Source organism: Helianthus annuus, chromosome 8 (assembly GCF_002127325.2).
Source record: "Helianthus annuus cultivar XRQ/B chromosome 8, HanXRQr2.0-SUNRISE, whole genome shotgun sequence".
In the NCBI taxonomy this organism is placed as follows: domain Eukaryota; kingdom Viridiplantae; phylum Streptophyta; class Magnoliopsida; order Asterales; family Asteraceae; genus Helianthus; species Helianthus annuus.
In genome coordinates, this window is record NC_035440.2 from 65,179,170 (window position 1) to 65,230,205 (window position 51,036).

The following is a 51,036-nucleotide window of genomic DNA, read 5'->3' on the forward strand; positions in this document are numbered from 1 at the left end:
ATTCGGCAAGAAAGGGAAACTAGCGCCTCGATATGTTGGACCTTTTAAGATTCTGGAAAGGATCGGCAAAGTCACCTACAGACTCGAACTACCGGAGGAACTTAGTAACGTCCACCAGACTTTCCATGTGTCAAACCTCCGAAAATGCCTAGCTGATCATGATCTGATTGTACCTCTCGACGACCTTCAAGTCAATGAAACGCTGCATTTCGTAGAAAAGCCCGTCGAAATCATGGATCGCCAAACCAAGCAAGTCAAACGCTCGCGCATCCCTATCGTGAAAGTCCGATGGGAAGGCAAACGAGGCGCGGAGTTTACTTGGGAACTCGAAAGTGACATGAAGGCTAAGTACCCGCAGTTGTTTAAATGAAGATCTGAAGCGAGAAATTGGTAAGATCATTCACGGTGCTGTGCAGCTTTCAGCCTAATTTCGGGACGAAATTCCCTAAACAAGGGGAGGCTGTAACACCCCGTGTTTTCAAAAGTCAAAGTCAAAGTCCAAGTCAAGTTTGACTTCCTTGACTGTAATTAGTCTATTTTATGTTTTATTATTTGTTTTATGTGGAGTAAGTGTTGTAAATCAAAGGAATCGAAGTAATCGAATGTTTAATCGACGCGAAACGCTTTACGACTGTGAATAGTAGGAAGTAACAATGCGATAAAGTCAATCAATCAATAATCAAGCTAATCGAATCATCACTCCAACTCGAAACTCAATTATACGACTTTGGCGTTATTATAAGTGTGTGTACCTTACGTGTTACCTGTGCATGTTTACTTTATGTTATGCGTGGTGATCAATCGAATCGAAACTCGAAACTCTATCGAACTCAATCGAAATCAAATTATGATGAATGGTAGCGAAAAGATAGTGTGAAATATAGATGCTTGTATGTAGATATAGTGGTTGGGATTAAAAGTAATTTGAATAGGAAACTCTATCGTATTCATATCGTCTTTAATCGAAATCGAAATATCAGAAATCGTCGCACTGAACACTTAACGCAGGCTGTTGATCGATCAGGCTCCTAGCCGATCGAACAGCCCAGCCGATCGGACGGACTGTCCGATCGAGCAGGCTGTCCGATCTGGATGCATGGCCGATCGGCCAGCTCTTTCCCCTTTTGGAAGCCTATAAATAGGCCTGTCATTGTCATTCTTTCCACTTTTGGAAACCCTCTGACCGACCAGATCGTGTTCTTCACTATTTCTCAGATTTCTCTCAATCCCGGTAAGATTTCATCCTAAATCTTGTACGTTTTTGATCTATGCTCACTCCTACACCTTTCTATCTTTCAAATCTTGGTTTCTAACCGTGAAATCATCAAGATCTAAGTATTCTAGGATGATGTCATTATGGTGTTCTTCAAGAACATCATGTTTTGGCCTCAATCCACCAAGAATCACTTGGATCTAGCCGATTTTCACATAAACAAACTAAGATCTATCACAGTTCTGAACATTTACATGGTGTGAAGGATTAAAAGAAGGATTTCCAACTTTCTTTCAACTCTTTTACACTCAATGCCTTCAAACCGGTAGAAACGGAGCTTGAGCCAACTCACTAATTATTCTGATGGTTGTGTGGTTCAAGATTCAGATTCTATCTACGAGGTTCACCGATTTCGGGTTAAACATTAAACTACCGTTCCGAAACGTTCACCGGCCGGACTTGGGTGATTCCTGTCCGAGCAGGGGAAACAAGTAAGAACGAAGGTTCCATGGTTCAGCTTGTTGTCAAAATACCTCGATATAACGTCAAACAATCAGAACAGCCAAGTGTTAGACGAACAGGCCGACCAGGTCAGAATGCTGACAGATCGAACAGGCCAGCCGATCGGCTAGCACATGGCCCCACTCTTTAACAATTTCATGAAGTATAGTATTGAACGAAGTGATGTTCGATCGAACGACTGTTTGGTAACATTACTCTTCGAATCATGAGATACTATGCTTCAACCCTTAATCGATTTTCAACTCGTTCGACGTATTGGAGTGCCACCCGATCGAACATGTCATCCGATCAGGTGACATCCCACCGAGGACCCATTCTGAAGTATCTAACCGATCGGTTAAGCCGGCCGATCGAACAGGCCGTTCGATCGAACGACCTGAAAGGTAAGGACACTTCAGTGTTCTCAAATACTACAACGAAAACTTCAAAAGGACAAGCCATCATACACAAACACATCCTACTCAAAGGAAGAAACAATCCACTCGAACAGTCCAACCGATCGAGCCTACCGGCCGATCGAACAGGCTGTCCGAACGGACTGTCTAACCGAACGAACAACCCGTTCGATCGAACCTACAGTTCGATCGACCAGGCTGTTCGACCCATCATCACTTGTTTCCATTTAACGCGTTACTCATCGTTATCCTATCGAACTATTCAGGCTAACCTTACTCTCAAGCGCTCCCTTCAATCCATCAATCAATCGCTGTGAGTATGCTCGAACCCTTTTTGCTTTAGCACTTTTGGGTGTTACATACGTTACTTATCTAAATCACAATCGAACACACTACTCAACTATTTAAACGCTAACCGTTCTGCATGTATTACGTGACTAAATGAATGCTTGTTGTTATGTTTACACGTGGAATGCTGTCTACCTGCCTTAACAACGATAGTACTATAGTTTGGACTCAGCACCCGTTCACACGGGGGTTGTTAAGGACAATTACTTGCATGGATTACGGTGGTAATCATGTATTGCAAACTGCCTCGGGCAGTCAACCCGTAGTCATTGGTATCGATAGATCCATGTTGATAATTAACATGCTTCGTTTTCCTCTGTGTACGTGCTGGTTATGCGTAAACTATTTCGAACTCTATATGCTATTATCAAACTTGCATGCTCACCTTTACATTTTATGTATTGACTTTATTTTAACGTATGTGACAGACAATTAGGATGCTTATCTGCGAGGAAGGCGAGCTTAGAATAAGCGTCTAGAGCATAGTTGTCTGTAGATCTTGCAGATTGAGTCTCTAGAAGCATTTGATCAATATTTATGTTTGAATCTGAGTTATCAGAACAGAACATTTGAGTAGTTGTTATCTGTAATAATTTGTTTTACTATTTGGGATACGGTATGGGACGTATTAATTAAACTAAATAGTAATGATAATTGTTGTGGAAACTTCTGGACAATCTGTTTCGCTTAGTGCCATGCCCCGATGATTCCGCCATCGGTTGGGGTGTGACAGATATATTGTACAAGTTATTTTCCATTTATCCTTTTATTGGTTTTCTTGGGTGGTGGTTAGGGGTGTGCGCGGTTCGGTTTGGTTTTTCGGTAAAATCAAAACCGTAACCGAAATTCGGTTTTTGAAAACCGTTCGGGTTCGGTGTTTTTGGTTTCGGTTATTACGGTTTTAACAACTGTTCAGTTCGGTTTTTCGGTTTATTAAACAAATTAAGTTAGATTCAAAAATTAAAAGTATAATTCAAAGTTTAAAATGTTTCTTAAATGTTTACGTTTAAGTTAATATATTTAGTCTTTTTTATTAATAGTGTTCATATAAACATAACCTTCTTATCAATTTTAATGTTTTTATTAAGACATTTTCTTTTATAATACTTTGAAAATCATTTAATTTTTATGTTAAATTTAGTTATTTCTTATAAACAATGGATAAATCATTTTAATGATACATAAACATGTTATGTTCTTATTATAAATATTTGACAATCAAGAATAAAATTAATAATAATTCTTAGTATCATGGATTAAACATTTAAACATAAAATATATGGATTTGACATACTATTATAACATATCGGTTTGGTTCGATTATTTTCGGTTATTGAAAATGGTTATCCGAAAACCGAACCAAAATTTTCGGTTATTAAAAATCTAAAAACCGAACCGTCGAATCAGAAATAAGGAGATGTTGAGTGCATAATGAGAGAGGGGGTGATCCTAGGAGGCAACAACAACCGTCAACCAGTTTTCTGGTGAGGCGGTGCCGGTGCTTAAGTGCTCTGATGATGAGGTTTTGAGATGGTGAGGGTTAGAAATAACTTTCAAGAGTTTGGATACAGTTGAGGGGGTTACATATACAGATACATGTTATATATGTATGTAGGTATAACCTCATAAAAAGAGATTTATGTAAAGATTCTTGGAAGACTGAGGATATGTTATACAACATTTATGAAATCAAATATTGAAGGAAAAGTTGAGTTTAAGAGAGTGAGAAATAGAGGAAGGTTTTGAGGATATGTTTATACATATAGGTAAGCAACAACTCTTTTATCGAATAAAAAATTAACTTTGGTAAAACCTTTTGTTTATTACCATCACAGTCACCGTCAAAAACAACACCAACCACTATAAAGTAAATTATAATCTTATTTCAGTTTTTACTCGATGTATAATAAATAGTAATTTAAAACATTTAAATCTATACTTAAAAGAAGATAGATTAATCCCAAACTTTTTTTATTATTATATATGCTTTGAGTTACTTTTTAAGAAAAAAAGAAATACGTAGACATGAAAGGAACACATATCACAACAAAGGCGAAGTTGGTATTCCTGGTATACGTTACACCTGAATTTGTAAGCCCTAGCCGCAACGCGGCGGGGCTTACATCTAGTTATTTTAAATTTGCAACGTCTAATTTTATAAACCTTTGGTATAAGAGAGGGAGTCTCAGATTCAAACATTTGCAAAAGAAGTATTTTAGCATTGGTACTGTAAGTATAAGTGATTATCGTAAAAAAAAAAAAAAAAGAAGAAGAAGCGATTATCATTGGATTTATTTCTAGGGGGAGTCACGAGGCTTAACCGAACTTTTAAAGATATGATCGGAATTTCACTTAAAAACTACACTTAATTTTTTAGCACTCCCGTTGTATGTTCGCCACTGATTATCACCGGATATGGTGGCCTTTGTGGGTTAAGAATATACAAATAAATATATTAACTTGTAATTATATTGGTGTGATTAAAATAAAGTGGACGTAGGAAATCTAAAAACAGAAATAAACGTAAAATACTTTACATTCATGTTAACTTTTAGGGAGGTATACATCATTGTTTGTAATGTATACATCATTTTTTTACTTTTAATTATGTTGTTCAATCTCACGCCTTCTTTTGACCATATTGTTAATGTTTTTTTTGACAGAAAATAGTTATACCCCCTTTGAGGTGACTTAATCATATAACTTTTTCGTTGGTGAGCCACTTGATTCGACATTCAAGGTTATTTAAATCATACATTGGTTATAGTTTCTATAAGGTTGGTGTTTATTTAGATACTACTATAAAAATGACTACTAGTTATAATGGATTAGTTAAAAATAAATAAAAGAACACTATTTTTTTTCTACCAACACTTCTTAAGATTGCTTTAAAATCAAACCGTAAAAATAAGATGTCGTTTAGATTGCCCAAACAATACGTTAGCTTTAACAGGATTTTGCTGCTCTACACAGGGACGAACCCACATTGAGTGGGTCGGGGTCCACGGACCCCAATTTTTTTAAAAAAAATTAGTAGATTCGGTATATTAATTTTGTAAGGACCCCATAAAAATATTTAGTTGGGCCCCATAGTATCAAAAGCAAAGTTGTTGTGGTGGTTAATCTCTTGTTTGCTAACAAAGAGGTTATGGGTTCAAGTCTAATACCAGCCGATTTTTTGTTAAAATGAATGAAAATTTACTCAATTTATGCCTTTGTGCTTAGACATGTGTTGTTTTGATATGTATTTATCTTTTTTTAAAGGTTCCAAGCTCAATAAATCACCCCGACCCGACCCAAACGACGACCGACCCGAAAATTCTATCGTTTGGGTGTAAAAAAATCCAAGTATCGAAAAAATTGGACCCCATTAGAAAAAAATCTTGGGTACGCCACTGGCTCTACATGATTTTTTATATTTGTTAATCAATAATGAAATTCATACCATGGGCACTGGAAGCACATATTTATTTTAAGAATCCGAAGGTTCTTTTTTCAATTATAATTTTTTACACTTATTATTTAGCCTTTATAATAAGAATTGAACTTTTACCATTTAAAAGGAACATCATCACTTAAACATCTAGATATCATTATTAGACTACAAATCATTTGATTCACCATTATTTTTTAAGGTGTGAATTATTCGCGAATGTTGGGAGGTCTAGCATACGTTGTCTTAATCGGGTCCGTGCTAGAGAGCCCCCTCGCAAAATAGATCCCCAATTTAAACCTCTCAATGAGAAACCCCTATCACCCAGACTCGAACTTGAGACATGGAGAGGAAAACTCACCTGAGCCCACCATAAATGGAACTTAAATACCCGTGACGGCCCACCACTAGAGCACCAGTGATGATTCACCATTATTTCTTAGTCACCCTATTAAAGCTACTAGACTTGTTGACCCGGAATATGTCAACAAGTTGTGCGTAATGTGCTTGAATTTTGAAAGAAACCTATTAATATACGACTAGGAATATGTCAACAAGCTATTAATTAAATTTGTGGTGGATCAATATGTTCATATATAAATTCGTTGGAAGAAGCTTCATGCATCCTTGCTTGTAGCATCCTCCAATACCATATTCTAACAACCATTTGACATAAGTAATCAAGTTGATTTAGTTTTCGGTGGCAAATACCAAATCTTTTTATTAAACAAAATATATTTTATTAATATTGGCCTCTTGTAGAAAAGTTTAAAAAATCTGAATATGCCTCTCAACATATAATTATGGTTAGTTTCATCTAACAAACGGATAGAACTATTTTATAAAAAAAACGATTTCTATTACAATAAACACATGTTTTTATAAGTATAATAGAAGCCAAATTTTTAAGCAATCGTGTTTAATTACATTTTTTAAACAAAAACCTGCATTTTCTAAATAACCAGGTTTTTGGGCAAGCCCTTATTCATTTAATAACCGGGTTCTAACTAGGTTCCATTAGAGTTGCAAAAAAAGTCAAAACCAGTTTTTGGCGAGCCCTTATTCATTTAATAACCGGTTCGGATCAAGTCATAGAGACTCAAAATTGGTTTCGCCCAAAGCTGTTCGAATAAGAAATTGATATACAAGAGGAAAATGTTCGGATCGGTTTGAAAGTAGTTTTTATACGGTTTGATTTTAACATGTTTTAACGGAGTTCCCAAACCTATTTCAAAGTGACGGACCAGGTCAGATTGGGACCTATTTCACCCAAATCAGTTTAAATGTGCAATCTTGCAATCTATTCAGTGGTGGACCCTAAAATTATTTAATGGGGGTGCGAACATGGGTCTTAACCAACATTTCAAGGGGTGCGGTTAGAATTTTTGCCTATGAAATACACTAATTTTTCTTTTTCCAAAGGGTGCGCCCATCCACCCAACCTATAACCTAGATCCGCCCCTGATTCTGTTATGTTAAAATAAAGTCAAATAAAAGTTTAATAACTTTATGCTTAGAAACAAGGTTCTGTTACTTTAAAATGATTGCGAATCAAACTTTAAATCTCATATAACATTACTTCTTGATTATTTTTTATACAACTTGAAGTCATATTGCTTTTGTTAATGTTTACTTATTCTTTTTAATAAATATTGTTCTTTCTATTAATTTTTATTTAGATTGATACTCATAGGATGTTTCTTGTTCATCATATTCAACTGCTCTAAAAATGTTTTTTTTAATTATTGAGTCATGCTCTAAGTGGCGGACCCAAGTGGTAGCTTTGGTGGGCGGGCGTCCTCGTCTCTTTCAAGGGGCGCTATCCTTAGCCTACGCCAAAACCATGGCGGGCGTAAGAGGAAGAAGGTAATGAGCCCCACTTATATCATCCAATCAGATTTGTTCTTTTATCTGTATTTGTTTTAGTTAAAATGGGCTTAAAAAGGGTGTTATCCCATACCGTACAAGTTAACGATAAAATCCCTTAATTATGTGACGTATACGTGATGCTGATGTGACGTGATAAAATCCCTTAGGGCTTTGTCCCTCACCATACAATCAACGAATAATGGTTATACCACACCACCTCCCACACCATATGGCCAATGAATAATGGTTGAATATACTAATCATAAGTCAATTAGCTTAGCTGTGGTCAATCATGGACATATATGGCCCGTTATGATTGGCTCTTTATGAGTCATTACGGCTTATTTTCATTTAGAACACAAGAAATGGGCGTGGTTTGGAGTGTGGAAGCCTCTCCATATTGGGCACACAAGCCCGTCGATGGCGTGGAGGGAGGCATGGACGTCTAGGCACTGGATTCTTCACCGGTGTGGTGAAGAAGATGGTGATGTATAGGGCTGGTTTGATTGGGTGGTGGGTTTTTAATTAATTTTCCTTTTTTAAATATAAAATAAATATAAAAAGTGTATTCCTCGTGTCACGCAACGCCACCCTTTCACCCCCGTCCCACACCGCCCCTTTTTGCACAAAGCCACTTTTCTGACAGGCGTTGATCGACGTTGCTGCCACATGGCACTTCACCCCCCTTTTCAAGACCTCCCACTCCGTATAGTGTTATCATTTATAGGTCTGAAGGGTGCTTGATGTAACTAGAGACCTAGATAGCAGAATCATAAGTGTAAAGTTGTTGTTTTCAACTACCTTACCGTAATATCCACCACTTGTGGCTTAGTGGTAGGAAAATTTGGGTTCTCCAATGGAGACCCAAATTCAATCCCCACTTGTGTCACTTTGGTGGATAAGACAATGATAGATAGAGCCTAGCCTCCTTGCAGAGGTGTCAAGCTCTATCCTGAGCCCCACCCGGGTTTTCGTCCCACCGTGTGTTACGCCATAGAGTTCTGTTCTTGTGGTGGCATAACGACTATCAAGTGGCAGCTGACGGTATGGTTTTCCGGAGGAACGCCAAAGCCAAACTCTGAAGCCAACGTTGGCCCGGTTAAGACAATATAGTCTGGCCAAATGAGGCAACGAGACTCTCCAACTTAAAAAGTGTGATAGCCTAATACAAGAAAGTCATCATTAAAAAAAGACACTACATTACTGTAATAAATATGTTTTTGCAAACCATCAGAAATAACCAGAAAACTAGATAGCAGAATCATAAGGGTAAAATTATTGTTTTCAACTACCTTACTATAATAAATATGTTTTTGCAAACCATCAGAAATGATAATTCCCATCCAAATGTCACGAGATTAAAAATGGTTGAATCAATTAGCCAAACAGTATTATATGATTCTACCTATTTTCATATTGATTTTGATCTGTTTTTCAAGCATCAACTCATAACCTTTGCAGGATTCTTCTCATTTTTCACAAGTGATTTGGGTAGATTCAAGCTCCTTTTTGCAACTCTGGTATTTTTCTATCATTGTTTGGAGTTGATCCTTGGTTATGCTTAATTCATGTTTGAGACTGCTGATTTGACTTTCTTTTTCAAACAATTTTGATTTTAATTCTTTAAAAAGTTTTTCAAATTGTACTTCATCATTTAAGATCTTCTTTCTAAGGTTTTCATTCACTTCTTTGTCCAAACACATGTCTTTAAGGACTTGAGGTGATACCTTAGGAGTAGCCATTGTGGCACAATCACATTCTCCTTCACATACACCGGAATCCCATGGGTCTGACAGAGGTTTCATTAGTTCTTCACCAACCTTTTCTTCTGAAACAGATGTTTCAGCATCATCACATATGACGTGCGTGCGAATGTGGATATATTTTAGATATATTTTAAGCACTTTTTACTCGTGGATCAAGCTTTAAATTTATAAAACACGATACAATACTAAAACTCTATATACGTTAGGGCAAGTGCACCCATCGTAGATGTAGTATAGTGATGGTAAGATACCGAGATCGTCCAAGGACACAAAAGCTTTTAATAGTGGCTTATCGTCAAAGTCTAATCTTACCAAATTTTGATTAACGTTTTGAAACTTTTAAAAGATAAACTAGAAAATAAAAATGTAAATGAAAGGAAAAACAGAAAGACAAGAATGAATCACTCGGTTCTAACTCCTCTTTTATGTATCCTTTGATGATTTCCGCACTTTGGACTTTTTAAGAGATTATCTTAGTTATAGTGGTAGGACCCTCTTGTGAAGGCGAAGTTACCCTCAACCTATTGGTCTGAGTCAGCAGGGATGCAGTCCCGCAAGGTCGGATTATTGAAAGATAATTAAATAAGTTATTAATGCGAAAAGTGGTAGGCCCCTCTTGTGAAGGCGATGTTACCCTCGACCATATTGGTCTGAGTCAGCAGGGATACAGTCCCGCAAGGCCGGATAAAGTTTTAATAGTAATTTATTTATATGGGATTACAAGTCGTTACTTCCCCCAATTTGATGTTATCTGCCTCAAGGGAAGTCCTAATAAGCTTGAATCAGGTCCCCGCGGGATCTATACACTGAACGAGTCAAGAACTTTACCCAACCACCCTTTTAACCCCCTTCTGAAGATAACCGCTTTCCAACACCCGATTTTTTGCTGAGCAGGTACATGACCCATCCGACGTTGCCAGATATTATACTCCGATCTTACAAGCATCGGTGGTTTGTACAGAGCACCAGTGTTGTGTGGATCTTATGTGTTTTGAGACATTTTGATTGTTTACAACAGTGTGTTTGTTTAAACTACTTTGACCGTAAATTAAACTTTTACTCTATTTTCAATCAAACGAACAAACGATATTCGTAGAAGGAGCTCATCTTTTATATCAAATTAATTGTTTAGATCAAATTTGATTGACCAAACTCTGATACCAATTGTTAGGATATGAGTTTGAATTGTTGTGAATGTTTAAGATGAAACAATGAAAGAAGATAAACAATTATGGAAATATGCAGTGGAAGGTAAACTTTTAAATCACAACAATGGAAGATTTGTTTTCATCATCATACTTTTCATTGAAAGATTGTAATTATAATGATTCATGTATGCATGAGAATTACAAACTCCCCCTCAGCTTGATCACTCCTATTTGTTCGTACAAAATGTCAAGAAGGAAAGTGATGATAGAACAGTACATGCACTGTTCTATTTATAGTACAAATCAAACATCTGAAGCATCTTGGCTGACGTCACCTAGACAGTGACATCTAACAACCTCTAACATATGCTAATAGCCTAAGCACTGTTACATTCAAAACTATGTGGAGCAATATTTGTTGAATAATCATCTGTTCGAGCTTTAACCTCTATTGAGTCATAGCAGACCTTTAGCTTCATCGGACTTTGTCTTCTTCAGCAGAGGGTGATCAGACCTTTGCTTCAACAGACTTTGTCTTCAAGCAGAGGTTCACTCTGGCAGACTTTTGTATCAGCATACTTTGTCTTTATCAGATGTTTCTCTTTGGTAGACTTTGGCTTTCGCAGACTTTAGGAGTAGCAGATGTTGATGTCTTTGTCATGGGGAGCAAATCTTCTAAGCACTGTTATTGGTGATCAAATGTTGTAGATTATTTTGGCTTTCCAAACATTTGTTCTTTTGGCGGGGTCCACATGATCCAACATACAACAATACATATAAAATGTTTTGACAAGGAAATTGGTTGGGGCCTGGAATTTTTAGGCAAGATAATTGGTAGGAACCGATCTCTATAATTAAAAAAAATTCGGACAAAAAACCGAAAATTTAACACTACTAACCGAAACATCGATGCTCCAAACCCCTTGTAAGATGCGCCCCTGGGTCCGTCACTGCGTAGAGGATATATATTTGCATCATTGAGATGGTCACTACCATTAATTAATATTTACAAACCCACACTGTATTTCATCATCATCATCATACTCTGTAAATCCCACCAATAGCAAAGCTAAGGTAGGGTATGAGGAGGGTAAGATATAAACAACTGTACCACTACCCCGTAGGAATAGAGAGACTGCTTTCAGTGAGACCCCCGACTCGATAGTAGTTTTGCATCAAGTCTTGGACATAAGACACATAACACTCCGTAATTAAGACAAAGGCCGATTAGTGTATGTACTCCCTTGTCTTTCGGCTATCAACGCCACCACATGATGCATGATTAATCATTCCCCTCTTTTAACGTTGTTTTCACGAAATTAGTAAAATAACGTTAAAATTAATGCACTTTCACTTTTACCCTTGAACACTCACATATACACATTATGCGCATACCGCAAACGAGATCATGTAACAAACCCGTATTGTATTTGATACCTCTAAATCTCTGATATTGCTTCTCTCTCATAACTTGTCTAATAAAGTCAATTATTATAGTTGATTAAATAAAAAATAAAAAAAGGAGCTAACTTGGAAGAAACTAGAAGTTAACCCTTGTTTGGATTTCAATTTTCAACCTCTCATTTTTCTTATAAATATATAGCAGCCTAGCCTCTTTGTTAACATTTTCTTTCACATGATTCCTTCCAGATCTTCCCTCCTTGAAGGCTGAAGTACTTTGTCGGTTATTGATTCATCATCTTCTTCCTCTGACAGGTATGTATCGATCCGATTACTATCACAAGCTTTGCTTTTGTTCATAAATGCTTAAGTTTGAGTTGCAGATATTGATTACTATCTATACTACTTTAATAAACATATGTGAAGGACAAAATGGTAATTGAACAAGGTGTTGAAAAAACACTTAATGCACAATGTACAACTGTTAAGGCACAAGAAAACACAAACCCTTTTACCCTTTACAAGGGTATACATCTGCCGTCCAATTGTTAAACTTTCTCACACGGATCAAGATCGGGACCGTCCATTTGACTTCACACGGATCACCATATGCTTTCTCTCTCAATGCTCACACATCTCACAAAACAACATCAGATCTTCTCTCTCTCTTCTCTCTCTCTTCTCTCTCTTCTCGGCGATCTAGGGTTTCATGAGATCTATCACCAGATCCGTTTGAATCTATCACCAGATCCGTTTGATGAGCAGATCAAGGGTTTTATGAGATGTTCTGGCAAGGGATCCACAGATTTGAACAAGGGATCCGTTTTATCTGGCAAGGGATCCACAGATTTGAACAAGGGATCCGTTTGATGTTCTGATAAGTTGCTTTATCTTTAATCTTGATGTAGATTTGTTAGTAGATATCTTACCATGTTCTTTTGTGATTCTTACTTTTCAGGTGAAGCGGTTGACGGATGTTCGAAGGACGAAATCTGAGGTTTACGAAGGATTTTCTCATGTGTTTTGTGATGAATCGACTCAGGTTAGGTTCTAAATGTTGATTTATCTTTAATCTTGATGTAGATTTGTTAGTAGATGCGGTTATTTCAAATTAGGTTGAAAGTTTTGTGATATTTGAATTTGTATTTTTGGTGATGATAGTTAGCTTAATTTCAGATATGACATAGTGAAAGGATAAATTGTTTTTGTAGTTTTGATTTTACTTTGTTCTGTTATATTTTGATCTTTTCCTTCATTTTTGGGACTGATAAGTGTCATGGTTGTGTGATAATTATGATATTTAGGTCATTTAGATATGGAATAGTGAAAAGATAGATTGTAATGTATTTTTGATTTTAGTTTGTTCTGTGGGATGCTCGATGAGCAGATCTAGGGTTTCATGAGATGTATCACAAGCTTTATCTGGCAAGGGATCCACAGATTTGAACAAGGGATCCGTTTGATGTTCTGATAAGTTGCAATGAGTGTTATATATCTTACCATGTTCTTTTGTGATTCTTATCTTTAATCTTGATGTAGATTTGTTAGTAGATGCGGTTATTTCAAATTAGGTTGAAAGTTTTGTGATATTTGAATTTGTATTTTTGGTGATGATAGTTAGCTTAATTTCAGATATGACATAGTGAAAGGATAAATTGTTTTTGTAGTTTTGATTTTACTTTGTTCTGTTATATTTTGATCTTTTCCTTCATTTTTGGGACTGATAAGTGTCATGGTTGTGTGATAATTATGATATTTAGGTCATTTAGATATGGAATAGTGAAAAGATAGATTGTAATGTATTTTTGATTTTAGTTTGTTCTGTGGGATGCTCGATGAGCAGATCTAGGGTTTCATGAGATGTATCACAAGCTTTATCTGGCAAGGGATCCACAGATTTGAACAAGGGATCCGTTTGATGTTCTGATAAGTTGCAATGAGTGTTATATATCTTACCATGTTCTTTTGTGATTCTTATCTTTAATCTTGATGTAGATTTGTTAGTAGATGCGCTTATTTCAAATTAGGTTGAAAGTTTTGTGATATTTGAATTTGTATTTTTGGTGATGATAGTTAGCTTAATTTCAGATATGACATAGTGAAAGGATAAATTGTTTTTGTAGTTTTGATTTTACTTTGTTCTGTTATATTTTGATCTTTTCCTTCATTTTTGGGACTGATAAGTATCATGGTTAAAGATAAAGCAACTTAAATGCTTTTAATAAACATATGTGAAGGACATATGTGATATCTTACCATGTTCTTTTGTGATTCTTACTTTTCAGGTGAAGCGGTTGACGGATGTTCGAAGGACGAAATCTGAGGTTTACGAAGGATTTTCTCATGTGTTTTGTGATGAATCGACTCAGGTTAGGTTCTAAATGTTGATTTATCTTTAATCTTGATGTAGATTTGTTAGTAGATGCGGTTATTTCAAATTAGGTTGAAAGTTTTGTGATATTTGAATTTGTATTTTTGGTGATGATAGTTAGCTTAATTTCAGATATGACATAGTGAAAGGATAAATTGTTTTTGTAGTTTTGATTTTACTTTGTTCTGTTATATTTTGATCTTTTCCTTCATTTTTGGGACTGATAAGTGTCATGGTTGTGTGATAATTATGATATTTAGGTCATTTAGATATGGAATAGTGAAAAGATAGATTGTAATGTATTTTTGATTTTAGTTTGTTCTGTGGGATGCTCGATGAGCAGATCTAGGGTTTCATGAGATGTATCACAAGCTTTATCTGGCAAGGGATCCACAGATTTGAACAAGGGATCCGTTTGATGTTCTGATAAGTTGCAATGAGTGTTATATATCTTACCATGTTCTTTTGTGATTCTTATCTTTAATCTTGATGTAGATTTGTTAGTAGATGCGGTTATTTCAAATTAGGTTGAAAGTTTTGTGATATTTGAATTTGTATTTTTGGTGATGATAGTTAGCTTAATTTCAGATATGACATAGTGAAAGGATAAATTGTTTTTGTAGTTTTGATTTTACTTTGTTCTGTTATATTTTGATCTTTTCCTTCATTTTTGGGACTGATAAGTGTCATGGTTGTGTGATAATTATGATATTTAGGTCATTTAGATATGGAATAGTGAAAAGATAGATTGTAATGTATTTTTGATTTTAGTTTGTTCTGTGGGATGCTCGATGAGCAGATCTAGGGTTTCATGAGATGTATCACAAGCTTTATCTGGCAAGGGATCCACAGATTTGAACAAGGGATCCGTTTGATGTTCTGATAAGTTGCAATGAGTGTTATATATCTTACCATGTTCTTTTGTGATTCTTATCTTTAATCTTGATGTAGATTTGTTAGTAGATGCGCTTATTTCAAATTAGGTTGAAAGTTTTGTGATATTTGAATTTGTATTTTTGGTGATGATAGTTAGCTTAATTTCAGATATGACATAGTGAAAGGATAAATTGTTTTTGTAGTTTTGATTTTACTTTGTTCTGTTATATTTTGATCTTTTCCTTCATTTTTGGGACTGATAAGTATCATGGTTAAAGATAAAGCAACTTAAATGCTTTTAATAAACATATGTGAAGGACATATGTGATATCTTACCATGTTCTTTTGTGATTCTTACTTTTCAGGTGAAGCGGTTGACGGATGTTCGAAGGACGAAATCTGAGGTTTACGAAGGATTTTCTCATGTGTTTTGTGATGAATCGACTCAGGTTAGGTTCTAAATGTTGATTTATCTTTAATCTTGATGTAGATTTGTTAGTAGATGCGGTTATTTCAAATTAGGTTGAAAGTTTTGTGATATTTGAATTTGTATTTTTGGTGATGATAGTTAGCTTAATTTCAGATATGACATAGTGAAAGGATAAATTGTTTTTGTAGTTTTGATTTTACTTTGTTCTGTTATATTTTGATCTTTTCCTTCATTTTTGGGACTGATAAGTGTCATGGTTGTGTGATAATTATGATATTTAGGTCATTTAGATATGGAATAGTGAAAAGATAGATTGTAATGTATTTTTGATTTTAGTTTGTTCTGTGGGATGCTCGATGAGCAGATCTAGGGTTTCATGAGATGTATCACAAGCTTTATCTGGCAAGGGATCCACAGATTTGAACAAGGGATCCGTTTGATGTTCTGATAAGTTGCAATGAGTGTTATATATCTTACCATGTTCTTTTGTGATTCTTATCTTTAATCTTGATGTAGATTTGTTAGTAGATGCGCTTATTTCAAATTAGGTTGAAAGTTTTGTGATATTTGAATTTGTATTTTTGGTGATGATAGTTAGCTTAATTTCAGATATGACATAGTGAAAGGATAAATTGTTTTTGTAGTTTTGATTTTACTTTGTTCTGTTATATTTTGATCTTTTCCTTCATTTTTGGGACTGATAAGTATCATGGTTTTGTGATAATTATGATATTTAGGTCATTTAGATATGGAATAGTGAAAAGATAGATTGTAATGTATTTTTTATTTTAGTTTGTTCTGTGGGATGCTCGATGAGCAGATCTAGGGTTTCATGAGATGTATCACAAGCTTTATCTGGCAAGGGATCCACAGATTTGAACAAGGGATCCGTTTGATGTTCTGATAAGTTGCAATGAGTGTTATATATCTTACCATGTTCTTTTGTGATTCTTACTTTTCAGGTGAAGCGGTTGACGGATGTTCGAAGGACGAAATCTGAGGTTTACGAAGGATTTTCGCATGTGTTTTGTGATGAATCGACTCAGGTATGTCACTCGCAACTCGCAAGGAAACCTTTTTTTAGGATCTGAATTTAATTAGTTATACCTTTGGTTAACGACTGTCACGATCACTATTATTACAGAACAAGCTCACTCCGATCTTCTGGCTGCCGGAGAAAGTGTATCTGCTTGGAGAGTCTCGGAATTGGCTTTGGCGACGCTGAACGCTGCTTCATTCGAATCGATGGGGGCTTCATATGCAGAATGTTCCCTCACTTAGTGGTCTCATGCTCACTCAAGCAGAGGTAAAGTAAAGTTTATCATCATTCATCAATTTTCTTTTCTTTTTTTTTTATAAGCTAACTATCATCACCAAAAATACAAATTCAAATATCACAAAACTTTCAACCTAATTTGAAATAAGCGCATCTACTAACAAATCTACATCAAGATTAAAGATAAGAATCACAAAAGAACATGGTAAGATATATAACACTCATTGCAACTTATCAGAACATCAAACGGATCCCTTGTTCAAATCTGTGGATCCCTTGCCAAATAAAGGTTTTTATATTTGCAACTTGACAAAATGTGATTTATATTAAATTTATTTTAAGTTAATAGTGTACTGGTTATAAATAATATCAAATCTTTACTAATACTTGATTTCTTTTTATGATGGTTGACTTTGCGAGAACTAACGGAGCATTAGTGTCAAGAATGGGCTGAGATTCGAATTCAGTCGGTTTTTCGCTCTTTTTTGGTAATTTCTAAGCCTTGAATATTAATTTTTAACATGCTATGCTACTGAGAGAATATAAACTTGACTATATTTTGTGTTTTATGATGTGTTTTGTTATTTTTATGCTTTTTGTTTTTTAACTGATCTTAACCCATTTGACTTATGCTACAGACAAAAAGGGATCAAGATCGGGACCGTCCATTTGACTTCACACGGATCACCATATGCTTTCTCTCTCAATGCTCACACATCTCACAAAAAGGGATGCCAAAAGCAGGGAAGTACAATCTACAGGAAAAAGCAACACTTTACTTTTGTGTGAAAGACAGCTTGCTTGCTGCAGTCTCTATAATATATCAACACTCTTCCATACACTGTTTGAAAGACAGCACTGCTAGCTTCAGTCTCTATAAATAATCCAGAGATATCTACACTCTACTCACACTTTACAAACTCTCAACTACACTCAACTGAAATTGTAAGTTTATCTCAGTTGAATAATCCTACTTTCAAAACATCAACTTAACAACTTCTATTTACTTCGATTTCAGAATATATCAACTCTTTGCATTCGGAGGGTATGATGCATAAGCTGAGCCTGTGAGGGTATGATGCATAAGCTGAGCCTGTGAGGCTATGATGCATAAGCTGAGCCTGTCGTCTCTATGATGCATAAGCTGAGCTTGTGTTCTTAATATGTCTGAACTGAAACTGTTAAGGCTATGATGCATAAGCTGAGCCTGTGAGGTTACATATGTGTTTCTTGTGCTTAAAACAGCTGTACATCATGCTTTAAAGGTTGTTTAAGTTTAGTGGAAAAATACTCTTGTACATCATGCTTTAAAGCGGGGTTACATAACACAATAGACTGTGATGATTATTTTGAGGGTACATAGAAGATCCGAGTAGCATCTTGGCGGGGCAATATCCAGGTTGCATAGTTCTCACTTTGCAACCGTGTGTTGCAGCCATGGCTTTACCCGTAGTTGTGTTCATCTCTCAATTACATGTCTGAGTCTTCCAGTTGTAAAAGTATTATCACAGATTCACAGATCTAAAAGTACATGTCTGATCCGTGTGATAAAGTTAAAAAAATGGTAATTGAACAAGGTGTTGAAAAAACACTTAATGCACAATGTACAACTGTTAAGGCACAAGAAAACACAAACCCTTTTACCCTTTACAAGGGTATACATCTGCCGTCCAATTGTTAAACTTTCTCACACGGATCAAGATCGGGACCGTCCATTTGACTTCACACGGATCACCATATGCTTTCTCTCACAATGCTCACACATCTCACAAAACAACATCAGATCTTCTCTCTCTCTGGCAAGGGATCCGTTTTATCTGGCAAGGGATCCACAGATTTGAACAAGGGATCCGTTTGATGTTCTGATAAGTTGCTTTATCTTTAATCTTGATGTAGATTTGTTAGTAGATATCTTACCATGTTCTTTTGTGATTCTTACTTTTCAGGTGAAGCGGTTGACGGATGTTCGAAGGACGAAATCTGAGGTTTACGAAGGATTTTCTCATGTGTTTTGTGATGAATCGACTCAGGTTAGGTTCTAAATGTTGATTTATCTTTAATCTTGATGTAGATTTGTTAGTAGATGCGGTTATTTCAAATTAGGTTGAAAGTTTTGTGATATTTGAATTTGTATTTTTGGTGATGATAGTTAGCTTAATTTCAGATATGACATAGTGAAAGGATAAATTGTTTTTGTAGTTTTGATTTTACTTTGTTCTGTTATATTTTGATCTTTTCCTTCATTTTTGGGACTGATAAGTGTCATGGTTGTGTGATAATTATGATATTTAGGTCATGCTTTAAAGGTTGTTTAAGTTTAGTGGAAAAATACTCTTGTACATCATGCTTTAAAGCGAGGTTACATAACACAATAGACTGTGATGATGATTGTATTTTGAGGGTACATAGAAGATCCGAGTAGCATCTTGGCGGGGCAATATCCAGGTTGCATAGTTCTCACTTTGCAACCGTGTGTTGCAGCCATGGCTTTACCCGTAGTTGTGTTCATCTCTCAATTACATGTCTGAGTCTTCCAGTTGAGTGTAGTTGAGAGTTTGTAAAGTGTGAGTAGAGTGTAGATATCCCTGAATTATTTATAGAGACTGAAGCAAGCATGCTGTCTTTCAAGCATGCTGTCTTTCAAACAGTGTATGGAAGAGTGTTGATATATTATAGAGACTGCAGCAAGCAAGCTGTCTTTCACACAAAAGTAAAGTGTTGCTTTTTCCTGTAGATTGTACTTCCCTGCTTTTGGCATCCCTTTTTGTGAGATGTGATGTTGTTTTGTGAGATGTGTGAGCATTGAGAGAAAGCTGAACTGAAACTGTTTGAGGCTGTAAAGTGTGAGTAGAGTGTAGATATCCCTGAATTATTTATAGAGACTTAAAGGTTGTTTAAGTTTCGTGGCAAATTACTCTTGTTGTGTACTCCGGATTTTGTGTTCTTAATCTGTCTGAACTGAAAGTGTTTGAGGCTGTGATGCGAAAGCTGAGCTTGTGTTCTTAATCTGTCTGAACTAAAAGTGTTGAGTCTATGATGCATAAGCTGACCTTGTGTTCTTAATCTGTCTGAACTAAAAGTGTTTTGAGGCTGTGATGCAAAAACTGAGCCTGTGTAATCTATCCAACAACTCAAGCAAATGTTTTCTTTGCATTTTAGGGGGAACATGGGTGCTTCTCTCCCAGGGCATACAAAACATAGGTTATTGGCGGCAGCTCGCCATATTTAACATATAAAAAAACTTTATATGTTAAATTTGGCGGACTGCCGCCAATGACCTGTGTCTTGTATGCCCTGTGGAGAGATCCACCGATTCGAGGCAAACGGCTCACTTATAAAAAGAGTTAATGCCTGATTTGCCAAATGATATCCTTAATAAACATATGTGAAGGACAAGATGGTAATTGAACAAGGTGTTGAAAAAACACTTAATGCACAATGTACAACTCTTAAGGAACAAGAAAACACAAACCCTTTTACCCTTTACAAGGTTATACATCTTCCGTCCAAATGTTCTTAATCTGTCTGAACTGAAAGTGTTTGAGGCTGTGATGCGAAAGCTGAGCTTGTGTTCTTAATCTGTCTGAACTAAAAGTGTTGAGTCTATGATGCATAAGCTGACCTTGTGTTCTTAATCTGTCTGAACTAAAAGTGTTTTGAGGCTGTGATGCAAAAACTGAGCCTGTGTAATCTATCTGAACTGAAAGTGTTTTGAGGCTGTGATGCAAAAACTGAGCCTGTGTAATCTATCCAACAACTCAAGCAAATGTTTTCTTTGCATTTTAGGGGGAACATGGGTGCATCTCTCCACAGGGCATACAAGACACAGGTTATTGGCGGCAGCTCGCCATATTTAACATATAAAAAAACTTTATATGTTAAATTTGGCGGGCTTCCGCCAATGACCTGTGTCTTGTATGTCCTGTGGAGAGATGCACCCATCTTCCCCCTAAAAAACATAGAAAACATTTGCTTGAGTTGTTGGACCGAGCGAACCTTGCATAATGCGTCAAGGGAAACTATTGGTCGAGCGAGACATTTGTTCAGGTATCCTTATTTCATGATAAAATGATTATGAATAGCTGTGCATAAACTAATCGCAAGTTTGTTTGGTATATGCAGGGTAAAAGGGAACAGCAGTGTTCAGCACTGTGTCATTCTTGCTTGGTGCCATCACCTCAGTTGTCTCTGGCTTACCATCCGTGTACTTTACTAAAATTTGATCGGTGCAGTGAGCATGCGAGCGCAACAAGTGCAGCCGCAGCGGCGCGGTGAGGGCAGCCGCAACGAGCGCAGCGGCATGGTTAATAAAAAAATAAAAAAACTGCCACCTCTAAGTAGATATGTATCAGAACGTACAAATTCATATTTATTGTTTTGTTTATGCGTTTAATCGTTTGATTAACGACTCGATTGATTTGTTTGTAACCATTTGTCTGGAAACGAACTTATTTATCTTACTTTAATTTTTGTATTAAGCATCATCTATCGCGCCTTTGCTGACTGACTTTTATAGATCACTACTTTAGGGAGAATGAACAATTATCCAAATATGGAGATACTAAATCTGCTCGAGGTATGATGCTGGTTGAACTTAAGAAACTAATTGAAGGAAATCCTTTATTTTGTGACAAATTTCAGTTCCAAACCTTAGGAATTCAAGATTAAGGACTCTTACAAACCTAAGACTGTTTGGGAAATTTTTGACTATGTTTTGTACATCTTACAATATAGTAGTTAATGTTAGTTATTTGTGAATTTGTATCACAATTTGAACCAACAAAAGCCTAGGTAGTCCGTCTATTTCAGGTAACATAACTAGAATCAAACAATTTTCTTTGTTTTCTCCTGAGTCGCACAATAACCACCAAACGCCATCACGAAACCACCAATCGCCGCAAATTGCTGATTCTCGCCGCTGAAGAAGGCCTCAACCGACCATCACATTCTGCTACACTACCACCATCGTCGTCACAAGCCACATTGGAAACTACATCCCCGTAGATAGCCCTAAACTCACCAACCTAAGTGATACCACTCCCGCCGCATCGCGCGGGTAAGTGACTAGTCAATTTTAATAAGGATCGACTCACTCATTTTTATATACTTAATATTTTTGCCCATGGCTTTATAGCCTAGTGGCATCTTGGTGGTGGGATAAGGCTTTGGGACCAATAGGTCCTGGGTTCGATTCCTACAAGGGGGTTTTCCCATGTTTATTGGGTTTCCTCCTGAATTGGTGTGGCATTATGCCTAGTGGAGGTGGATATGATCGGGTGGTTCCTCTGGTGGCACGATGATACTCCAGTGGTCCGTCAGTGATCCAAATTTACCGTTCAAAAAAAAAAAAAAACGTTCGTCGGAGCATTTTTTTTATAAAGAGAAAAAGAAAGGTGTAATAAATCCAAGATTTTGACCCGTCTGTTTCGATACACCTAATTTTCAACTCACCCATTGTACCCCCTTTAGTTGACACATAAAAACTTCTTGAGTTGTTTCAGATCTTTTCTTGAGTTGTTTCAAGTCTTTATATTCCCTACTTATTATTACTAGGTTAGAACCCCGTGTATTACATGAGTTGAATAAATGTAATTTTATATATTAAATAATAAAAAGTTATATTTTTTTGAACCTCGTATATTGTAGGGTTAAATAAATGTAATTTTATATATCAAATAATAAAAAAAAATATATCTTTAAAAACCATGTGTATTACACAGATTAAATAAATGTAATTTTGTATACTAAATATTAAAAACGTCGTATCTTAAAAAAAAAAAACCCGTGTATATTCGGGTTGAATAAATCTACCAAATAATAAAAAAAATTACATGCTTAAAAACCCGTATATTACACATGTTGAATAGATTAAAAAAGAGTTATATTTTTAAAAACCATGTGTATTACACATATTAAATAAATGTAAATTTTGTATATTAAATACTAAAAAACGTCATATCTTTAAAAAACCCATGTATAGTCGGGTTGAAAAATATACCAAATAATAAAAAAAAATTATATCCTTAAAAATCATGTGTATTACACGTGTTCTAATTTTACATAGCAAATGATAAAAAGTTATATCTTTAAAAACTTCGTGTATTACACGGGTTATATAAATGTAACTTTGAATAGTAAATAATAAAAAAAATATTTTTAAAAACCCATCGTTTTACACGAGTTGAATAAATATAATTTTGTATACCAAATAATAAAAAAGTTATATTTTTAATAAATTAGGATAACATTTAATATTAATTTATTATTTATATATTTAATATAAGATAAGTAGGAAAGGGAGGTATTTGTTTTAAAAATATATTAAAATAACAATTTAGATTTGAGGATAATATTTTATTAAAATATGATAAGATTTAATATTAATTTATTATTTATTTAGTTAATATGAGATAAGTATAGATCTGAGGATACCTTTAATGAGTGACACGTGTCCAAAAGTTGGTTTCTTTTATTATAGTAGATAGATTATATGTAAAAACATTTAATATATGAAGTTTTAGTTTTAGATGAAAAAAGTATTTATCAAAATAAAATAAAAAGAGTAAATTGTCATTTTAGTCTTTAAGTTTTGTCTTAAATTGTCATTTGCCATTTTAGTTTAAATAGATTTTTTTTTCTTTTTTGGGTCTCTGAGGTTTTCATATTTTGCCATTTTGATCACCTTGTCTAACTTAGTTTAAAAACATGGTTATAATCATGGGTATTTTTGGCATTAACAAAAAAAGTTTCTAAGTTGTCATTTTTATCCAAAACCCTTTTACATTTATTTGTTAATTATATATAATCTATGTACACACTCATTTATATATTATATTTATTATATATACATACATATATTTACACATGCTTATAACTAACAACCACCACCACCACCCACCGCCACACCTCCACCTGCTACAAAACCACCATCACCACCATTGCCTGGTTTGAAACCCCACCCAACCTTAGAAATATCCGGCACGCCAAACCAGCCATCACTAACACCCCATCTCTCATTGTCTCTGTAAATCACCACAACCACCACACCATTACCACCCCACCACCACCCCATCATCACTCGGGTCAACATTCAAATTCAGAACAATGAGTCAAATATATTAGATTCAATTTACAACATAAACCTACTAAACCCAGGTCAAACCGCCCCATCTCCGTTTCTTCTTAATCTCCCCTAAATCAACAACATCATGGGTGCCAACGGTGGTTGGTGGATGTTATGCGATGGTGGCTGATGTTGGTCTATGGCAGCGATGGTTTTTGTGTGTATAAGTAAATAGATCTGTGTGTGTATATATACTACTAATAATAAAAAAGTGATTTCATTATAATTATAATAATGATTATATAATATATTATATATAAATGATTAAAAGAAAAAAAAATATATAAAAATGGTTTTGGATGAAAATGGCAATTTAGAAACCTTTTTTTTTGTTAATGCCAAAAATACCTATTACAAATATGTGATTGACTGAGTAGTTCATAATATTCATCTTAAGCATAAGTTATTGTGAAATACAAGAATAAATCGAAAACCACAACTAATATGTGGAATAGAATCCATTGGGGATAACTCAATGGTGTCGGTGAATTAAGATAAGGTGTAAAATAATAATAGGTAATGGATTCAATTCTCATAGCTTGCAAGTTTAGTCATTAAAAAAGTATGTAGAATATGAAATTTATAGACATATAAAAAAACTTAAGCATAATTATTCATTTTAAAAGGTTTTAAAATTTTAGATAGCTACCGTTAAAAAAAGTTGAAGTATTCTTTTAATAAAAACTTTAGGTATTTTTTTTTAATTATCAATCTTGACTTTTAATTTTAATTAATATTAATATTAATAGCATAATATATTATTAATAATCAATAGTTATAATTAGATATTAATTAAATAATATTATTAATGATTTTAAGAATCAAATACCATGTGCCATTAATTGGAATTTTGAATAAGTAAATGACATGGGACATTAGTTGGAGTTTTTTAATTAGAATTAGATTTTGTTCTCTTAATATAGTACACATGTTTATTCAATGGTGCAATGCATTTGTTTTTTTAAGACATAACTTTTTTATTACTAATTATATAACATTACATTTATCAATTCGTATAATACACGAGATTTTAACTTAATACTTTCTATATAATACATAGAGAAAAAAGAGGGAACAACTAAACCATCAATATATTGTTTTTTTTCTATAATAAAGGTAAATTTATAGAAAATTAAAGTACATCTCTATATTTAGAGACTAGTTTATAGACCCGCGTATTACACGAGTTTTTACAATATAAATGATATAGTTATATAATCTTTAAAAAACTTTATATTACTAACCACCTATGTTAATTAGTAACGAAACTTTATATAAACGAATTTCTATTACAATATAATGGTTCACACAAGTAACTTGAATTTATCACAAAAACAACTGGCTCATCTTAATTAGTAATACTGAAAGTACCATAATAGGTGTGTATTACAAAGGTTGAATACTGAAAAACATGTAATAAACAAATTTATATATTTTTAATATGAATGAAATTATGTATTACGTTACATATAACAATGTATAAATAATAATAATTTTTAGCATTGTGTATCTTTTAAATATAACTTTTATTTAAACTAAATCTCTAAGACCTCAATTCTGCTTACAAAATGCATTATTTAAGTTGTTCTTTTTCTCTTTCTCGGTAAAAAGCCTATTTTATTGATATGACATAAATTAGATTTGATATTTTTCTTAATAATTGTTATGCGAATTTAATTAATAAATAGTATTTGTAAAGTTATGAAATAAGTTAAAGGTTTATATACGATTAATAAAATCTTTTCATTATTAAAGGTAATTGACTATGTTACAAATGGGTATAAAATGAAATTAATATATTTCTTAGCTCTATTAAATTAAAAACACATCATATATCAATGTAGCTACAAATCTTAATATTATCTCATCTATAAAACTTCAAAACCTTAAGTTCTCTCCGTCTATCATTTTAAAATCGAGTTCAATAAAATTTAGTCTTGTTGCGAGATAGTCCTCTGGTTAATTACTCTTTTTTAGCTTTTATTTATATGTTATAAAAACTCATATATTGATTTTATAGATAATCTCAGATAAGGATAATAATTTTTGTTTTTTTTTCTTTTGTAATTTAAACTATTTTATTTTTAGAAGTACTAAAATCATGGTTTTAAAAATTTTAGATCATTTATGTATATTTTTAATCATAAATTAGAAATAGATATTAATTATTATATATTATTAATGAGTTATCATACATTTGGATTAAATATTAATTATTATATATATTTATTATTAATGAATTAAATATGAAAATGCCATGTGGCATTAATTAGAAGGATGTTAAATGAGAAATTGCCATGTGGCATTATAAGTATTCTTTTATTAGTATTAGATTAAACCCTCTATATTTTACTATGAGTGTATATAAAAATAATAAAAAATTGGTGTTTATATATATATATGAAAGAGATAAATATGGAGATCTGGATGTGCAATGTTTCTGAAAAATAAACAAAATTCAGAGAAAAAAATATATTTTTAGTTAAACTATATAGATGGAGATGAATGCTATATATTAATAAAAACTTAAATGCATATATCGGCTCGACTCATTGGAAACGATAAAAACGAAGATCAATAGAAACGAATATCGATATCGGTCCCGATAATACCAATTGACAAAAAGAAAAAAAGGTCTCATGTGCTACGTGGCGGGAATTTGATCGTTTTCCCCCGTGCTACGGGCATGACCTTGGCTGTTATTATCTCGACTCATCGAAAACCATTAAAGCGAATATCGACAAAAGCGAATATCCATACTGGGTTTTTCCCTTGTGCTACGTGGCGGGAGTATGATCGATTTTCTCTCGTGTTATGTGACGTGACTTTGGTCGTTATCGACTCGACTCATCGGAAAACCATAATACCGAATATTGATATTGGTTTCGATAGTACTAATAAAAAATAAAAATAGGTTTTTCCCAATGCGCTACGGGGCGAGAGTTTGACCATTTTTCTCCCTTACTATGTCGCGTGACTTTAGTCATTATCGACTCTACTAATCAGAAACCATAAATTCAAAAGTCGATAAAAACAAATATGAATACATGATATAAATACAAAAATAAAAAAAAAACATAAAAAGTCAAAAGCAATAAAAGATAAAAGAAAAAAAAACTACTATTCATAAGCCATTTTATGATTTGTTATATATCTAAATATAAATATAAATTAAGAGTTTATAAAATGATATTTTGAAATAACTAGAATTACGACCCGTCGCAATGCGGCGGGGATTCTTTAGTTATAACTAAGTCGATTTAGGATCCGCACGTTATGTTGAACCTGTCAAACGGGGAAAAAATAGACGATGTAAAAACGTTCACCCACACACGTACGTTGAGTCGTGTTAACTCGTAAAATTTAGAACGAAATGTAAAAACGTTAAACCAAAGACGCACGTTGCGATGTGTCCTGTCACAAAATTTAGAACGAAGCATAAAGCGAAAAATTTACGGAAAATGAAAATTATAAAGGAACAAAGTTGAAAGTAAAAAAAGTTATGAGGATAGATTGCAAAAGATAAAAAGTTTTGGGTTAAAAGTAAAAAAATTAATTTTTTTTTGAAAATCCCCCAAAGCAAAGGTTACAACAACTATATACATAACCATTTTTTCTTTGAAAACCCCTAAAGCCAAGATTACAACACATATATGCATAAATATGTTGATTCTTTATAGTGTTTTAATTTAATAACTAAGTTGATCAATGACCAACGCGTTGTGACGAACCTCTAAGATGAAAAACAATAGACGTAAAAACTTTGAACTCACATGGACGTTGTGCCGTGTTAACTCGCAAAATTATGAACAAAACGTAAACAAAAACTTTGAACTCACATGGACGTTGTGCCGTGTTAACTCGCAAAATTATGAACAAAACGTAAAAACGTGGAACCACGCAAGCACGTTGGTCCGTGGTAACTCGTAAAATTTAGTACGAAACGTAAATCGAAAATTTGGGAAAGATGAAAAGTAGAAAAATTGTGAGGTTAAATTGTAAAAGAAGAAAAGTTTTGGCTTTAAGGTGAACAAAATCAATTTTGCAAGTTAAAATTGCAACAAATAGAAAGAATTGGATTGAAAAGTAAAATTCTCATTTTTTTTTGAAAACCACCCAAAGCTAAGGGTACAACTACCCAAAGCTTAAAGATGTTGCTTATTTATAGAGTGGATAATATATGACAAGAACTAGGTTAGTTCCCCATGTGTTACACGGGTTGAACAATTTAAAACTATATAGTATAGATATTTCCTGTAAATACAAAACAAAGACAGAGACATTTACATACCATTTGACATAAATGAGTTAATATAAATGTAACCCATCAACTCGTACATAATAATTAATGTCGTAGAGTTCGATAAGACGGCTCTAATGTCGGTTGAATGAGGTCAATCAGAGTCTATTTGATACCATTTGTACGACTTCTTATTTTTTGAATCTTTTTATTTGATTCTAAACCTATTATTAATATTATTGATCATAATTTTAGTTATATATATCAATAATATTATATATATATATATATCAATAATATATTTAGTCTAACATATTAATATTATTATGAATTTCAAAACTTATTTAGGTAGGATTTAAGATTCTATTGAAGTTTTAGTTTAACAATAGGTTGTTGAATTAATAATAAGAATTTGTATTAAATTAGATTAAATATTATTATTAGTTGTATTAGATTAGATTAAATATTATTATTATTAATCAATTAAATGAGAGAATGACAGGTGTCCCAAAACAGGTTTCTTTTATTATATAGTATAGAAGTATAGATATAGATGTTTAAAATTTGTATTTTAAAATTTTATATACTTTGAAATCAAAAATAGTTATCTTAAAAATATAAGAAGTATTTATCACTCATATGCTGAAAAGACAAAGTTTTTAACGTGAAGTGTGTGGCTATTTTTCCCATTTTGGTCGTTAATAGGTTATTGACTTAATAATAAGAATTTGTATTTAATTAGATTAAATATTATTATTATTTTGTATTAGATTAGATTAAATATTATTATTATTAGTATTATTAATAATTTTAATCAATTAAATGAGAGAATGACAAGTGTCCCAAAACAGGTTTCTTTTATTATATAGTATAGATTATTGTTGATTTTAAATTAAGAGTTTATAAAATGATATTTTGAAATAATATATGATAAGAATTGTTATTGATTTTTCTAGTAAACTTTTTTATACTAAGAAAGAAGATAAAAATGTTGAAATAAGAGTAGTGAAAAACAGAATCTTCTCGTAGATTTGTGATAAGTCTATTTAATATATTAGGTCTAGTTACGTTTACCAAGTTTCATGAATCGTACAAGATTTTAACATATTAAAGGTATATATAAGTAGGGGAAGGTTTAAATAAAAACCATTAGTTATTGTGAAAACTCGAAAACTAATTAAAAAAACATACTAAATTTTTTTTCTTTTTTTTGCATAATAATTTTCACTATTTTTTATATATAAAAAAAATTTTCAAAAAAAAAAAAATTTCTTTTTTTGTACTGCACATGTGTAATACTACATATGTGTACTACACTTTTTTTTTTGAAATTTTTTTATATATAAAAAGCTGCGATTTTTATAAAAAATTGAAAAAAATTAATTTTTTTGGTGTGTTTTTTAGGCTTTTTTTAGTTAGTTTTCGAGTTTTCACGTTAAAAGTGGTTTTCATTTGAACCATCCCCTATATCAGTATAAGAATAAAATTGATCGTACAAGATTTTAACATATTAAAGGTATATATATCAGTATAAGAATAAAATTGAAATTTAAGAAAAGAAACAGATCTCAAAATTTAACTCTTTTTGAATACATGGAAACCATGTTGTAATATTACATTTTTTTAAAGAATCATGAATTGTAATGTTGATTATAGTAGATCTATTCTCTTCTGTCGAGCGTATATATCCCCATAATATTGCCCTACCTTCCGTTTTATATTAATGCCAGGCTTGAATATAAATATTTAAACCTTTTTAAAACAAATAAACCATTAAAAAGTTTTTTTTATTGGTCCTGATATTTTATAAAATATTTAAAATAATCCGTTAGCATTTTCTATTAAGAATGTTTTTTCTTTTCTTGCATTCTTACAATTATTTAGAAACGTTGTTTTCAAATATATGTGTGTATATATATTTTTAAAATAAAACATTTAAAAAACATGTTAAAAGAAGGTAACCAAGTATTTTTGAAACACTAGAAAACCTGTCTATCGAAAGAACATTTTGGAAAAAGTTAAATAAAACATTTTCAAAAGAATCTAAAATTTAAAGAACCTCAAATAAAGTATCATGATTCTTTTTCTATTTTTTTAAACTTCTCTATAAAAACCCCTCATAAATAGAAGCTTTTTTTACACACAATTTTTTTACACATACAAGATTAGAGCTTACACAATGTGTAGAAAAGTATAGAACAAGAAGGTACACATAATATAGTGACAAAATGGTGACAGAAAACATTTATTGATTAAACCAACCCAGAAAAACACCTAACCAAATCCTAGATCTTACAAGAGTAAGGTCTGTCATAACAACAACAATACAATGATCAACCGATGAAATACCAGTTGATCACAATCAAGAGAATACAAGATACAGTGATCTAAATAGATCAACAAGATGAGATCAACAGATTTCTAACAAAGTTATAACAATCTAGAGAGTGTAACAGAGAATGAAATAGGGTTACACACAGTAAACCCTAATCTCCTTTATATAGCAGCCTCATCAAAGAATTACACTTTGCATCCTCCAGCTTATTACCTTATCCTCGCAGTCCTTGCAACATTTCAGTTAGAACCTTTATATCTTCTTTTCTTACATTCTAGTCCTCTTTATAAACTTGTATATACTTAACCAACACTTTATAACACAGTTATATATAATGATTACGCCCATTTAACATATGAATGATGTACAACACTAACTCATTTTAACAGAATAATATCAAGCCAAAATAATAGAAGGCAAGTAGGCAACAAGCTGCGCCACTAGTCTTTTAAAAACAAAATTCATAGATCTTGCACTCGTAACATAACTATGCATGAGCCACTGGACTCGACTAAGTAGCTCCACAGCTTCAGGTGCGCGGAAGCCAAAAGTGTCGAATGCAAATGGTACGAACACGTGTTGGTTGTTAATGCATGCTTTCTCGTGTTTTGTCACTTTGCATGAAACAGCTTTTAAAGGAGTCTTACCAACCATGAAACCACCAGTCCCCAAGCCCACAAGAGGGGAACCTGTGTTAAATCCACACACGCATGTTTTCCTCCCATCCTTAGGGGCGACAAACAACATTATTAGCAGCGACCAGCGTCGGCCCTGTTGCTCCTTTTCCTTGTAGTGTTACGTAAATATTTTTTTATCAAGCGAAAAAAAACATTTGCGGTGGAGTCGGCTTGGAATGTTATTTAATCGGTAATTAAATATTTAAGACCTATGTTATCAGTTCAAAAAGTTAATAAAACTGTACTTATAATAATGGAATGTTACTTCTATTGGACAAACAGCAATCTAGCCTCATATTTGGACGTGGAATTTCTCAACTCTCACGAGTTTCTTAAAATATGGCGTTAATTAAAGAGTCGGAGCACCTCCGTATATCACTTGAGGACATAAAAATAGGCACAAAAAACTTCACTACTCTTATTGGAAAAGGTGGATATGGAAACGTTTACAAAGGAGAACTCTCACTTTTTGGTAAACTTACTACTGTTGCTGTAAAGAGATTAGATGTTCACATTTCTGGTCAAGGATTTAAAGAGTTTTTAACCGAGATTCATTTGTTATCCCGATATAAACATCCAAACCTTGTCTCCCTTCTTGGCTTTTGCCACGAAGGAAACGAAAAGATACTTGTTTATGAGCACGCTGAGCATGGAAGTCTCGATAAGTTTTTACGTAAGGATGCAACTGTATGTCCCTTGACATGTAAGCAAAAGATTGATATATGCATTGACGCAGCTTGCGGTTTGGACTATCTTCACAACCATGTTGCTGAAAATTACAGGATTATCCATAGGGATATAAAAAGTGCAAATATTCTGTTAGACCACAACTGGAAAGCCATGATTTCTGATCTTGGACTTTCCACAATAGGCCGTGCAAACGAAAATGATTCTTTCCTCGTTACCAACGCTTGTGGCACACCTGGTTATTGTGATCCCATATATAGGGATACCCTGGTACTCACAAAAGAATCCGATGTTTATTCATTTGGCGTGGTATTGTTTGAAGTCTTATGCGGAAGGTTATGCTTTATGAATGTAAATGATGAACATAGATTTTTTGCCACTTTGGTCCAAAGCTACTATGAGAAGGGTAAATTACATGAGATTATTGATCCTGATATGAAGCAGCAATTGGACTCGAGTTCCTTGCATAAGATCTCAGAGATTGCGTATCAATGCTTGCGTAATGATCGAGAGAAACGACCCTCAATAGGTTTGGTGGTAAAGAAACTTAAGGAAGCAATGGAAGTGCATGTAAGTTTGAGTTTTTACCGAATATAGTTACTATAGTTATTATTATGTTCATCTGACACCTTTTTTTCTAAAACATATTTCTCATACAGTCATACCGAACTTATTTTGATCATAACTCAGTTTGACTAGTACCAACTACCAAATTAAGTTTTTATTTGAGCTGGGTTACTTTTACTTCACTAATGGAAGATGATGTTTTCAGCACTCTAATGGAGTTAGCGGCAATTTAGAGACCAACGTCTCATCTAACAATGGTGTCGCCACTAATTCTAATGTGGAATCCTCCATTGACTCTGAGGATTCAGCAATCTGGTCGAGCATGGGAATTTCCATGGCCGAATATTTAGGTAAAATTGTTATTTTTATCTTTAGATGTTATTCAGTTATTTTCGTGTGCCAAGCGTAAGAAGTATCTACGACACGGCATGTAATTTTTAAGGTAGGGTGTATGCATCTATTAAATCGCAAGTGTTTTCTAGAGGGACCTTTTAATCATTACAGTCCATTAACTTCGAATAGTTCACTCATGTGTAAGAACTTGAAAATTTAGGCGTGCCGTTGTGTGTTAGCCAATTTGGCATAATGTTGTATGTTCGACAATGTAACACGTATTATATATAGGTATCATATTTTTTGTAAAGATTTCATGATAGACAAATAAACATTGCATTTCTATCATTACTTTTGTTGTATAAAATTTCATGTATTTTTCAATAACAAATTTACACATTTGAAAATAATCTATCTAAAGATGAAATAATATCTCAATGCTTCCTTAAATTTTTGTGACATAATAAAAGTTACTTTGTGTTGCTAAAACTAGATAAAGCTCGCAACATATTTGGCGAACCAATCAGGAACAAAACAGTGGTGCAAATGGGGCTTACCCCAACCCGAGAAAACAAGGCACAGGTAGCCTACAAGATGATGAACCATGGTAACAAATATGACAACGCTCTGCGCTTTGTGAAAGACCTAAAGAAACAATGGGGCAATGGGATTTCTACCCTTTGTCTACTTTACAATGCAACAGGTGAAACACTGACATACGCTACAAGCCGCAACTGGTTTGGTGATATTGGGCCATCACCATACCCGACAATCATTTTGAATGGACAATGGGGTGCGTATCTACACACTAAGACCCCAAAGATTCCAAGTGGATCTGCTGCAGCCGTAGTGTACCGTGGAAAATACACAGACAATGCTTTTTGTGACCGTATGATTACTTGGTCTATCCCATGGCAAAGATTCACCCAAGACAACGCGGTATGTGTGTTAAAACGCTTGCAACCTTTAGCACCTTCAAAGATTTGTATAACTAAATCCAATACTATCAACTTCAGTAATCGAATCATTTATAAACGGATGGAATACTATATTTCATTGGTTTTTTTTCTTTCATACTGAGAAATCTTATCATCTGAAAAATCTTCTTCACAGGCATATTGTGAGATCAATGAAGTGGGGCACTTTGATGGTGCTGCTTGGGATGCAATTTATAACAAAACACCATATGCAGGCCGAGAAAGCAGTGCAAATTGGAAGGATTGCTATACAAGAGTCAGCGTGGAAAGTGACACTTCACCTATATATAAAGCCATTTTCACACGAGTTGATGTTGTTACATCTGTCTAGGCTTACTTAAACATGCAGTGAGAGTGGGGATCTTCAACTCGAATATTTGATGTTCGTTTGTTCCATTCAAAGTATGTTTACAGTTATGCCAAAGGAGGGCATTCATATCAGAACTAATTTTGAATGGTTTATGTATTATTAGAGTATTTGATCCGTCAACAAAAATGATATGTACAAATCAATTTTAGATTTCAATTAAATTACATTAGAATCCAAGTGTAAGTTTTACGATCGTCTACTCCTATTTAATTATGCTTATCGGATTTCACATTTTCTGTTTGATTTCATGGCACGGTGGTTACAACAGCCAAACTGCCTAATGTTGTCGTTACGCTTCTTGTTGCCACAATCTACCATTGCGGGTGTCTGTTGGTATCAGTTTTAACGGGTTCCCAGGACCAAGATGATTGAGAATGAAGATGAGGGCAACCGAATACATAATCACAACAAACACTACACCACTTCTTCATGAATCATGATCAAACAAAATAAAACAAGTTTATTTTGCATTAGTTTACAGAGCCAATCAAGAAACGCAAAGTTTTAACATTATCCTAACAAACATAAGTGTCATAGTAGAACACATACAAAGAGGATCGATGTAAATGCAAATTTAACCATTTTCATTAACGTCCAGGCCGCCACTTCCCTCTTTTCTGCAACAAGCCGATAACTGTTTTTGGTAATAAGTCTTGTGGACTAGTGATGAACGAATGAGATGGCATGGCAACTGTTGCAAACACAGATCAAAGTTAATAAGTTATATTAATTTGCAACGACAATTCTTCTAAACATTGAAGAGGTCAAATTTATTTATTATTTTTGGTAGCATATACTCACATGCGCTTGTTCTAGATTGGACTGATTTCATCCAGCTCTCGGTTGTAGGAGTCCGTGAATGGCTTGTTCGTTCGGATTTATCGAAAGAGGCACGAGTCTCTGATGTTGCGGGATTGGTGTCCGTGCTGAATGTGTTATAGTATTCATTAAGATCGTCGGAATTGCTGATTGTGCCGAATATATTGACGTCTTCATGAAGAGTATCTATGTCGAAATTGGTGTGCGTGCTGAACGGATTGAAGTGTTCATCGGATTTGGTGTTCGTGTGGACTGCATTAAAGTGGTCATAAACAACACCCTCATTTATTGAAGATGATGGATTTCTGCCTGTTTGCATTGCCAATGCACCATCAAGCTGGGCCACGACAGTGGACATCAAAGGTCGTTTGCTAGGATCATTTTGCAAAGATTTACTTATGATTTTTGCAAAACTATTTCTACAATTTGGAGCAATTTCATGCACAATACTTCGATCAATGATTTGATTAAGTGATCCGTAACTTATCTGTTGTTCGATCCATGTGGCCAGATCGGTTACATCCGGATCAGGTATGACCCAACCACTCGTGACATGTTTCCCAGTCAACAGTTCCAATAGTACCACACCAAAAGCATATACATCTGTTTCCTTTGAGCATTTGTGGGATTTGCGGTAATGAGGATCTATGTATCCCCGAGTACCATTAACAAAAGTTGTTAGCACTTCACGCTGGTTCGCAGGTATAATTGTTGATAATCCCAAATCGGATATTTTGGCTTTCATATTCTCGTCTAGTAAAATGTTGGCACACTTTACATCAAGATGAATGACCGTATCCGAGTGTCCCGTGTGAAGATATTGTAATGCACGCGCGGCCTGAATACATATGTTAAGGCGTAGCTCCCAACTCAAACTGGAGTTGGGAATGTTGAATAATTGATCAGCAAGGTTACCACAAGACATATACTCATACACCAGGATCATCTCTTCATTCTCCTTGCAATAACCCAACAGGGTCACAAGGTGAGAGTGACGGCACATGGAAAGCATCTTGATTTCTGTGTGGAACTGTTGAACACCTTGTTTTGATCCCGGTTTCAAACGTTTCACCGCCACAGTGGTCGTATTCCATCCGGTATAAAGCATACCCTTGTATACTTTTCCAAAACCTCCTTTTCCGATGAGGTTTGACTCATCGAAATTATCGGTAGCACTTTGTATTGTAACCAAGGAGTATTCTATGCAGGGCCTTTCTGAAACCAGTGACATCTTTTATGCTATCTTACTACCTATTGATCTTGGTGCAGCAAATGAAACAAAATGTTTTATTGGGAAGGTGGATTGGTTGTATTGGATTGGAAGCTCCTTGTGAATGATTTATATATGGTGATCAGCCAATGGGGTTGTAGACCCATTCAACATTTATTGTTTTGACTTAAGTTCAACCACTATTGTTTTGACTTAAGTTCAAATTTAAATGTGTCAAAAAATCAAAATTGTTGATGTTTCCGTGTTGACGGTTTCGAAAAATGTGTTGCTATGGTGCAAAAGAAAAAAAAATACACGGAATGGTTTGGTGATATAGACTATGAGGGTTTCATAGGACTCTTTCAGCCATGATATCAAGGATTTTTCGTTGTGAATCATTAAATCAAGACTAAAATTTAAAGACCCGTGTCAACTTCGTCATCCGTTGCTTTCCTTTTTGAACTAGTGAGAGTACCTCGGGTGATGAATGGAATTCACTTGGTATCAGTTTGGTTCGTTACAATATTAGTACACTTATAATATTTGAATTTCACTTTTTCAAGAGTATACAATATACGTACCTTTGTAACAGTGCGGATGATTATACCTTTTCAAGAGTATACAATATACGTACCTTTGTAACAGTGCGGATGATTATAAAATTAGAAAATGTTTATGAGATATTATATATTGTTAATCAACTATATATGATAATAAGAGTTAATTGCCCGGATAGTCTCTGTTGTTTCACGTTTAGTCCCCACCTTTACGAAATAGCAGGTATGCTCCCTATGGTTTGTTATTTTGTTACTCGGATAGTACTCTGAATGAATGACCATTAGTTTACTCGGCTAAGCTGGTATTAAAAGCTCTTGTGTCCTTGGACGACCTCGGTATCTTGCCATCACTATACTACGTCCACGATGGGTATACTTGCCCTAGCGTGTGTGTAGAGTGATAGTAGAATATCGTGTTTTATAAATTTAAAACTTGAAATCGGCGAGTAAAAATAGCTAAAAATATAACTAAAAATATAGACACCCGCACACACGTCAATAGTTATTAAGGTTATATTATGTATCCTAATTATCTTTCAACAATAACAAGAATAACAAAGTAGTCATCAACCCTAAAAAAGGGCTTTTCCCTTTCTGCTTTGCAATTGAACTCCAAAGAAAAAGGAGTTTTGCTTTGTGGTTTTGTCAAGTTAAGTGTCGCCGCCTTCATTTTCCGGTGCCGCCACGAGACGCCACCCTCTCCGTTTTTGTTCGTGTACTAGCACTGGTTCGTTGTATCTCGATGGCGGATTTAACCACTGAATCTGTATATATAGCCGCATCAGATGTTGCAAATGAAGTTGTTTTGATGAAGAAATTCATACCTGACCTCAATGTGGTACTAAGCATTAAAAAACCCATTGAGATATTCTGTGATAACACAGGTGCTATTGCTCAAGCCAAAGAGCCCAAATATCATCACAGAGCCAAACACATTCTAAGAAAGTCCCACTACATATGGGAAATTGTGGAACGTGGAGACATCCTGATAAGCAAAGTGAACACAGATCAAAACCTAGCAGACCCGTTTACTAAGTCCATGGCTCAGGACAAGCATGATCAACAGGTGGATGCTATCAGGCTTAGATTAGCTAGCTATATGTTTTGATTTAGTATTTGGACGTACAAACTTTTAACAGTTGTACTTTTGAATTCATTTTTGATTTACTGGTTAAATGCAATTCTAAATCTTATAAGTGTGTTCGATTTTAATAGGTTTATTCCGTGAATCTTATATTCTTAATTATCTGTAGTCTGTCATACTCGTCGGAATGACTCTTGTGACAACCCTCACAATTTCAAGTACTGTACAATTAATTAATTTCAATTATGTGCTTAATGATTGTGCTTGATTACAACTGACAGTTTAAAACTGCTTCATGATTTCTGCATCATACATACATATGCATCAAAATTCATATTGTCACTCCATATACTACACACAAACTTTAGTGACATACTTGATGCACAAAGCACAGTTAGCACACTAAACGGATAATTCAGAAACATGCTGACAATACCAGCACATAGACAGACAATGTTTTGAGGCCAGTATGAGCCAAAGACAGGGTATTATACTAGTTTGGAGTGTAGGGAAGTGAGGACCATAAAACTGCGTCACTAGGTGATAGTTAAAGTGCAGGGAAGTGCCTAAAACACACTTTAAGTGCAGAATTCTGCATTTATTAACAGCATTGTAACATGCTAGTAGGGTGCAAAAATATGGCAGAATGGTCCTGTATGCTTTCCTTAGCGCCGTGAATTAATTGTGTTACAAAAATATATATAAAAGACACTTTACGGAATAATTAAACACTTTAACGGAACGGTGTCTAACCGGACAACCGGACATTACCCGGGACACCAAAATTTTGTCAAACACATTGTTTAATTATTTCTTGACTAGTCATGATCCCCGAACACCCTAACACCCACTAAATATCAAGTAACTAATATATGTAAGTGTACACTTGGATTTCAACTTATGTTTACCAGCTAACAACAAAAATTTACATCCAACCCCCACCCCCATAATCGAATTTGGTCCCAGCAGGACCCACCAAATTATCCACACCATGCTCCACATTTTGATCTTAGATTTAATTCCATTTTTTAATAGAATGTTACTTGTTAAGGTTAGCAAAATATGTGGAAGGATGATTATAAGTATGGCCTCAAGATCATCATCATCCCTTCATATCTTCACACCCCTCACTCTCACTCTCTCCCTCCTCCCTCTTGGCTCACTTCAACCGCCACCACCATCACCATAACAACATCATCTTCATCCAATTTGAGCTTCATCTAAGTGCTAGAAGGTGAAACAAAGGTGCTTGAAGTTGTGGATCATCGAGGAGCCTCATACATTGCTTTTTCACCATCATCTTCTTCATCTTTTCACTAGAAATTCTTCCCTAGCCTTGTGCTAGTTGTAAGTCTTGATTTACTCTTGTTTACTTCCATTTTGAGTAGTTAAAAGTTGAAGCATGATGAATATCAAGAACACCTAGAACATGAACTAAAAGATTTAAACATAAACCTTTACATAAAGTTTACATGAGAATGAAATGTTGATAGAAGGATATTGTTATGAACATGTTGTTGATTTTGTGATGTTTCTTGGTTGTGTGATGTTAATCACCATATGGATCTTGTTAAATAATGTTTAGGAATATGATTTAACAAGAATAGAAAGTGGTTATGTGCTACATAAAATAACCACCTTCTAGTTTAATCATGAACTTGAATAAAAATGATTTTCTTAAAATATAAGTGAACAAGTTGATGGATGATCATGTTGATCCAAACTTTATAAAAGATTTTTATGAATAAACCAAGTTAGAAAAGCGGTTTTTGGAAAATCATGACTCTTACACACACTTATAGTATTTTTAGACATAATGTAAGAGTAAAAACCTTTTATTTACAAGACGAGTTCAAAAGGGTAATTTTCGTAAAAATTGTTTACAAGTTGTAAACACTAAATTATTTTAAGAGAATGATTTTTAAAGAAATAAATACGCTTTGGAAGGTAACAAGTCCACTAAAAGCTCTACCAAGTTACTACGCGTTTTCGAAATATATCAAGTTCATGATTAGTGTGTAACACATATATTTTTGCTCTTGATAATGTAAAATTTTGTAAAGATTAATTGTTGATTGATTTTGAAAAGAAAATGATATGCTTAATAGCATGGACACCTCCGTTTTTAGGGGAAACTCTGGCGAAATTTTCTAAAAATTCCAACACTTAGAAAATATTTTTCCAGACAAGTGTTACAAGTATATTTTATAACGTGTGTTTCAAATATAAACTTCGCCATAATTTTTGTAACAAAATACAAGTGTCGGAGGTTGATTTTCTTAAATAAAAATGGATAAATATATATTTAGAATATATCTTTTATACTAAAACGTTTGTGTGATTATTTGTTTATTTTGGGAACTAGTTATATTATTTAGAGCAAAATAATGTAACTTAGAATAATGCCATCACATTTATAATTTCAGAAAATACTTTTACGAATATATTTTGGGTAAATGCTATTTTGATACAAAGAATGAAAATATATTATTTTTGGGAAATATATATATATTTTGGGAATACATTATTTTCGACAAATGTGTTAAATATATTTTCTAAGTTGGACTTAAAAATATATTATTTTCGGGACTACCAAAATACATGTATAAGTACCCCCATCCTTGGGAAGGAAATACACATATAAAATACTTGAGAAGTATGAATACGAAATAGTTGCCTAACTATTATTCCAAAACCCTAAGAATAAAACTTAAATTAAAATAATTATTATTATTTTAACAAGAAGTTATAACTTGGGTAATAACAAAGTAACGTAATTCAAACCCGTAATATGAAAGCAAGGCACGGCCCGTTCGTCTATGTTGGTGCACTACATCTGTCGACTTCGTCTTGGATCGAGTCTTAGATCAAATTGTATAGATTAGGGCACGTTTTACGAGAAAATAGGAAGTGTATTGTGTTTAGTGAGGTGATTTCGCTCATAGGGTATAGGTAGAGGTTTCGCTTATGTGTACATGATGATTTCGCTTATGTGGTCATGTACATTGGGGCGAAATCATGAGTAGTATATATAGTGGTCATTCAGGCGAAATCAGTATGCATGATACGAATTCCATACCGAGGTGCTGCCGGTGTGAAGACTGCTTGTATTCGTGTGTTTATCAATACAATCAGTGATTAAAGTGAAGAATCAGCTGTTTCTAGCTTTGTTTCTTGTTATTCCGCACCTGAAACAGAGTAGAACTTCTCTGAACGACTCATTCGGGTCAGATCGCGATCCTACAATTGGTATCAGAGCTCAGGAGGAGGAGTTCTGCAGAGATTAGCTGGAATTCATCTTGTTTTCTTACTTCTACATCTTCTTTCATCATTTCAGAGAGATTTACCGGTCGAAAATCGTTCAAAATTTCACAGACTGTGTGTTATTGGACATAGACAAATCCCTGAGAATTTGACACTGAAATTCAAAGTAAAATGGACAAAATTAACCTCGGACTTAATTTAGCTCATACGGACATCTTGTGATTTCGCTTATAAGTCATCTTGATTTGGCTCCTGGGTTACATAATCTGAAGGATTTCGCTCCAAATTGTTTGATAATTTCGCTCATAGCTGCATAATCTGAGATTTCGCTTTTGTGACAAGTTTAATTTTGCTCCAGTGGTCCAAGGTTATCCTGATTTCGCTTTTATGACACATTCATCATCCTGATTTCGCTTTTAAGGACTGTCTGGGATTTCGCTCTTAGTACACAAGTATCTGATTTCGCTTATAAATCACTGATTTTGAAAAACGTGACAAGTTATCATGGATACCGAGTTCTATAACACGTTTGCAACACCGTCTAGTCCAGCTGCCATTGTTCAAGCCATGAGTTTGGAAAATGAGACGGGAACCACCCAAAAGCCCCCGAAACTGATGAGTATCGAAGAATACTACGGGTGGAAAGACAGATTCGAGAACTGGGTTCAGGCAAATCATCTTAGGTCGTGGGAATGTATTCTGAAGAATATGTGTTGCCTCGAACAGATTTGCAGGTTCTCAAAGAGTTATCAGAGTTTACGGATCAAGAACGAGTTATGTATAAAGCCGAAAAAATGATGATCAGTTTGCTTCAACAAGCTATCAAAGAAGACATCTTCATATTGCTACAGCACGACAAAACTGCTAAATCGATCTGGGATGCACTTAAAGTCAAATTTGAGGGTAGTGAGAACATGATCAAGAGCAAGAAGGCGTTGCTCAAGAAAGAGTTTGATTTGTTCAGCAGTTTACCGGGAGAAGACACTAAGAAGCTGATTGAACGTTACTGCCACTTAGTGCGATCAATGTCGATGTTGAGTATTACAAAAGATCGTGAAGAGTGAGTAGACAAGTTAGCTGATGCGCTACCGCAGAAAGAGTGGGGAACGTATTTGATGATTCTGAAAAATACGGGTGTTTATGACGGGCTAACAATTTCTCAGTTTATCGAAAAGATCGAGAGTCAGGATTTGGAACAACAGAAGATCGCTAGAATGAACAGTCCGAGTGGTCAACAGGACGTAAAGATGTATTACAAGGGTAGTGTTCCAGTTCCAGAATCTGAGAGAAGTCTGAAAATCCAAACTGCATTTAGTGCTGGGAATTCATCAGAAAAAGCTAATCAGGGATCAAACAAAAGCAGCAGTGGATTCTCATCATTTCCAAGTGTTAATCCTAAAGAGTCAAATACAAGCTTTCACTCTCAGAGCACTAAAACTGGAAATGCTTTTGTGATTCAGTGCAACATCGCTCTAAATCTTCCAGAGGGTCAAAGTTTTTCTGAAGAAACTGCTAAAGACCATATGGCTCTACTTGGTTCAGTGTTGTTATCCTATGAAGGATTCGTAGCTGGACGAATCGGAAATCCTATGCTCACAAAGGAGGATTACGATCAGATAGACGCCGAAGAGATGGAATTAATGGATATTAAATGGTGTCTAGCTAGCGTTCTTAGACGTGCTGGAAAGTTCAAAACGATTACCGGGAGAAATGACTTTCTTGATGCTCATGTATCTACTTTAGGTTTTGATAAATCTAAAGTTACTTGTTTCGATGCAGGAAGAAAGGCCATTTCAAACGGGAGTGCTAGAACAGGGAAGCTAGTGGTGCTCAGAATCCGTTCGGAAAAGACGATTACTACCGGAAAGCCATTTATCAGCAGGTTGGTCAATCATAAGATTCACAGACGGCTCATGGTAGAAAGATTGAAGATTCAAAGAGAGCGTGTTTGGTAGATTTTAACTGGAACAACTACATATCACCTGATAGCAAAGCATGTTTAGTCGATCAGGATGATGAAAGACTACCTGAAGGCTTCAGCTGGGATATGTTTGTTGATGGAAAGGGAGAATTCAAAGCTTTCATCGCTAAGATTGTTAGAGAACCAGACGTGTTTGCCACATGGATGAAGTCTATTAGTGAGACTGTGAAGAATGTGGAGAGTGAGTCTGTTGTTTCTGATGAAAGTTCAGAAAGTGCTGATGAGAGTTCACAGAGTTCAGATGAGAGTGTACAAAATGATAGTAGTTCAGAAAAAGAAGCTGTTTTTGATCAAACTCCATCTGATTCTGGTTTATCAGATGCTAGTTCTGAAAAGTCTGCACAGTTTGATCAGTCACCTCCAGATGACAGCAGTGATGATGAGGAGGAAAAACACATTAATGTTGCTAAAATTCATCTTTCTCCTGAAAGTTTTCATTTCTATTTTGCAGATCGCTTGGAGAAACTGAAGGAGAAACGAGCTGCTAAAGATCAACAACAAAAGAAATCTGAAGATGTTGTTCAAAAAGAGAACGTTGAAAGTGTTGTTGAGGAGATTAAAGAGACTGAGCAGGTTATTGAAGAAGAAAAGGTGACTGAAGTAGAAAAGGTGGTTGAAGTGGTGAAAACAATCAAAGTTGAAAAGATTGTTGAAGTCGTCAAGCCTTGCACGAAGTGTTTGGAAGCATGCAAGGAATGTGCAGCAAAAGACGACATAATTGCTGAATATGAGAAGAAGAAGGAGCAGTTGCTGTTTAATCTCAACTATGTGAAAGGATCTTATGATGTCTTGAACAAAACAGTAACTGGTCTTCAAAAGACAAACTCAGAAAGAGAACAAGCACTGACGATGATGAATGCAGTTATGATGACAAAGCAGAAAGCCATTAACTTTTACATTGAAGAGAGTGCTAAATGGAAGCAATAGTTGGAGACAGAGAAGATTGAAAATGAGAGAATTAGACGTTTACTACAAAGTTATTCTAGTTCTGATTATCTCGTTGATCGTATTTACCCAACTGTTGCAGGTATGGAAGCTTTTCAAGATGAGAAGCCAAAGAAGAAAAATTGTGGTAAGAAACCGACTGTTAGCTATAACAAGTGTCCGCCTCCAATTTGGGAAGGGTACTCTCCTAGGAAACCAAATGAGGAGCAACTTGAAAAAGCAGTCAATATAAAGCTTAAAATCGACACAACTGATGAATTACCAGAAAACACTGACATCACGTTTACCTCGTCTGACACTGATCATGAGTCTGAGTTAATAAAAAAGGTGGTCGCTCAGGTGTTGGATACTGATGAGGAGTCCGAGTCAAAGTCTGAGTCTGGAGGGTCAAATTCGTCAGTCAACAGTCCAAAGTCGTCGGTCAAACGGTCTTATAGTAAAGAATTTTTATTATCAAAAGCAAATTTGGATGATGAAACATTTGAAGTCGCATACACTTTAAATGATTCTGACAAATTATACTCTGACAAAGAGTTTCCAATAAGAAGTGTTCGTTTTGACATGATCAAAAAGGTTTTCAAAATGACAGAAATCAATATTTCTGAAATAAAAGATTTAAATCTTACTGAAAAACCTAAAAAATACACTTCAAGAGTTCAACAACGTCTAAACAAGAAAAAGGGTTACAATTCTGGTTCTGGTTCTGGTCTTCAAAAGAAACCTAACCAAAATCATAGCTACAAAAAGAAAGGATTAGGTTTTGTTCCACCAGAAAATCATAAAAATGTAAAAAATTCTAAAACAAAAACAGAATTTGTGTCAGGTAGAAGTGCAGAAGAGGAACAGAAGAAGCCGTTCTGGAGACAGTCAAATCAAGAGTTTCTTGCTGAAAAGAAGAAGATTGGAACTGCAATGCCTCATCCAAAGGAAACTCGAATCTGTTACAAATGAAATGAAGCTGGTCACATTGCATGGAACTGTCAAAAGAATATCAAGAAAAAACAGGGAGTTTCTGAGAAACTTAAAGAAAAAGTTGTTGATGTTGAACCACCAACTGAAAAACTTAAAGTTTTTGAAAACTCAACTTATGAGGTTGGTGAGTGTTCGAAAAAAGAATTTTTGCAAAAAGAAAGAGAAAGACAACCAAGTGTGGGTTGTTAAAAAGGTTAATGAGAAAGTCGACGATGAATCTGGGTCCACAAAGCCAGAAGAGCCACAGGTTGAGGTGAAAATTTAAGTAAATGATGATGAGGTTCCATCACTGAAATTTGAAGAGGTTAAACAAAAGGTTGGGAAAGTTGAGATCTCGAATCAGTTTTATAACGAGAAAACTAAGTTTGATGTCGAGAAAACATTCAATGGGAATGTAAAGAAAATTTTTGGGAAAATGTTGAATGGGAAAGCAAAGGGGGTTAAAGATTTTTATGCAACTAAAAAGGCAACTTACAACCCTACTGCGCAAGAACTGAAAGCCATCAAGTCTGAGAAGACTTGGATGGAAGTTTGTTTCCCTTAATAGTCTTAGGACTATGCCGGAGATCCCAAGTTTGTAATCTTGGATCAGGAATCGGCATCATTCATGTTTTATGATTTTGTATGAAAGTTTTTGATAGTATTCAAATTTTACAGGTTGAAGGACTACGCCGGAGCTTCCAGGTTGGTAAGTGAGAAGCAGGAATCGGCATCCTGATTGGTAAAATGGTTATGTAGACGTAACATTCCTACAGTCAGAACTGTATGCATTTTTACAAGTGGTATTGTTTTAGATATACTTACAATTGGTACAAAGGTTGCTGAACTGATAATGGTAAATCAGGGACATTAAGTTGTACTTGATTTACTACATACAGTTGAAAGACAAGATGATGAACCATATCCCCGTACTTAACAAGTGATAATCCTACAAGTGGTAAAAACAAACTTATTTTCCGGAAAAATCATTTCGATTAAAACAAACTTGAGTGTTTTGAGATCTAAATGAGAAAATGGTTTGTGAAAGGGGGAGTTCTGATTGTTTATGCCTAGTGAATGGCGATTTGATGCGATTTGATGTCAATTGTAAAGTTTTTGTATAGTTTGTTTTACATTTTATGTTTCTAGTGGGTCAAGAGCTTAGTAGTTTTCAAATTTTCTTTAATGTGTTTGCATTTTAGGGGGAGTAGAAAATTTCAGAAAATCCAAAAACATTAGAAAATTCGATAAAGCCAAAAACATGATAAAATCAAAAACGAGTTTTGTTGATAAAAGAGGAAATGATAGTACATCAGTAGACTGTCACAACATGCTAAAGATTTGGAGAGTTAAAATGTGATAAACAATCTCACTGCAGATGTGTCAGTAGATTTTTATACATTTAGTAAATTGTGAGAGATATAAACATAAAATTTCAAACTTGCTTGTTTTGTGGGTTAACAACTTCTTGGATATATAGGTAACCCGTGAAATCTTGTTTGAAAGGTCCTTTATTCTGAGATACTAGGTCTTTATGCTCAGTGATATCTGGGGTATTATCCCGGGACTTCTGCTGAATGGAAGTTCTGACCTAGTCCCCGGATTATGCTTTCCGCAAATGCTTGAAACATAGCATCGCCCTCAGTAAGCTGATGAAACAATAAAATTGATAGTCGTTGCTGTTGTAATCAAAAGATTCTCTAAAGGGGACACACCGAAAAGTCGAAGCCGTCATCTCTTTGCGTATACGGAAGTATCGACCTGAGCTCTCACGGCCCTCACAATTAACCCCTGAACAGATATCAGTTGTGGTATACTCACCTGTAAGACTGAATATTGGGATCTGGTTACGAGAGTATATTCAAGAAGTGGGACACACGGATAAGTTCAAGATATTAAAACATTAACATCGTATCTCGGATCATTTGAACTTTGTGTGAAAATTTAAGTGGACAAATATACTGACAATCTAGGTGAATTGTTTAGAACTTAAAATGTAATGCAGCTTAATGGTGTTAGTGACATGTCTCAAAACTGATACGATCCTCTTACACAAACTCACAAAAACATGTTTGTAAATATTTCATTTCTGCATTCTCTTGATTCTTCAAGTGGTGTCATTTACTTTCTTTCAGAAAATCCAAAAAGATTTTGTGTGTGTTTTAGCATAAATTTTTGAAAAAGTCAAAAAGATTTTCGACAACTGATGTTGGAAAGCTGATTTTCAAAATTCCATGTGCTAAACATGATGATATTGTTGTGAGGGGGAGTGTGTCTTGATTGTCAAAATATGTTTTTAAAACAACAAGTGGTTCATCATGTGTGTATGATCTGAGGGAGAGTGATTGTTGGTGAATATGTTTATGAGAGTGTTGGACCGTGTTCTGACCCTAAACAGTCAGTTGAGAACGTTCATCTTCACGTGCAAAGGCGGAATCAACGTAAATGAAGTTACAACAGCTATTCCTTTCAATTCCTTCTTTATTAAAGCTTTCTGATTACAATTTGACAGAGTTTCAACACCAAAAGCTCTCAACAGTTTCGCTCCAACATACACGAATGAATGATATGGTTTCGCTCATACCTGCTATATATAGTCCCAGTGCTTTCGCTTATACGTCATGCCGTATAAGCGAAACTATCACTTAAACCACATGAGTGAAACCATGTTGACATAAAAGCGGAACTATTAACCTATAAGTACACATGAGCGAAACTATTACATAATAACCTAAATTTGACTTTTAAGCTCCTATGTTGACCTATCTTGACCTAAGACGTAATGCAGACGAAGTCAACAGACATTCCATGTATCAACAGACTCCCCCTTGGATGTTGACGAAGTCTTCAGCTCCGAGTCTGTAGTCTTGGTCTTTTCTTCACCACTCTGTCTTGACATCATAAGCACTCTATCTTCACAGGTTTAGGATCACATCCTAGCTCTATCTTCAAACTCCCCTTTGGACTGTTGATCCAGACTCCCCCTTTCACAGACTCCCCCTCTCAGTATGCTGGGATCTGAGGTCTTCATCTGGTTCAAGCTTTGACATTTAGCTTCCATTGGGAATAATGAAGTCCAAAAACCTGTTACTCAACCAATAACATTACAATCTATCTTTTCAACAATAAATCATAAACTCAATCAGCTTTAGAAATCCACTCAAGTACTCAGGTCCAAGTTAATGAACCTGATTACTCAATTTATCTACCAAGTTCAACTTAATGACCTTGGTTGATTTTTTGACGAATCAAACTGATTTTGTAAAAACATTATCACATTTTCTAAAAACAATGTAACAAGCATCAACTTAATGAACTTGTTTTAACTTTGAACACATCTCAATCTCTAACAAAGTAAGCTCTCCTCATTCTTTAGCTTAGAACTTTTCCTGCATCTGCTTCAATATCTGAGAATCTAACAATCAACTCTCCACTTTGGTTTGTCAAAAATAAAGCAGAAATAAAATCTTTTTGGATTTTATAAAGTGTTCTAAACTAAGAAATGAAATGCAGAAAACTTAAATTGCAGAAAGATAAAGAAATTGAACTATATACAAACTTATTTTTGGCGAGCGTGTCAGGGAATCATATCAGCTTTTCAGACAAATTACTAGTACCGTTAAGCTTAATTACATGCTCAGACTTAAACAATTCACCTCGATTGTCGATATACTGATCCATCTTAAATTTTCACACATATTTCAATCTTTTCAGGATACGATTTAGATGACTTATGAACTTAGCTCAATTCATGTGTCCCACCTCTTGAATATACTCCCCTATCCAAAATCCCAATATTCAGTCTTACAGGTCAGTATACTACAATGATATCTGTATATAAATTAGGTATGCGAGGGCCGAGGGATCTCAGGTCGATACTTCCGTATGCGCAGAGAGATATCAGCTTCGACTTTTTTCAGTATGTCCCCTTTAGAGGATCTTTTAGCTACAAAAACAGCGACTATCAATTTTATTGTTTCATCTGCATGCTGAGGGTTTATGCTATGTTTCAAGCATTTGGTAAAAGTATTATCCAAGGACTAGGTCAGAACTTCCGTTCAGCAGAAGTCCCAGAATAATACCCCAGACATCATTGAGTATAAAAACCTAGTATATCAGAATACGAGACCTTTCAAACGAGATTTCAGGGGTTACCTAGATATCCAAGTAGTGTTCCCCACAAATTTCGCAAGTTTGAAATTTTAGGTTTATATCCCGAATAAATCTACTAAATGTGCGAAAACCTATCGACACATCATTAGTGAGACTGTTTAACTCAATTAATCTTTACAATTCTTTAGCATACTGTAATTGTCTAGCCGATGTACTATCATTTTCCCTATATACACAAGCTCTTTTTCAGATTTTATATTGTTTTTGTATTTTTGCATTTTTTTACTGTTTTTGAATTTTCTGAAAATATATCTATATACATCTACCTACTCCCCCTAAATACCAAAACACGTAAAAAATCGACAAACCATTGCAGATTGTTTCTCGTCTTCATCCGCAACTGTACTCTCATCAACGCTCATAATTCCATCCGACACTAAAAGAAGCTTCACACCGTTCAGTTTTAACAAATATTGAAACCGATTTTTATCAAAAGCTTTGGTATGTAAATCAGCTTTCTATTCGTCAGTGTGGATTTTCTCAATTCGTGTCAACTTTTTCTCGAAACAATCGCGAATAAAGTGATGACGAATCTCTATATGTTTAGTTTTAGCGTGATGTACTGGATTCTTTGTTATATTTATAGCGGCCTCATTATCAACAAACAGAGGTGTGTTAAGAAACTGCAAACCGTAGTCGCGCATCTGTTGCTGTATCCACAGGATCTGAGAGCAGCAACTGCTAGCAGATACGTACTCCGCTTCACATGTAGATAACGCCACAGACGTTTGTTTCTTACACTGCCAGGTAACTAATCTAGGTCCAAAGAACTGACATCCTGCAGTTGTTGATTTAGCATTGACTTTGCAGCATCCGAAATCCGAATCGGAATACCCTTCAAGCGTAAAGTCGCCTTTCCTAAGATACCACAACCCCAATGAAGGAGTTCCTTTCAGGTAGCGTAATATCCTCTTCACAATAATCATGTGCGAAGCTCTCGGGTTAGATTGATATCTTGCTGCGAGGCACGTTGGGTACATGATATCAGGACGTGAAGCAGTTAGGTACATCAAAGAACCTATCATGGAACGGTAAAACGTTTCATCAGCCCTGTCTCCAGTGAGATCTGGGTGAATCCCATGATTTGTCGCAAGTGGGGTAGCAGCTTGAGTAGAACTTGACATTCCAAATTTCTCTAGAATATCATGCACGTACTTCGTCTGGTGAATAAAAATTCCCTCAGGTAATTGTTCAACTTGAAGACCCAGAAAGAATTTCATCTCCCCCATTGATGACATTTCGAATTTTTGCTTCATTACCTGTTCGAAATCTTTGCACAATTTCTCATTTGTTGACCCAAAAATTATATCGTCTACATAAATCTGAACTATCAGAAGATGTCCGTCGACCTCTTTAGTGAAGAGAGTGGCATCCACTTTTCCACGAATGAACTTGTTGGCTAGTAGGTGTTGAGACAAAGTCTCGTACCAAGCTCTCGGGGCCTGGTGTAAACCATACAGCGCTTTGTCCAATAAGTAGACCTTGTTTTTGTGGATTGGGTCAGTAAAGCCCAGCGGTTGACCGACATAAACCTCCTCTTTGACCTTCCCATAAAGAAACGCCGATTTTACATCCAACTGATAAACTTTGAAGTTCTTCCAAGACGCAAATGCAAGGAAAATTCTGATTGCCTCTAGTCGTGCCACAGGAGCATAAACTTCTGTAAAATCAATCCCTTCCTGTTGACTAAAGCCC

General features: G+C 34.7%; 2 protein-coding genes across 3 annotated transcripts; one reads left to right on the plus strand and one right to left on the minus strand.

Annotated features, from left to right (window-relative positions):
- Positions 1-12,264: 12,264 nt before the first annotated feature.
- On the plus strand, positions 12,265-34,567 carry LOC110908645 (probable serine/threonine-protein kinase PIX13). Of its 2 annotated transcripts, XM_022153593.2 has the most exons (5): positions 12,265-12,410; positions 31,706-32,680; positions 32,883-33,027; positions 33,504-33,949; positions 34,124-34,567. In XM_022153593.2, exons 2-5 carry the CDS (start codon positions 31,763-31,765, stop codon positions 34,316-34,318), a joined length of 1,704 nt encoding a protein of 567 aa, XP_022009285.1. In that variant the 5' UTR covers positions 12,265-12,410; positions 31,706-31,762; the 3' UTR covers positions 34,319-34,567. The 2 variants fall into 2 exon arrangements, with proteins under 2 accessions (XP_022009285.1, XP_035832462.1); XM_035976569.1 differs by lacking the exon at positions 12,265-12,410 and having other exon boundaries at positions 30,163-32,680.
- A 377-nt stretch (positions 34,568-34,944) lies between these two features.
- On the minus strand, positions 34,945-36,407 carry LOC110906927 (receptor-like protein kinase FERONIA). The gene is made up of 2 exons (XM_022151982.1): positions 35,159-36,407; positions 34,945-35,048 (listed from the first exon to the last, which is right to left on the minus strand). Exons 1-2 carry the CDS (start codon positions 36,405-36,407, stop codon positions 34,945-34,947), a joined length of 1,353 nt encoding a protein of 450 aa, XP_022007674.1.
- Between the last annotated feature and the right edge of the window lie 14,629 nt (positions 36,408-51,036).

Bases quoted from the DNA above. Each gene is read 5' to 3' on its own strand.
- LOC110908645 (XM_022153593.2), top strand. From the start codon at position 31,763: ATGGCGTTAATTAAAGAGTCGGAGCACCTCCGTATATCACTTGAGGAC. The intron at 32,681-32,882 runs GTAAGTTTGAGT...TGATGTTTTCAG, and splicing joins AGGAAGCAATGGAAGTGCAT to CACTCTAATGGAGTTAGCGG. The intron at 33,950-34,123 runs GTATGTGTGTTA...TCTTCTTCACAG, and splicing joins GATTCACCCAAGACAACGCG to GCATATTGTGAGATCAATGA.
- LOC110906927 (XM_022151982.1), bottom strand. From the start codon at position 36,407: ATGTCACTGGTTTCAGAAAGGCCCTGCATAGAATACTCCTTGGTTACA. The intron at 35,049-35,158 runs GTGAGTATATGC...TGTTTGCAACAG, and splicing joins CCAATCTAGAACAAGCGCAT to TTGCCATGCCATCTCATTCG.